Here is a 72,089-nt window from a genome sequence, read left to right on the forward strand (position 1 = left end):
ACAGGTTTAGATCAGCTCAAATCTGCTCAAACTTGTATAATTTGGTTCATGCTGGATCAAATGCGGTTTAAACTGGTTTAGACTGGTTCCAAACCAGATCAACTGGACGGAACTGAATTAAACTGGGTTAGACTGGTTCAAACCAGATCAAAGTGGATCAAACAGTATCAAAATGATTCACACCAATCAAACCATTTTAGACCAGTCCAAAATAGTATCAAACTTGAACAATTCAGATAAAACCGGCTTAGACTGGCTCACACTGGATCAAACCAGTTTAAACTGGTTCCAAACCAGATCAAACTGGTTCAAACCGAATCAAACCGCTCTAAACTGGCTCAAACCGGTTTAGGCCTGCTCAAACTGGATCAAACCAGTTTAGAGCAGTCCAAAACATATCAAACTGATTCAGACTGTATTAAAATGGTTCAAACTGGTTTTGGCTGGCTCAAACTGGATCAAACCAGTTTAGTTCGGTTCAAACAGAATCAAACTGGATCAGACCAGATCACACTGGTTCAAACTGGCTCATGACAGTGGAGACTGGTTCAAAACTAGATCAAATTTTTTCAGACAGGATCAAACTGGTCCAAACTGGATCAAACCAGTATAGACTGGTTCAAGTTGATCAAATTGATTCAAAGCAGATTAAACCGACTCTATACGGATTAGTTCGCTATAGGACGGACAAACCAAATTTTACAGGTTTAGACTGGATCAAACCAGTTTAGACTGGTTTAAACCAGATCAAAAGTGATCAAACCGGGTCAAACTGGGTTAGACCAGTACAAAATCGGATCAAACTGGTTTAAACCAGTATAAAAATGATCAAGCTGGTTCAATCCAAATAAAACCAAATTAGACTGGCTCAAACCGGCTCAAACTGTTTTAAACTGTTTCAGACCAAATCAAACCCGGTTCAAACTGGTTTAAAGTGGTTCCAAAACAGATCAAGCTGGTTCAAACCTTATCAAAATGGTTTAGACTGGTTCAAACTGGTTTAGACCATCTCAAACCAGATCAAACCAGTTTAGACCAGTTTAAAACGGTTTGGCCAGCTCAAAATAGATCAAACCAGCTTAGCCAGGATCAAACTGGATCAAACTTGATCAGTTCAGATCAAAACGGTTCAAGCTGGATCATACCAGTGTAGACTGGTTCAAAACTGGTTCAAACTGAATCAAACCTTTGTAGAATGTTTCAAAACTGGATCAAACTGGTTCAAAGCGGATTAAACCGCAACAATCCGGATTAGATCGCTGTAGGACGGCGAAACCGAATCCAACAGGTTTAGACCAGTTCACACCGGTTTAGGCCGGTTCAAAATGGATCAAACCATCTTAGCCTGGTTCAAGCCGGATCAAACTGGATCAGACCGGATCAAACTGGATCACACCAGTGTCAACTGGTTCAAAACTGTATCAATTTGGATCACACCAGAAAAAACTGGATCAACCCAGTGTAGACTGGTTCAGAACTGAATCGAACTGGTTCAAAGTGGATTGAACCTGCATAATCTGGATTAGATCGCTATAGGTCGGCCAAACCAAATCAAACCGGTTTAGACTGGTTTAAACTGGTTTTGGCCGGCTCAAAATGAATCAAACCAACTTAGCCAGGATCAAACCAGATCAAACTGTATCAGACCAGATCAAACTGTTTCAAACTAGATCATACCAGTGTAGACTGGTTCAAAACTGGATCAGACCGGATCAAACAGGATCATACCGGATTAAACCGGTTTAGACCAGTCCAAAATAGGAGGAAACTCATTTAATCCAGATAAAACCAGTTTAGACCGGCTGAAACCGGCTCAAACTGGTTTAAAATCGTTCAGACCGGATCAAACACGGTTTAAAATGGTTTAAACTGGTTTCAAACCAGATCAAACTGGTTGGAACTGAAATAAACTTGTTTAGACCGGTTCAAACCGGATCAAAGTGGATCAAACCGTATCAAAATGGTTCATACAGATCAAACCGGTTTAGACCAGTCCAAAATCATATCAAACTGGATCAGTTCAGATAAAACCGGCTTAGACTGGCTCACACTGGATCAAACCGGTTTAAACTGGTTCCAAACCAGATCAAACTGGTTCAAACTGAATCAAACCATCCTAGACTGGTTCACACCAGTTTAGGGCGGCTCAAAATGGATCAAACCAGCTTAGCCTGGTTCATACCAGATCAAACTGAATCAGACTGGATCAAACTGGATCACACCAGTGTTGACGGGTTCAAAACTGTATCAATTTGCATCACACTAGATAAAACGGGATCAACCCAGTGTAGACTGGTTCAGAAATGGATCAAACTGGTTCAAAGCGGATTGAACCTGCATAATCAGGATTAGATTGTTACAGGTCCGCCAAACCGAATCAAACCTGTTTAGACCGGTTTAAACCGCTTTTGTCTGGCTCAAAACCGATCAAACCAGCTTAGCCAGGATCAAACGGATCAAAATGGATCAGAACAGATCAAACTGGTTCAAACTGTATCATACCAGTGTAGACTGGATCAAAACTGGATCAAACTGGATCAGACAAGATCAAACTGGTTCAAACCGAATCAAACCGCTCTAGACTGGCTCAAACCGGTTTAGGATGGCTCAAACTGGATCAAACCAGTTTAGTTCGGTTCAAACAGGATCAAACTGGATCAGACCAGATGAAACAGGTTCAAACTGGATCATACCTGTGTAGACTGGTTCAAAACTGGTTCAAACTAATCAGAGCGGATAAAACTGGTTCAAACTGCATCACACCAGTTTAGACCGGTTCAAAACGGATCAAACTGGATCAGAGCGTATCAAACTCGTTCAAACTGGCTCATACCAGTGTAGACTGGTTCAAAACTAGATCAAATTTTATCAGACCGGTTCAAACTGGTCCAAACTAGATCAAACCAGTGTAGACTGGTTCAAACTGAATCAAACTAAATCAGACCGGATCAAACTGGTTCATACCGGATTAAACCGTTTTAGACCAGTCCAAAATAGGATGAAACTGGTTCAAAACAGATAAAACGGGTTTAAACAAGTTCAAACTGGTTTAGACTATGTCAAACCAGATCAAACCAGTTTAGACCGGTTCAAACCGGATCAATTAGATCGTACCAGATCGATACTGGATCAAACTGGTTCAAAGCGGATTAAACCGCATCAATCCGGATTTGATCGCTACAAGACGGTCAAACCAAATACAACAGATTTAGATGGGTTCACACAGGTTTAGGCCGGCTCAAAATGGATCAAACCAGCTTAGCCTGGTTCAAACTGGATCAATTTGGATCACACCAGATCAAATTGGATCAAAACAGCGTAGACTGGTTCAGAACTGTATCAAACTGGTTCAAAGCAGATTGAACCTGCATAATCTGGATTAGAACGCTACAGGTTGGCCAAAAGAATCAAACCTGTTTAGACCAGTTTAAACCAGTTTTGGTCACCTCAAAATGGATCAAAAGGGCTTAGCCAGGATCAAACTGAATCAGACCACATCAAACTGGTTCAAACTGAAGCATACCAGTGTAGACTGGTTCAAAACTGGATCAAACTGTATCAGACAGGATCAAAGTGGTTCACACTGGATTAAACCCATTTAGACCAGTCCAAAATAGGAGAAAACTGGTTCAAAACAGATAAAACCAGGTTAGACCTGTTCAAACCGGTTTAGACTATCTCATACAAGATCAAACCAGTTTAGACCAGTTCAAAAAGGATCAAACAGGATCACACCGGATCAAACTAATTCATGTTGGATCAAACAAGTTTAGACCAGTCAAAAATCGGATCAAAACAGCTCAATCTAGATAAAACCAGTTTAGATGGGCTCAAACTGGTTTAAAGTGGTCCAGACCGTAACAAACGTGGTTTAAACCAGTTAAAACTGGTTCCAAACAAGATCAAATTGGTTGGAACCGAATTAAACTTGTTTAGAACGGTTCAAACAGGATCAAAGTAGATCAAACTATATCAAAATGGTTCATATCGATCAAACCAGTTTAGACCAGTCCAAAATCATATCAAACTGGATCAATCCAGATAAAACCGGCATAGACTGGTTCACACCAGATCAAAATGTTTTAAACTGGTTCCAAACCAGATCAAATAGTTTCAAACCAAATCAAACCTCTCTCAACCGGCTCAAACCCTAACCCTAACCCCTAACCCCTAACCCTAACCCTAACCCTAAACCTAACCCTAACCCTAACCCTAACCCTAACCCTAACCCTAAACCCTACACCCTACACCCTAAACCTAACCCTAAATCCTAACCCTAACCCTAACCCTAACCCTAACCCTAACCCTAAATCCTACACCCTAAACCCTAACCCTAACCCTATCTATAGCTCAATGCCTGTCATTACTACAGAATACCAACATCTTCATTCCTATTTTAAGTGGTTTTCAGATGTACACAGGCCCATAACTCATGACCCCTGAAATATCGTTTCTCATTCTTTGGCACTATTCTCTCAGTGTTTTCCATTATAAAGTACTTCAGAGCTGTGTTTTCAGTACTACTGTCATTAAACATAAATTAATGTGAATAACAAAACTGAGGAAATTCATTTTTAATTATATTTCACTTATGGATAGTATAATATGATAGCTGCATTTGTCCATTAATTTTCTCTCTGAAAACTTTTATCAAATTCTGCTTCTTAATATGAAAGAAATTTATATCATATTGTAACTGGCAATAATTTTTAATGACAAATAAAATTTTATTTTGCTATCTGAAATATTAGAAAGTGTATATGTACATAACGGACTGAATAAACTAAACTAATTGTCAAGTACATTACCCGTGGCAGTTTTAAACTGAAATTACTGTGTCTGACCTTCTACTTTTTTGAACTTCTATGTTCATTGCAACACTTATAATGATCAAAAAATAATGGGCAACTTAAGTATTCCTAAGCAGATGAATGGACATTAATATGTGGCATGAATGCATGACCGAATATTATACAGCTATTAAAATTAATGAGACTCTGCCATTCATAGTGATATGGATGATAATGGAACACACTTTACAAAGAGGTGAGTTTGTATATGTAATCTTAAAATGTAGATCTTATAGAAAAGAGAGTGTTTTCCAGAGTCTGAGCTGAGTAAGAACAACAGTTTGAGAGTTGCTGGTCCCAAAAATGTTTTAATAATTAGCTTGAACAGACATTAGGGTGCACACCTGAAATTACACTTCTTCAAAGGTCAAAAAAGGGGGAGAAGGAATTATAGATCAATCTGATCTAACTAGAGACACCATTTTTTCAGTCTATTTAAGGATAATTTAATGTAACAAAATAGTAGTACTATAAAATATAGATTTTTGTCTCTTTTTTTCATTGACTATCTTTATAGGTATATGAAAGAGCTCAGACTTTGGATTTTCTAATTTTGGCAATTATTTTGCTTATATTTTGATGCAGGGTCTCTCTGTAGTTCAGTCTAGTACAAATTGATGATTCTTCTGCAGCTTTAGATGTCTCTTATGATCACATAAATTTACAAACTTTATTAATGAATAAATTTCAAAGTGTAAAATAAATCAGATATCCTAACTTGATGTGTGGTCATTATAACTCTATATTCACACTACCCTTCACTAAGAGACTTCAACTTCTACAGCTTACTTAGAATCAAATTTCTATTTTCACTCTGTTCTGTTTTTAATAAAACAGTTCTAAGGTATATGCTGTACTGTTCTCTTAAGATAATCCATACACAATACCCATGCATGACTTCTGTGGCTGGGTGGATTTAGATTCTATAATGCTGAACTACATTCTATTGGTGCTTGAATCATAGTGGAATCTTAGCCCAGGAAAGCAACCATCTTTGTTGAAATAGGAGCGGCTGGGCGGCGTCCCCGGCACCCGGCCACCCACATGCCTAGCTCTAGCTTATGCCCCGAAATAATTACACGGAAACTGTATTCTTTTAAACACTGCTTGGCCCATTTCTATCTAGCCTCTTCTAGGCTAACTCTCGCACCTGGACTAGCCCATTTCTAATAATCTGCTGTAGCCCACAAGATGGCTTACCAGGAATGATCTTAACCTGCGCCTGTCTGGAGTGGGAGAATCATGGCAACTCCTTGACTCAGCTTCTTTCTCCCAGCATCCTGTTCTGTTTACTCCACCCACCTACTTTTTAACCTATGAGGGCCAAGCAATTTCTTTATTGCTTAACCAATGAAATCAACAGATTGATATATGACACTCCCACATCACTTCCCCTTTTTCTGTTTAAACAAAAAAAGGAAGGCTTCAACTTTAACATAGCAAAATTACATATAGCAAAACAGTTATCAAACAAGAATTACAGTTACAATATTTATATCTATTTTATCTTTTATCATAACTAAGGAAAACTATAACTATCTATTCATTCTTCAACTCCATCAAAGACTCCAGAAGGATATAATACCACCTAAGTAAACAAGAAATAAGAAAACTCTAGAAATGACAGAGACATCTCACTGCCTGGACAGTCACCCAAAGTTCTTTTGTACCATTGGGGCATCCATCTTCAGCCTTCAGGCCCATAGCATCCAGCAGACATTTTCATCAAGCAGGAACTTCCAAAGACAGTTCAGTCACTTTCTGCTGTGTCCTTCAGAATGTCTCGCAGACTCTTTCATGAGTCAGGAACCCCGAAAGACCATCTCACCTTTAGGCAAGTTCAGCAGTACTCTCTCTGCGGGTTCTCTTTGTCCATTTTATGCAACAGTCCAGGCAAGAGCAGTTTCTTGCCCAAATGGCTATCAAACTCCATAAGGATCCTCTTTGATGCCCATCTTCCTCTTTAAGTAGATTGGCGCTGCCAGGAGCAGATGTGTCTCATTGTCATGAAAAGTCCTAAGTTATTAAGATATTTTAAATGCCATATTCTGTAGCCTTTGAGAGATATGAAGAATGCCTATCTGAAATATATCTCTATATATCTAGAAAATCTAAGTAACATGACTACGAACTTGACTATTATTTATGATTATCCATTAACAATCTATATTTCCTAATTATACATTACATTTTAAAAATGAACTACACAATTACAATACCTTAATCAAGATCAAAAATACATATACATATAACAAAATTGACCTTAAAATCCATACCAATGCAAATTATTCATATCTATATCATATCTCCCTTTAAATGTGAAAGAACATTTATAAACAATATTTTGGGAACATGGGTGCAGTTTTTTTCTCTCCAAACTGCTTCCTGCTGAATGGGGGCGCTGTTAATCAGATCATTTAGGGTGTAACCTGTGTGCCAGGTTTATCTCAGTTGGCAGTTGAGTGAAATAATTTTTTGAGCGTGTTCACAGGAACTTTTCGGGAGGTCGTGGTCTATTATACCATAACGGGATAGATGCAATCCACAGGGTCTGGTTCTCTGTGAAAACAAAAGAAGACCCTCTCCAAAGCATCATATCCTTAGACCCAAATTTTGAAATCGTAATACCCTTATATCCATTCTGGTTTAGCTTGGCAGCCCATGTAATGAAATGTCTCTCTGTACTTAGCTCCTTTACAGTCAAAAATTTTAAAGAAAACACAATGTACATAATTCAGGCTCTGAGAATTTTCCATTTTTATGTGGCTTATTTTTCTTTATTTCTCTTAACCTATAACTATCTGTACTCTGTCTCTTTAGAGACTTTACCTTTTTTTTAAACCATTAACTTTATTCTCTATATTCTTTTGATTCTCTCTCTCAAGCCTATGTACATTCATCCAACAGTGTGACTCATTTAGTGGTCTGAATCTGTCCTATTCTGATTCTGCAATTTTTTACTATCCAGGAGCACTTTTGATTTGTGCCTTTAAATCAGTAGGCACTTAAGAATCCAAGCTGTGACATTCCTGGGTCAAAAACAGGTACTGCCTGCTGGCCCTGCCCAGTCCAACATGGCGGAGCTGCTCGTGCCTCTGATTCTTGCACATTGCACCATTAGCATGGCGGAGCTGCTTGTGCCTCTGAGCTGCGGCATGCAATGTCCCCCTTTTAGGCACACAGCAGTCTAGTTGCCATCAAACAAATCGTAGCACTTTACTCCAAATGCTCCATTCAAAAGCTCTGTCTCCCACAGGAGTGAGACAGAGATTGCAATGGTGGCACAGCCCAGAAAGCCAGCATTTTAAAACAGAGAATTTTTTTCCTGCTGCTGAGTCAGGAAAATTTCAAAATGGAGGACGTACCATTTTGTGCTAGCTCTGGGACCACCAGGTAGGAGTGGCACTCAGCACTTTAATTCTGAGACTGAGCGTGCAGCACAGAAATTCTTTTCATCCAAGTTACAGCCAAATCTGACACGCAGAGCACTGCGCAGTCTAAAAACACGCCATGCCCTTCCGCCTGCCTAAGCCTGATTCGGCCATCTGCCCAGGTGCTGGCGGGGAGCGCTGAGCCATCAGCACAGTCTCATAACATTCTCCTTCCGATCCCAAGCAGGAACACAAACATCCAGTCCCATAAAATCCTTTGAAATGTTTTAAAGCCAGAGTTCACGCTGGCAGCACAGCCCCAGTAAGCCGCACTTTAAAATGACATAGCGTTTTTTCTGCTGCTGTTGCCGAATCAGGAAATCTCTCTACAGCACACCACCAACAAACAGCAAAAATCTGTGTTAAACTCTCTCTTCCTTATTTTTAAGCCTTCTCAGGTTTTTAAGTGGATTTAGTCCATCACATCTGGGCGCCACTCTGTTGAAATAGGTGCGGCTGGGCTGCGTTCCCGGCATCCGGCTGCCCACATGCCTCGCTCTAGCTTATGCCCTGAAATAATTACACGGAAACTGTATTCTTTTAAACACTGCTTGGCCCATTTCTATCTAGCCTCTTCTAGGCTAACTCTCGCACCTGGACTAGCCCATTTCTAATCTGCTGTAGCCCACAAGATGGCTTACCAGGAATGATCTTAACCTGTGTCTGTCTGGAGGGGGAGAATCATGGCGACTCCTTGACTCAGCTTCTTTCTCCCAGCATCCTGTTCTGTTTACTCCACCCACCTACATTTTAACCTATGAGGGCCAAGCAATTTCTTTATTGCTTAACCAATGAAATCAACAGATTGATATATGACACTCCCACATCGCATCTTGACTAAGTACTTAGATCTGGTGTTTTAAACTATAATTTATTTCTGCTTGGTTGCAGAATCAATATCATCCAATGTTGGAAGACAGCCATATTGAAATGGTTTGTCACCAAGAAAAAGAAAGTCAATATTCAGAAAATGAGATAAACAAAATATGTGTTTGCAATTAAAAGATTATATAATCTTGGGCTTAGAGGGTTGGAAAAAGGAATTTACTTACAGTGTCCTACTATGGAAACCTCTTATAAAGTACAGCTTGGGATAGATCAGAAAATTATGGAGATTTTAGTGGGAAGTTGCTGGCTGCTATACCAAGACAGCCTATTAGATATGCTTCCTATGTAGTCTCTCAGGGTTTTAGCAACTGACTTCTCTGCTAACTGCCAGTTAATCAATTTGACCAAAATTATGTCAGAAAATTTTTATTGTTTTTAGATGGTCTTAATCATTTTTTCTTCCAAATATCATATACCATTTTATATTTTAGTATGAAACAATGCATTCTCTCATATAAACAATTTTCATGTAAAATAAACTAGTTGAAAACCAACTTCTTAAGTGTCCTAAATAACAGCTCCTCCTGCCAAGCTAAAGATGTTGTTGTTTCCTGGCTAAAACAATGCCCAGACAATTAGTACTCAGGTATATATGGAAAGAGAAATACATGAAAATGACCTTAGCACAGTGATTCATGTTTTTTACCTGTGATGGTTTGAAAGAAGAAAATTCCTCGAGATTCTGGTACTTTAATACTTGGTCACAACTTGGAGGTACTCTGTGAAAAATTTTAAAACCTTTAGGAATGTAGCTTTGCTAAAGAAGAAAGTGAAGTAACAAGGGGCTTTGGTGTCCAGCCCCAACGTATTTTCAGGGTTCAGATTAGATGCTACAAGAAGCAAGGAGAACTTTCTGTAACTGAAGGCAAATGAATTCTCTCACACTATGTTATTAATAAAAAGTCTCTTTATTTTTATGCCTCTACTCTACTTCTTCTGTACTGTTTTTAATTCTACCTAGGTTCTTCTCCTCTAGCTTAAACACTCTTTTTTACTGGAGGCTTAGAGCAATAAATATTATAAGAGTTACTTCTTATTAGTCAAAAGCATATTCGTAGGGCTAAGCCATTCTCGTAGCAACACAAGTTTCCAAGATTACAAGAGTAAGACTGTGATGAGACAAGGGAAGGTATAGTGTCCAGAGACAAACCTTGAGACATAGGTCTGTTGTCAGCAGAGTTGGAAAGTGAAGAATTGTCATGCTTTTCTTAATGGTGCTTTGTGTTAGCAACCTTGGTTGGACATCTGTGACTCTGATCTTGTGCCTAGCTGTAAGTTTTAAACTTATGATCTATTTACAATAAGTTTTTAGTCTAGTTTGAACTGAGGTTAAGGTGAGTTAATTGTGTGATGTAATCTTAGCCAAAGAAACAATCAGGCCTTCATTAGTCTACAGTCCTCATGCAACAAACAGATTTAGTTATGAAGCAAGTCATAATATATCATCTCTCTATATAAATTATATAGCTAAGTAAAAGTCATCTTCCTGATCATCCACAGATACATGTGCCCATAAGATTGAGATGCAATCATGAGATTACATATATACATCACATGAGATTACACACTACAATAAAGATACTAAGCAATTTAGCAAATGCAAGCAATGGTTTCCAGAGTTGAAGGTCCTACAGACCTTGCATGGATAATATTAACCTCCATTAGAGAATCACTCCTTTGGTGGGTTGACATCTGAACACAAGTTGTCATCTGATGTACCTCTCATGACCTCTGATAGTAAAGTGTGGCATTGGGAGAAGGCCTTGAGTGTTTCTATCCTCACTTTGCCTCCAGTCACTTTCTCTGCATGTTTTGGGAGTTGGTATATGGTTTCTCAGCTTTTTGCTCCTGCTGCCATACATGGACTATGATATGAAGCTTTTTCCCCACGATAGCTTCATCTATCTTCAATAAAAATCCAAAATGAACATTTTCAACTGTCAGTTGCTTTTGGTTATGACATTATACCACAACAACAATAAAGTAATAAATTCATTGATTTCTATAGGAGAATTAAAAGAAGCAAGATATTATTTATATAGTAAGATTACTTTGTGCAACTTATGTTTTGAAAAATGTCACTAGCTTTCTGAATTGGGTAATTTTTCCCTAAAGTAAAAACAAAACTCTAACAATTAAGAAGGGGAAGCTTTGCAAGAACATGTGGAAAGAGCAAATGTGTTTGTTGGGGAGTTTGGGAGTAAAGAGGAGAATTAGCCCAAAGTAAAGCATGTGAAACCCCATATAGAAACATATTACCTTCTTTGTGGTGGTTAGCTTTAATTATCAACTTTATACAACCAATAATTAACTGAGTAGAGTGACTTGATGAAAGACTGTCTACACAGCCTTAGCCTATGAATATGTCTCTTGGGGACTATCTAAATTAATGTGAAAAGACTCAATCTTCTATAAGCAACACTATTCACCAGCCAAGGAATCCTGAACTGTATAAAAGTAGAGAAATTGAGTAAGCAAGCAAACATGCATACATTTATTTTTAACTGATCCTGACTGTGAATATGATATGACTAGCTGCTTTAAACTCATGCCTCTGTGACTTCCATGAAACGAAAGGACAACATCTTGGAATTCTAAGCAAAAAAAATTCTTTCTCTCCTATGTCACTTCTTTCTGAGTATTTCTTTATCTCAGCAATACACACACACAAAAAAAAATTATAGTAGTAAACTAATTTTTAAAAAAAGTATTAAATTGAAGGAAATTTTCTAGAATAAAAAAATCCAATAAAAAAAGGTGTTTAGGGTATAGTAAGAGAAGGATTAAAGAAAAAACACTTTTATTGATATCTGAAAGGCAATTCATATAATTCTCAATGTTATTTGACACATATTAGTTTATTTTTATTCCAGACTATAGTTATAACCTATAGTTTAAAATAAATTATTTTTGTGTGTGTGAATATGTGTATTAGTTCAGGTGCCTACAGAGGTCCAAAAAGTAGATGAGGTTGTTGGATTCTCTAGAGATGGAGTTACAGATTTTTATGAGGTCATTCATGTGGGTTATGGTAACTACTTTAAGAAAGCATGTGTTTTTAATCACTGGCACACTTCTTTAGACATAGCCCACACTTCTATAGAGAGGATGCCTAGGTTTTAAAGTGTTTTAGGATAGCTGGGGAGAAACAGACCTAATGCCTAGTAAATACCAGAAAGTCAAATGTGAACAAATGAAGCATGAGCTGATAACTCAAGAAAATACCACAGAGAGGTACTTATACATAGCATAGGTTTGTTTTTCTGAGTTCTTGAGTCATATCTATCCAAAAATGGGGTACTAATTGCATCATTGATATCTTGTTTTCTGCCCTAAGATGATTATTTTCATAAACATCCGCACAAAAAAGTTTGTATACATGTATATACACACAGATGAACATATACACACTGTGTGTGTGAGTATACATGTGTGTGAGAGAGAAAGACAGACAGAGAAAGAGAGAGAGAGAGAGAGAGAGAGAGAGAGAGAGAGAGAGAGAGAGATGCCATTTCATGGCAGAGTATCTCTGCCATGAATGATAAAGTGATTGAAATGAACTGTATCTGAATTACTTGCAGATTGTACAGCATAATCTTTTAGACTCAGTGGACTGGAATGGAGTTCTAGAATTTAGAAGTATTGGCATTCTGGGCTACATTAGAATATTTCATTGTGGTTTGGGGCTGATTGTGAGTTACAATTTGTTTAACAGCAACATGAACAGTACCCACTAAGGCCTACAGCACCCTATCTACACCACATCAATGGTAATAATTAAACACTTTTTAATATGATGTTAAATGCATCCCAGGTGGCAAAAGTACTCCAAGCATGGAAACACAAGAGTGTTGGGGACTGTTGAAAAAAACAGAACATTTGGAGGTGCCTTGAAATATCAAAAAAAAACTTGACACTTTTGAAATTTCATTTTTTTCCCCACAGAATAAGCAAGATTTTCTGTAAGAATGTAAAGGCCATAGATTTTCTCTCACATAAAACTTTGACTTGAGAGACAGCAAACTTTACCAGAAAAGGTACAGGACAGTAATCACTGAGTGAGTGAGCAAGAGCCAGAGAATGTTGAGGGTCTGGATGTGAATCTGGGACTTTCAAGGGAGTCAGGATCCTTGTGGGTCTATGTGTGAGTCTTGGACCTCTGAGGAAGTAGGCCTGAACATGACCTCTGCCAGTCTGGGCATGAATCTGGGACTTCTGAAGGAGTAGACAGAAACCAGAGATCTCTGTGTGTCCAGGCATGAGTCTGGGACCTCAGAGGGAGTAGGTCTGATCCAGGACTTCTGCAGTTCTGGATGCACCCAAGCCTGGTAACTCCAAGGCAGTAGACCAGAACAAGAGACCTTTGCAGAATCAATTCCAAATCAGGGATATCTGCAGGAGGAGATCCAGATCAGGATTTACAGAAATAAGTCAAATATAGTACCTAGGCCAAAGTAGGCCTGAGACAGCAAACTCCAAGGGAGAAGAGCAAAGCCCAAGAGCACTGAGCTATCTCCAGGAACACCAAGTAACTGATGGGGTAACTAGAACTGTGGCACTGACTCTATGAGAAACAACCATCTGAGCTTTGGATTCACTGGCAACTAGAAGATTAATCAACAGAATCTCAGACAGCCACAACCACACCTATTAGAGGAAAAGATGAGTAGATGCAACACCATAAAAAGCAACACAACACCAGTAAAACCTAAAGACCTTACAACAACAAGACTTGAACAACCAAATATAGATGAAGCAGAAGAAAATGACCTAAAACATAATTTCAAGAGAATGTTTGAAACTCTTAAAGAAAAAAGAGAAATTCCCTCAAAGAAATGGAAGAAAAGACAAACAAAAAATTTGAAAGACATCAGCAAATCCCTTAAAGAAAACCAAGATAAAGCAATCATATGAAACTATTTAAGACTTAGAAATTGAAATAGAAACAATAAAGAAACCACAAGCTGACCAAATTATAGAAACAGAAATCATGAGAAAACAACCAGGAGCCACAAAAGCAAGCATGAACAGCAGAATACAAGAGATGGAAGAGAGAATATCATGTGCTGAAGATACAATAGACAAAATATTCTCATCAGTTAAAGAAAGCATTACATCTATAAAAGCTTAACTCAAAATATCTGGGATATGTGAAACACCATAAAAAGGCCAAATCTAAGTATAATAGGTATAGAAGAACAATAAAAAGTTCAACTCAAAAGCACAGAAAATACATTTAACAAAATCATAGAAGAAAATGTTCCCAACCTAAAGAAAGATGCCTATAGAAGAAGCTTACAGAACACCAAATAGACTAGATTTTTTAAAAAGTCCTCTTGCCACATAATAATCAAAACACTAAACATACAAAGTAAAGAAAGAATATTAAGGACCGCAATGGAAAAAGGCCAAGTAACATATAAATATAGACCTGTCAGAATTACACATGACTTCTCATTGGAAACAATGAAAGCCAAAGGTCATTGTCAAACATTATGCAGACATTAAGAGACCATGGATGCCAGCCCAGACTACTATACCCAGCAAACCTTTCAATCACCATAGAAAGATAAAACAAGATATTCCATGACAAAACTAGATTTTACCAATACCTAGCCACGAACCAAGCCCTACACAAAATACTAGAAGGAAAACTCCAACCCAAGGATGTTGGCTACACCAACAAAACTACAGAAAATTGGTGGTGGTCTCATAGCAGCAAATACCAAAGAAGGGAATAATGCACAAATTAACATCACCAACAATGACAAATATATTAACAGGAGATAGCGATCACTGGTTATTAATATCCCTTAATATAAATGGACTTAACTCACCTATAAAGGTACAGGCTAACAAATTGGATACAAAAACTGAATCCATTTTCCTTGTGCATACAAGATACATATCTCAACCTCAAAGACAGATGATTCTCAGAGTAAAGGGTTTGGAAAAATTATTCCAATGAAATGGACCTAAGAAACAAGTGAGTGTAGTTACCCTAATATCTAACAAAATGGACTTTGAGCTAAAACCAATCAAAAAAGACAAAGAAGGTCATTTTATACTAGTCAAAGGAAAAATCCATTATGAGGAAATCTCAATACTGAACATCTATGCTCCAAATACAAGAGTACCATCATTTCTAAAAGAAACACTTCTAAAGCTTAAATCATACATAAAACATCACACACTAAACCACTCAACAGGTTAGTCAGTTAAATAATGAACAGAGAAATAAGGGAACTAACAGAGGTTATGACTCAAATTGATTTAACAGCCACCTATATAACATTCCATCAAAACAGAAAAGAATATACCTTCTTCTCAGCTCCTCATGAAACCTTCTCAAAAATTGACAACATACTCATTAACAACAACAACAAAAACTTAACAAATACAGAAAAAAAGGAATAAACCAATGTACCCAATGAGATCACCATGGTTTTAAACTAGATGTCAACAGCAATACTAATTCCAGAAAACCCACAAACACAAGGAAATTAAACAATGCTCACCTAAATCATCAAAGGGTCAAGGAAGAAATAAAGGGATAAATTAAAGACTTCCTAAAATTCAATGAAAATGACCACAAAACATACTTAAATTTATGGGACAAAATGAATGCAGTGTTAAGAGGAAAGTTCATAGCACTAAATGCCTACATAAAGAAGCTGGGTAAATACCATACGAGTGAATTAATGAAACACTTGAAAACGTTAGAACGAAAAGAAACAAACTTACCTAACAGAACTAAATGGCAAAATAATCAAATTGAGAGCTGAAATCAACACAATAGAAACAAAGAAAACAATACAAGGAATCAATGAGAAAAAGAGTTGGTTCTTTGAGAAAATCAACAAAATAGACAAACCTTTATCCAAACTAACCAAAAGGCAGAGAGAGAATATCCAAATTAACTAAATCAGAAATGAAAAGGGGGACATAATAATAGATATGGAGAAAATACAGAGAACCATCAGGTCATATTTAGAAAACCTGTACTCCACAGTATTATAGAACTTCACAATAGCCACACATAGCATAAATATCTCAGAGTGACTCTAACAAAACAAGTGGAAGACTTGTATGGCAAGAACTTTAAATATTTAAAGAAAGACATTGAAGAAGACACCAGGAAGTGGAAAATCTCCCATGCTCTTGGGTAGGCAAAATTAACATAGTAAAAATAACAAACTTACCAAAAGCAATCTACAGATTCAATGCAATGCCGAGAAAAATCCTAGCAAAATTCTTCACAGACCCTGAAACAATGGTACTCAGCTTCATATAGAAAAGCAAAAAAATGCAGGATAGTCAAAACTATTCTGGGCAATAAAAAAAAATTCTGGAGGCATCACAATCCCTGCCTTCAAACTCTACTACAGAGCAACAGTACTGAAAACTGCCTGGTATTGACATAAGAACAGACAGGAGGACCAATGAAACAAAACAGAAAACCTGGATATTAATCCATACATATTTGAACACCTGATTTTTGACAAGGAATTTTTATTTTCTTTTTCTTATCATAACTAACATTATTTATTTTTTATTTTACTTTTCCATTCAAAAATTTACACTTCCTCCCCTCCTTCCATTCCCCTCCCGCTCCCCCACTCACCCTCCTCACTCTCTCTCCTTAAGATAGGGCAGGGAAACCTGCCCTGTGGGAAGTCCAAGCCCCCCCTCCATCCAGGCCCAGGAAGCTTTGCATCCAAATAGACTAGGGTCACAAAAAGCCATTACATGCAGTAGAAACAAGTCCCAGTGTCTTTATCAATGGCTTCTCAGTCAGCCCCCATTTTCAGCCACATTCAAAGAGTCCAGTTTGATCACATGCTCATTCAGTCTCAGTCCAGCAGGATTTGGTGAGCTCCCATAAAAACAGGCACACTGCCTCAGTGGGTGGACCAACCCTTCGTGGTCCAGAATTCCTTGCTCATCTTTTCCCTCCTTCTGCTCTTCAACTGGACCTTAGGACCTCAGTCCATTGCTCTGATGAGGGTCTCTGTTTCTATCTCCATCTGTCCCCAGATGAAGATTCTATGGTGATATTCGAGATAATCATCAGTGTGATAGTGGGGCAAGGCCAGTTCAGGCACCCTCTCCTCTGCTGCCCAATGACCTAGCTGGGATATCTGCATGGACAACTGGGATCCCCTCTAGAGCCAAGTCTCTTGCCAACCCTAAAATGGCTTCGTTAATGTAGATACTTCTTCCCTGCTCCTATATCCACCCTTCCTCCATCTCTACCCTCCCACTCCCCCAAGCTCTCTCCATTCTTTCCTTTCTCCCTTCTCTCTCCCCCTCTCCCCTTTCCCCAATCCCACCATCCTAACCCTACCCACATGCTCACAAATTTTGCCTGGCAATCTTGTTTGCTTCCAATCTCCAGGAAGATCTATACATGTTTTTCTTTGGGTTCATCTTGTTATTTGGCTTCTCTAGGCTTGTGAATTTAATGTCCTTTGTTTATGGCTAGAGTCCACCATGAGTGAGTATATACCATATTCATCTCTTCGGGTCTGAGTTACCTCACTCAGGATAGTGTTTTCTATTTCCATCCATTTGCATGCAAAATTCAAAATGTCATTATTTTTTACTGCTGAGTAGTACTCTAATGTGTATATATTCCTCACTTTCATTATCCATTCTTCCAATGAGCGACATCTAGGTTGTTTCCAGGATCCGGCAATTACAAATAATGCTGCTATGAACATAGTTGTACAAATGCTTTTGTAGTATGATTGGGCATCTCTTGGGTATATTCCCAAGAGTGATATTGCTGGATCCTGAGGTAGATTGATTCGCAAATTCCTGAGAAACCACCACACTATTTTCCAAAGTGGTTGCACAAGTTTGCATTCCACCAGCAGTGGATGAGTGTTCCCCCTACTCCATATCCTCTCCAGCAAAGGCTATCATTGGTGTTTTTGATTTTAGCCATTCTGACAGGTGTAAGATGGTATCTCAAAGTTGTTTTGATTTTCATTTCCCTGATCGCTACAGAGGTTGAACATGACCTTAAGAATTAAATTTGCTATCTTCTCATATCTTGTGTTCCTCTCTAGGACTGGGATTAAAGGTGTGCAGCACTACTGCTTGGTTTCTATGACAAACTAGTGTGGCTACTGTGATTGAAGTGTGTGTCACCACTACCTGGTTTGTAAGGTTGACTAGTGGAGCTGTTTTACTCTCAGATCTTCAGGCAAGCTTTATTTATTAAAATACAATTGATATATCATTAGAATAACTATCTAATCTTCAACAACATCAGAGAAACAAGAAAGACATAATATTAAGTGAGCAAACAGGAAGTGCAGAGCAAATTCCAAAATTATAAATCAACAGAGACATTTGCCTGCCTGGAAAGTCACCCCAACATTCCTCTGCAACTTTAGGCATCTACATTCAGCTTATGGGCGTATAATATTTGATAAAACTGTTCTGTGAAGGAGGAATTTTAAAGGACTTTGTCTTAGCAAACTTTAGCAGAAGCCTTTTTTTTTGTGTGTTTTGATTGTTTATCATTTTGTCAACAGTCAAGGCAAGGGCAGTTTTTCTTCCAGTGGATGAATTTGTCACAGATAAAAACAAATTCAATATTGAGGCTCATTAATGCCAATCTTCCTCATTAGAAGAAAATTTGTGCTTCCAACAGCAGACATGTATCACTGTAATGAAAAGCCTAATATTATATTAAAACATATTAAATGTCCATAATCTTTAGTTATTGAAAATGTCTGAAGATCATCTATGTATTCAAATTATGCCTTTTTGACTTTGAAAATATATCTAATATGAGGAAAGTTTGACTGTTACAGGTGACTAATTTCTAAACTGTATTTCTTTATTATCCTAAACAGCTTTCAAGGACTAAATTTCACAATATTGTTTTAGGTCAACTGCAAAGGTACAATATCTTGAACAAGAACAAATACACACACACACATGTATATATACATGTGTGTATATAATGTAACAAAATAACCTCTTAAACATGAGTAGAAACATATATAAAGTATGTTCTAACAAAAATAATCCTAAATTTGTGTCAATATACAAAAGTCCATACCAATGTAAAATATCTGAGAATATATCTGAGTGTTTACTCAAAAGTAGACTCAACAATCCACCATTTTATCCCACATTTTTTATATTATATTATAACCACTACTTTGCCCTTCAGACAGTGATCCCTGAATTTAATCTTTGTTCAGGTATTCTCCTGATCAAGTTGCATTCAAGCCCTCTAAATGATGACAGACATCCACTGAACAACCAAAAACCACTAACCCCCACATCTTGGAAATGTGTTATAGTTTTAAAATAATTTCCTATTGCCTGAAGGTGATAGCATCAATATGGAACACCTAAAAAAAATTGGAATAAAGATCAAGTTCTGGGAGAGCTAACTGTTGTCCAGTGTCTGTGTGTTTGGAAAGTGCAAATCTTTTATGAAGTCCTGTCTATGAGGCTAGACCATCTCAACTAGCACGTTTGAAGTTGATTTAGAAGCAGAATTTTGAGGAAACTACAAAAGTGTCATCCTGCGTGGCTGTATTACCTGGGATACTTATTGTTATCAGTGTCTATTTCTTTGTCTTTATTTTGTTTTATTTTGCTTTGTTTTTGAAAAACAAATTTAAAGGTAACAAATATTTGTATTATCACAAGTATAGAATGTGGAATGTGCACAAGTAAGTTGCAGATGATACTTTTATTTTATGTTTGAGCAGGTAAATGGCATCTTTTAACTTATAAGTTTGTTTGAACTGTATAACCAAAGCTCTATTCGCAGCATATGAATGGATGACATATAATAATGTGTCATGAGGACTCTGTACTCAACAAGATTTATGTTTCATCCAGTGTCAGAGCTGTTTCCATGAAGAGGAATCAACATACACATAGCCTGTCCTGTAGTTGTTATGTCTTACTTCCTCATATTTGTTGCCAAGATCATCAGAGTTCTCTGCTGGTCAAACGTGATCACTAAAAACTTTGAAGGAATACATAGCTTTTTGTGTCCTATGAAAACAAAGGCACCTCTCCCCTAATGAAACACATTTACCAACTTCCATTCTGAAGCCATGATGTCTCTAAACCATATGGGCTGGATTATTTAGCAGTCTCTTCTATAACTCAAAGTTTATCAGCTGCAGCTCTTAATTCATTACTCAAAAAATTAAAAGTCAACAAAATATCATATAGGATCCAGATGCACTGTGTATTTCCAATACTTATGTGACTTTTTACATTACTTTACTCTTTATTATTTTCAAACTAGTTTATGATTGTCCGTACCCATTTTTTACTGTATCTTTTTTAAGTTTTTTTTTCAGTCTGAACCACTTTATTATGCACCTTCAGCCTTCTGTGATTACACGAGTCAAACCTTACACTCACTGTGCATCTCCACACATGGTACTGGCTGGCTCAAGCCTGAAGGCAAAGGCCCAGAGCTGTGTCTCTGTATGTTGTGGTCTTCCTGAATGTTGGACGGACTAGCAAGTTATGTCTGGCACTGTGTGTGTCTGAAACATTTTTTTTAAAAAAGCTTTCTAAGGTCCTATTTGGAAATACATATTTTTCCAAATGCCATTTGTAACATTTACCTAAATTGGACTAGTATTAATAAAACTCAGCAGTCAGAAATTGAAATAAGAACCTGACCAATTCAAGGAAAAATAAGGGGCAGTTGGATGACCCTATTCTCCATGTTTTCCAGATCAAAAGCCCCAGAAATCTCCCTCAGTTTCTCTTTATTTCTTTTATTCTCTCTCTATTAAAGTTCCTCAGACCAACCACATCTGTATGGTTAATCCTGGTAAGCAAATCACTGATTCCATTTTTAATTCAAGGTGGCTTTATTGAGATCATGGAGTGGTGTAGTGATGAGGCGAGCAGGCCTGCTTTTTGTCCCAGCTCCCGCATGGTTAGCTTTACACCTGATATAACAACACACAAATTATATTCATTTAAACACTGCTTGGCCCATTATCTCTAGCCTCTTACTGGCTAACTCTCACATCTTGATTAACCCATTTCTACTAATGTGTGTAGCACCATGAAGTGGTGGGTTACCGGGAAGATACTAACCTGCATCCATCTCGGAGAGGACAGCTATGGCATCTGACTCATGGCCTTCTTCCTCCCAGCATTCTGTTCTGTGTACTCTGCCCACCTAATTTTCTGCCCTATTAAAAGGCCAAGGCAGTCTCTCTATTAACCAATGAAAGTAACACATATACAGATGACCCTCGTACATCAGAGTGGCAGTGTGAATAATTCTCCTGCAACACTTTGGTGCTGGATGAACATCAGATGATTCTTGGCTTCTTGATTCCAATTATTAAGAGTCCATCAAAACAATAGAGAAAGGCAAAATATATTCCAGCCTAGGAATTTTATGTAGTCACTGGTACTTTTTATTATTTCCATTTTATTGTTAAGACTATATGTTGTAAACCTAAGAACATTCATTGAACTATCTTACACATAAAATTATTTCCAAGAATCTTTTAAAAAGGTTGACTCACTGTCCTGTCCTACATATCACTGAATAATTAAGCTACCCTCAAGAACCAACTATAGGTTATACATGAACAAACATCACAACACATAAGAAAAAGAACTTTTAAATTTAGCTACTTACTTTAGACTTTTACTTTATTCTTTCTTCCACTTTAAATAGGGGCAGTGATATATGTTCAACTTTCAGCATCTTCAGTCCAAAGTGCTGGACTCTAGGAAAGATATCAAGGGACTGAAGAATAGAGAATAGAAATGAGGGAAAGGAAAGCAAAGGGAAGAGAAGAGTAAGAGAAGGATGGGGTAATGGGGGAAAGAAAAACATGGAAGAGTAAAGAGAGGGAAGGAGAGAAAAAACAATAGAAGAAAGGGCTGGACAAATAGGTATATGGAGAACAAGAAGAAAAAAGAGATTTAGTCCAGAGTGGGGGGGGGGCAGGAGATCTAATCTAGAAAACACTGGCTCTATTATTTTAAGTTGGGTATTTGACAGTTGGTATTTGAAAAATAAGCAAATAAAGAAAATGGATTTTCAAAATCAGTGTGTAAATTTGCATGTATGTTTAAGATGACTTTATATAGAAAAAAATTCCCAGAGGAATACTCTGTACTGTTCTTCATTTTCATTAAAAGTTATTGTTCTAGGATTCTGAATTGAGCAGCTGTTGGTATATGTGTCTCTTGCCACACTCATAAAGGGATCTGATGTTCAATAACAGACTATAGCTCACCTCATCTATGGTTGGCTGCATTATTTATATATAACTTTGTAGCAACTTTATATGTGGAAGTCATACTTTGATCTCTCCATTTTTAGTTCACAGCAAACAAGACTTTTCATTCTAAATAGTGTCATTTACCTAGCAGCCTTTCTGCCAGATGTTTTATTTCAGCACACTCATATGTCAGAACTGTGAGAAGTTTCCTGTTTAAACAGGTTATCCTGAAAGCTAATCTGATTATGCTGAGAACTTACCTGCGCTCCCACAGCTTATTTCCATATGCATGTATAGCTCAGAAATGAAAAGACTTTAGTATATATGCATAGGATTCATTTATCAGTGAAGTGAAATTAGCAAATTGATGATCATATATCAAAAGTTACAATGACTGAGTGTAAATTTTGATTGAGAACTGTTCTTCTGACACTAATACCTTCTGATTCTGATAGCCTTCACATCACAGGGCACTGTGGAACCACAAGATGAAATTATTTTATCCACACATTTTGTTTTAAGACATGCCCTATATATCTACCAACTGTTTTTACGAACACTGATTTCTTGGATCTTCTTGGTAGAAAATGGAGCCTGAAGTCATAATGTCAGAACAGTTTACTCTCCCATAAGGAAGACAAAACAGTGAGTGTTCTCCAACCTGGCTGCATGGAAAAGACAATCTAACTCTTTGTGAGAAGTTATCTGTAAGGGAAACATATTTTGGAGTGACTTTTAGTAAAGGGAATAGGTTCATTCAAACCAAACTGATAAAATATTAATGCATTTCAAACACAGCTCCTACAAAGGTGCTAACTATCCATGGCTAGACAGATTCTCATGTAGAGTAGAGGAGTGAACCAAGTGGAATTGCAGCACATAGAACAATTTAGAAACCCTCACAGGAAAAAATAATATCACTCTGTTGAAATAGTTTGGTTTGGGAAATTGAGAAGGAATGTAAATATATGATCTCTTAGCAGGATAAGAAATTTCCTTTCAGAATAAACATTGTAGCCACTATGTGGGTATGATTGGGCAGTAGACACTCTGAGGAAGTCACAGAATACACACAATTACTGCAGGGCCTAAGCAAATCTTACTCTGGGTTATGTTAGGACAGAATTCCAAATGAGACAAAATGTAAGAGTGTTTTGTCTATAATTATACATAGCCAATCACTGATTCCTTCTTTAATTCAAGGTTGCTTTATTGGGACCATGGAGTGACTGTGTAAATAATTCTTCTGCAACATTTGGTCCTGGATGAACATCGGAAGTTTGTTGGATTCTTGATCCCAATTATTAATAGTCCATCAAAATAATAGAGAAAGGAAAAAAATATTCCAGCCTAGGAATTCTATGTAGTCACTGGTACTTTTCATTATTTCCACTTTATTGTTCTTTAAGATCATATAGTATTTAACTTATGTTGTAAATCTAAGAACGTGCATTGACCTATCGTAGACATAAAATTATTTCCAAGGATATCTTTTTTTAATTAATGAAAAAAAATTCTGCTCTTTTCCCTTCCTTTTTCCCTCCCCCCACTCCTTTCTCTCTCCCTCTCCAGTCTGAAGAGCAGTCAGGGCTCCCTGCCCTGTGGGAAGTCTAAAGTCCTCCCCCCTCCATCCAGGACTAGGAAGGTGAGCATCCAAAGAGGCTAGGCTCCCACAAAGCCAGTACATGCAGTAGGATCAAAACCCAGTGCCATTATCCTTGGCTTCTCATCATCCTCTTTTTAAAAAGTTGACTCACTGTCCAGTCCTCCACAACAATGAATAATTAAGCTATCCTTCACAACTATAGAATAAAGTATAAAGAAACTAAAAAGCAAAACTGCCCCTCCAATGAAGTGGTATGATAAACAGTTATTATAAAATCCATTCCATGTTAAGATAAAGAAAATATGCCTCAGGAAGTTAATTTTTTTATAGAAATTTAAGTTCTAAAATCAAATTGAATTCCAAAATGCCAAAATATAGTAAATTATAAAATTTAATATACTTCAACAAAGTATACTGTGTTGGCTCTTAGTCCTCTCATATTGAAAACTCAATTATTGAACAGAAGGAATATAGATGAAAGGAATAGTTTTAAGATTTGTAGACAGTAGCAAAATAGAATTGATAGCTAATGCAATGAAAACAAAATCAGGAGGGATAATGGCTTTGTCCATCTGGCATACTGTGTAGAATCCATGCCTGATTGCTATACAACTCAAACAAATGTCTGGCACTTTTCATATCTTGTTGGTATAATTTTAGAGATTTTTGAAACCTCTTGGGAGTAATTACAATTTAAAAAAGTGTGGAGATTATAATTGAATGTGCAAATATAATTTGATTATCAGGTTTAAGTTCCTAAGACTTCTAACATAGAAACACACAACTGTTAACATAGATATTATATTCCATTCTTGAACTGGATTTAAGTACACTTCTATATCACTTTTCTGTTTTGGCCAAGTATTTACTTTCATGATTATGTGTCAAGTATTCAATTCTAAATCTGATGTCCAGATTCTTGGATTTCAGTGGAGGAGTCAGCAAGGGCCAGAGAGTGAAAGAGAAAAGGTCAGAGTTGAGTCAAAAGTTTTGGCTCAGTGCTAGTGAGTCTGTAGACTGGAGGTTGGTAGGACACAGATTGGCTCTTCATAGTGACTGCTTAGTAGGAGCAGTGGGAGAGTTCCTTTAAAAAAGGAAAAACCAAAAGTACATGCTCAACTATGTTCATGGCAGCATTGTTTGTAATAGCCAGAACCTGGAAACAACTTAGATGCCTTCAACGGAAGAATGGATGAAGAAAGTATGGAATATATACATATTAGAGTATTACTCAGCAGTAAAAAACAAGGACTTCTTGAATTTTGCATACAAATGGATGGAAATAGAAAACACTATCCTGAGTGAGGTAAGCCAGACCCAAAAAGAGAAACATGGGATGTACTCACTCATATTTGGTTTCTAGCCATAAATAAAGGACATTGAGCTTAAAATGCATGTTCCTAGAGAAGCTAAATAAGAAGGTGAACCCAAAGACAAACACATAGGCATCCTCATGAATATTAACCTTCATCAGGCGATGAAAGGAGACAGAGACAGAGGAGCACGGGACAGAAATCTCAAGGTCCAAATCAGGAGCAGGAGACGGAGCACGAGCAAGGAACTCAGGACCGCGAGGGGTGCACCCACACACTGAGACAATGGGGATGTTCTATCGGGAACTCACCAAGGCCAGCTGGCCTGGGTCTGAAAAAGCCTGGGATAAATCCGGACTAGCTGAACATAGAGGACAATGAGGAATACTGAGAACTCAAGAACAATCGCAGTGGGTTTTTGATCCTACTGCACGTACTGGCTTTGGGGGAGCCTAGGCAGTTTGGATGCTCACCTTAGGAGACCTGGATAGAGGTGGGCAGTCCTTGGGCTTCCGACAGGTCAGGGAACCCTGATTGCTCTTCGAGCAGATGAGGGAGGGTGACTTGATCTGGGGAGGGGGAGGGAAATGGGAGGCGGTTGCAGGGAGGAGGCAGAAATCCTTAATAAATAAATAAATTTAAAAAAAAAGGAAAAACCAACAGCCTCAAACTTTGGAGGCAGGGAGAGAGAGTCTGACTTGGATTTTTTGAAACTCCAAAGCCACATCTGCTCCACCAAGGCCACACTTAATACTTCCTTAAATAGTTCCATGAATAGGGACCAAGCAGTCAAATATATGAGTTTAGACAATCATTCTCCTGCCAACCATCATAGACATGTAACTGAAGATAATGCTCTCATTCTCAGAGTGAACTAGAGCCATTCTAGGGAGAACCCAGGTATATATTCCTTAAAATTTGGAACTTCCATGAAAATCAACTGCAGATATGGGTCTTAGTTGTATTTCCTTGCCAGACTGTATACTCCTGGTAATGCTACACTTGCTTTCTCTTTCAGTAATTTTTAGAACATCAAGGATACTTCAGCATCCAAACATATTTAATTTGACAAAAAGAGAACCAGGAGTAAACACATCCATGTGTCATCAAAATTGGACACAAAACATTACTATAGGAAAAAGACCTTCTTCCTGACACATTAATATACCAAAGAGGCCCAAAGCCAAAGAAAAGGGAAACCATTAAAATGAAGGCTAGACCTGGGAGAAAAAGAGGAAGGAGGCACCATAATATGGATATATAATATGAGAAAATGTATATTTTTAATATGGGAAAATAAAAAACAGTAAATACAACAAATAAATGAAACAAATAAAGAGATTATGTGAAATAACAATTTAAAAAAAGGATGAACAATACTTTTAGAAGGAAAGAAGGCATATGGGACAGAATGCAGGGAGGAAAGGAAATTGGGAAAAGATGTAATGATATTATACTAATGTAAAAAAATTAATAAATATTGTCAATAGGTTCTAATTTGTATATGCTATATTTTTGCAATTAGCACTCATTCACTTTTTGTTAACTAACAATTTTGGAAGGCCTTTATTATATCTATATAACTGACGGTGAAAATTTCCAAAAATAAATAGTGCTTTTCTTTTCTTTTCTTTTTCTTTTTTTGGTTTTTCGAGACAGGGTTTCTCTGTGGTTTTGGAGCCTGTCCTGGAACTAGCTCTTGTAGACCAGGCTGGTGTCGAACTCACAGAGATCCGCCTGCCTCTGCCTCCCAAGTGCTGGGATTACAGGCGTGCGCCACCACCGCCCGGCTGCTTTTCTTTTTCTGTTAAAGAAAAACAGGGGCTGGAAAATTTGGTAGCTCCTATGTCAGAAAGGGACACTTTAAAAAACAAACTGAATGAAGAGATGCCTGATATCAACCTCTGACCTCTAGATGCATAAAGAACGTACTTGTGCCCCTACCCCTAGTAGGAATCAAAGAGGAATAAGCTTTGGAGAAACCAGGATTGTCAATCACAAGGGCACAGTTTCTTCACTAATTGATGTCTAGTCACCTGAAATGCGAGGGTGAAAAGTGATCGATCAACCTTGTTATTTCTTGCTATTCCTTTCAGAGTAATCTTCCACCTGAATTTCCTTAATATTCTGAGCATTTTTTAGCCATATAGTGAATAGAACACATCCCTTTGAAAGAGGTCCATGTACTTTACATCCTCCAACAGTAGATTCTACCCATAATACAGATGCTTCTCTAGGCCCTAGCCTTAGCTCTCTTTATCAGTCAATAAAATTCATTCTTACTTTAAAGATCACAGACCATAAGTTCAGTTTTTATGTGTGTAATAAATGTAAACCCAAGGTCAGTCTCTGGAAGATTTCAACCCAGTGCAAGATGGCCTCTAGTTTCATTCTTCATATATTGCAGATACTCCCACCACTGTCTGTAGAATGAGAGGTTTGTGTGTGTAAGGCAGTGAACCAGCATGCTCCTAATACACACATACACAGATATAAACACAAAGAAAGTCACTAAAATGCAGAAAAATGTTGCTGTTCACAGACCAAAATTCATATGATATGTTGAAAACCAGGATAAATATATGAAAAAGATGTTAAAGTTTTATAAAAACACAAAACAAAAAAATGAAATGTCTGGTTTATTACTGGGTTATCATACAATTAAAAAAATAAGAACCCCCATCATATTAGAAAAACACAGTATCACATCTATAAGTTAATTTTTAGAAGTATTTTCCTGGTCAGTGTTTGTGTATAAGTTCCATCTCAAGCCCCCTCCCCTATGAGTTGCTTCAGTCTAGACTCCACTCTGAAAAAGCCTGCCAACTATGACCCCTCCCCAGAGATGCTCACGACCACTCCCACAGGGTATTTAAACAGCACCTTAGAGAACAAACACATGATTTTCAGGTCTTTCTTCCTGGCTCCTCTCTGGGGGACTGGAAAGCCATCTAGCAGTGTTGGTATCCATTAAACCTGGGCTTTTTCTAATTCGGTTTGATTTGGTCAGATTTGGATTATTGCATTGGTTAGAGAAGTTTATTGGAGTGCAAAAACTTCAGTCAAAAGTTTTAGCTTAGTAGGAAAATACTTGCTTAAAAAGTCCTATTTTGTCCTCAGTAACTCTTCAGTAAATAAACCAATAAAAGTAAGCTATTTTTTTTCCTTTTAAGACTAAACTTAAATTCATGGGTAAGGGTTTACTTGCTTGCTTTTATGTCTAAATAAAATAATGTAGGGCTGTTGACATAGTTTAGTGACAGAGTATTTGCTTATCAAGAACAAGATCCCATGTTCAATGTTCTGTACTATAAAAAGAACAAAATTCTTAAAGTATCTACTAAATATTTGCGAAAATATAAAATGTTTTTTTCTTTTAACATATGTAGTTTTCTACTAAAATACATGTTTGTTCCAAATAAATGCCTTAAATTTGTATTGTGGATTAAATATTAACACATATCTGAGATTTGTTAGACTTTTTTACAAATCCAAAAGATGGGAGGAGAAAGACCACTGACCCAAAGAATCATGGCCAAAGCAAACAATTAATTAAAGCAAACTTTTATATTCATGTACATGGGCTACAATCCTCCTGCTTAAGATGGGGTTCATGAGGTCAGCATTAGGTGTGATGAAAACAAGGTTTTTATAGCTCAGGTGTAAAGTGTTTCCAAACAGGGGATTTGGCTGGCAAAACAGGCAGGATTACAGCATCATAACATAAGCATAACAATTTAGTCCCTTCTGAAACAGGTTGCAACCTGGGCAAAACAAGGTGGTCAGAAAACTTTTTGAAACAAAAGTCAGGTTGAAAGAAATAAAGACATGAATATTGTTTACAAATAATGAAAGAGAGAATCATTTGTAGTTAAGGTTACAAATATGACATAGCCTAACCATGACGAAACAGGTTTAATCAAAAAAGGAATGAACCTAATTTTTCTTTACTATAAGATAGCTTTTAACTCTAAGATGGAGGCAGACAGGTTCTTCACAATATGTACTGATTTACAATCCTACTAATAAGTATGGACCTTCACTATAAAACTCACATCTATATATAATTTTGTTGAAATAAAATTTTTATGCTTTTTTATTTAAAAAATAAATTTCAATTATTCATTAAAGTCCTTTTAATGTCAATTTTTATTGTGGCAGATCAAGCATTACCTATCATATATTCAAATTAACTATACATTAAATACTGGTACTCTTTTATATTGATTTTACTGAGCTATGCGTTTTTCTCTGCTTGCCTCCCTTCTTCACTTCCTTTATACCCTCTCCCATGGTCCCCATGCTCCCAATTTATTCAGGACATCCTGCCTTTTCCTACTTCCCATGTAGATTAGATCTACATATATTTCTCTTGGGTATTCATTGTTCTCTAGGTTCTCTGGGATTGTGACTTAAAGAAATGCTCAACATCCTCAGCCATTAGAGAAATCAAATCAAAACAACTCTGAGGTTCCATCTTATATCTGTAAGAAAGGCCAAGATCAAAAACACCGATGACAACTTATGCTGGACAGGTTGTGGGCTAAAGGGAACACTTATGCATTGCTGGTGGGAATGTAAGCTGGTATAGCCACTTTGGATTTCAGTCTGGTGATTTCTCAGAAAAAATAGGAATTCCAGAAGACCCAGCAATACACAACTTTGGGGTATATACCCAAAGGATGCTCAATCATACCACAAGGACATACACTCAACTATGTTCATAGTAGCATTGTTTGTCATAGCCAGAACCTGGAAACAATCTAAATGCCCTTCAACCAAAGAATGGATGAGAAAAATGTGACACCTTTATACAATGGAGTATTACTCAGCAGGAAAAATAATGACATCTTGAAATTTGCAGACAAATGAATGAATCTAGAAAACACCACTTTGAGTGAGGTAACCCATACTCAGGACAAACATCATATGTACTCACTCACTTTTAAAGAAAAATATTCTTAGAGAGAAAAAGAGCCTTTGTGTGCAAAGAATAGTCATGTGAATCTGATGACTTCCCTGGCATCCTGTGTTCCATAACTAGCTGAAGGGACTGAGTAAGAGGGATTGATAAAGCTGCTGCCTGCCTTTTTTTTTTTATTTAATTAAAAATTTCCACCTTCTCCCCTCCTCCTATGCCTGCCTTTTTTTAAGCAGATAAAATAAAATTATTTATTGTCTCTGAGCTGTCAGGATTCTTCCACAGGAAAAGAGATTGGCTTTCATCACTGTCCTAAGTCTAAAGCAAAAAGAGTGGCCACTTAAATTACTGTGATCTGTTTAATAAGAATTGTCTCTGAGAATGTGTGCCATAGGTCAAAACTGGATGTTAAAAACACAGTGCTCATATAAACGTTCAATCCTGCCATTTCATCCCTGTTTTTAACTAATAGAAATAAAAAGAAAAGTAAATTAACAGAAATACAAATATATGAAACAAAACTTAATGAAAATACAAGGAAACACAGGCAAAGTCCATTGAGTATTTTTAACAACATAATAGAAAACTAATATATGTGGGCAGACATATATGTGTTTATAATAATATACACAATTTAAAAACTGTCCTAGGAATCAGGACTAAGTGACTTGGTCTATAAGAACCCTATCTTAAGAAATACATAGAGCACATTACATCCATACATATGTTTTGCCATGAATAAGTGATACTTCCTAATCACTGACTATATACAGAACCATTAAGTTGAATTCCAAAAACATTCCAAGTGCTGAAATTATCTTTATTCTAAGCTTATCAAAATAATAGCTAGAAAAATAATCAATAGGGCTGCTATACTAAAAAATATATATAATAATATATATAATATAATAATCATAACTTAACATACAATATAATAAAAATAATGAAAATCTTATATATCAAAATATAGGAAATACATGCCATCTGAAGACCACTCTATATTGAGATCAGATTCCATGCATTTCTCTAGCTAAACAGGCATTATGTAAGCTACTCCATTATGGAATCAGTACCCAGTGGCCAAAGAATTGTGTATCAAGCATCTCCTTGGTAAGAAGAAAATATTAATTAGAGAATATCAAGATGGTCAATTACATACTTATATTACCATTTTATATGCACAATCCCTAAAGGTCAGCATTTCTCCATGTTTTGCTGCTGTTTATTTTAGCCTTTGGTTTGGCAAAAGACTGTGAAGTGCTATCCCTTGGTAATGCCTAACTAATATTTCATTTAATCAAAAATTTTACTTTACAATGCAGAAAAGGAATGAAAGCAGAAAAAGACACAATGCCTAATTCTAGAATTAAGTAGAACTGAAAATTTTCTGTAAATGAAATAAAATTAATTTTATATTTCCATAACTTATAGAACTATTTTAAACTATCTCTACTTAAGCTTTATTCCATTACACCCAAAATTACATATATTAAATAAAAAAATACACTTGGATTATTTGGATCTCAATTACTAGGCGTAAAAGGCACTTCCAGTTTTTGAAACTTTTAGTAACAAATGAATCTGAAATATTTTAAAGCACCATTTTTTTAAAAAAAATTCTACTTTAGGATCTCATTTCAAGATGCCCTAAGTAGACTTTAAGTTTAATGATTACTTGCTTAGTAGTCAATCTGTTTTTAAATTTTATATTTAATCTTCTCAGAAGGCACCATAACTAGGCACTGAATTTCAAACTTTTACATTTCTTATAGACAGTTTTTCTAATAAAAAATTGCAGAATAATGTGAATTTTCCATTTTTAGAAACCATTGCTGTAGATATTTGCCCTGTGTCTCAGATGTATGAATGTCTGAAGCTATATTAGAAAAATATAATTCATGTATATATGAATTTGATCATTAGGTTAACTATCTTCAAATTACTAACATCTAATCACATTGGCATAATCACATGTATTTTATATGGTTCAGAATATCACTTATATACCCATTTTGTAAATAAAAAAGAAATATTTTATATTTAACTAACAAAATTTGTTTTAAGAACTTTTTAAATGCTAGATGTTCTACAAGATTTGATGTATAAATGGTGCCACAATACATATCTTGTTATATGTGCTCAATGTTTTTCTATATGGGATAAGATTTTTCAATGTAAATGCCATGCCCAAAGCAAATTTTGATGGTTAGTTTAAGGAGGAATAAAGTAGCAGAGTCATCTTGCTCTTATTAAAGATACTTGCTTACATTCCCAAAGAAATAGACAATGGTTTACTTCTTGTTATACCTCCAAAAAGTGTTTACTTTTTGTTACTGTATGCACTAAGACACAATACTGAGGCCACTTCTATTTAATTTTATAGAGTAGGTTTATAGTGTTTTTATGTATTGTACCATAGCATACTTTTAAAAAATTAATGCCCTTAATTCTTTGAGAATTTTATATGATGCATTTTGATCATATTTAACTCCCTTCTTCTCTCAAATCCTTCCCCACCAACCTACAGAAGCAATTTTATTACACACATTCTCTTTCCTTCTTTCTCCTACTCTATCTCTCTCTCTCTTTCCCTCTCTCCATCTCCTTCTCTCCGATGGGTGCAGTTTGTTTTGGGCTACTACTTCTGGGAATGCAACCTCTCTTGGAGCAGTCTATGAAGCAGGTCTCACACTATGAAAGAGGATAGCTAGCAGGTCCTCAGTTAAAGGTGGTACCTCATGTCCATGTCCCTGCCTCTGTGCTTTTTTAAAAGTCCTAGCTGCTCTTGCTGGTCTAGACAGGAGCTATTTTCTATTTTCCCTTACTGACACTAAAACCCCATATACACACACACACATACAGAGAGAGAGGGAGGGAGAAAGAAAGAGAGAGAGAGAGGGAGAGAGCTTTAATACAACCGTTATTTTAGTATAAAAGTTGAGATTTTGGAAAGGAAATTTGTGGGTTTGGAAAAATTGGTCTCTGATATTTGGTTTGGAATTAGAAAGCAAATCCACTACTGTGGTGACAACTGATCTCTTCATATTATCTTTCAAAGCAGAATTCCCAGCAACCAACTTATTCCCACATTCTTGTCCACATACAATGTGACAATAAAGAGACCTTAAAGGTTGATTCTATATCAGCTCAAAACAATATTTGTACAAAACAGAGAAGTAAAGCCCTCAAATGAAATTACCTTGAGAGGGGAGTTTGGGCTGCTAATTCAGGTTCCATAGAAGTACATAATATTTTTCTGAGGAGAAAGGAATTGATTCCCAAACAACATGTAACCCCTGTAGATGCACATCACAGACTAAGTATCAGTAGTACAATGGGTTCTGCTTCTGTAGAAGCAAAGAAAAACTATGCTAAGAATTTTAATGAACCTGTCTTTTATGTACGGCCCTGCAGTATAACCTACTTAGAAATAGTATGTGTGATGATGAGCCTACTTTTTTGTTTTTTTAAAAAAGTAACACTTATCTAGTTTTGTAGTACAAAACTAGGGTTGGTAACATTTGGTAGCAGAGAGAGCCATCAAAATTCTGGCTATGAAGGGTTATGGCTCTTCATCTTACATTTGGATGTAGTTCAGAAAGCTGATAGCTTTTGATTAAGTCATAGAATGTTAGTGCTTTTGGATGTTTTCTCTTTCGAGTTTTCCCCACTGATTCCAAAGTGAGAAAGTACTGTAAGGAGAAATATCTTAGTGTTTAAGATATGTTTTTAAGGGGTTCAGTGATCACCAAGTCTAAGAGGTCTAATTTATTTCTATAGTAACTGTTTATTATTATTTTTATTAATTATTATATTTTTCAAGACAGGATTTCTCTGTGAAACAGTCCTGGCTCTACTAGACCTTGCTTTGTAGACTAGTCTGACTCTTGAACTCCCAGAAATCTGCCTGCCTCTGCCTCCCCATTGTTAGGATTAAAGGTATGAGCTACCACCTTGCTTTTTTATTTTATTTTTAAACCAGATCTTATTATATAGCCCTGAGTAGTCTGTAATTTAATCTGTAGGCCAGGATGATCACAGAGATCTACTTGCTCTGCAACCTGAGTGCTGATATTAGTCATTGCTACTTCTACAACAATGATAAATTCAGTATCTATATTTACCTCCTTCTAGATAAGTATTCAGATACCAAACTATCTTATTAGCCCTACTTCCTGACAGAGTTAATTTTGAGAGAAATCATACCTTCTGAATCCCTAGCACTGCAAAAGGAATGGATACCTATATTTTTCTGATGAAGCACATTGACAAAAACGTTGAGCCATACATGTAATTATGAAAAGTACAAAACACAATCCAACATGATGTAGGTTTCCCCTCCGTATGTTGTGAATACCACTGATTAATAAAGAAACTACCTTAGACCTGCACAGGGCAGAATAGAGGTAGGCAGGGGAAACAAAACTGAATGCTGGAAGAAGGTGGAGTTGAGGAGACACCATGTAGCCACCAGAGAGGAAAGTCACAAGCTGCCAGCTGGAACCTTGTTGGTAGGCCAAGAGCCTCATAAGGATGACAACGGGTGGAATCCTTCCAGAATAATATGGTATGATGGACCAAGACCCCAAGAAAGGTCACTGTGAACAGCCCCCAATTACTTTGCCCAACAAAAAGTAGGAAGCAGTTTGAAAAGAACTATGCCCAAATTCCCAAATATTTTTTATAAATTTTTGCTTACATTTAAGAGAGGATATGCTGTAGATATGAATACTTTGCTTTGGTATGGATCTTAGTTTATTGATACAAATTTAAGGTCAATTCTGTTTTAAGTATATTTCTGTTCTTGATTAAGGTATTGTGTTTGTTCAGTTCATTTAAACATTTATGTATAGTTAAGAAATATGGGTTAATAGTCATTTCTAATAGTCAAGTTTGTAATCATGTTAGGTTTTCTAGATATATAGAGATGTATTTCAGTTAGATATTCTTCAAATATTTCAAAAATCACAGAATATGGCATTTAAAATGTTTTAAGAACTTTGAACTTTTCATGATAGTGTGACACACCTGTGCCTGGCAGCACCAAGAGGATGATAAATATCGAAAAGGCTCCTCGTGGAGTTTGTCAGCCATTTGGGCAAGAAACTGCTCTTGCCTGGACTGCTTGATGTTATGCTGTATAAAGTAGACATGCAGGAACCACAGAGAGATGACTGGTAAAATTGCCTAAAGGTGAGATGATCCTTTGGGGTTCCTGCTTCATGAAAGAGTCGGCCAGACATTCTGCAGACAAAGGACATTGACAAACTGACAATATAAGTGGATCTGTCTTTGAAATTTCTTGCTTCATAGAAAAGTCTGCTGGATACTATGGACCTGTAAGCTGAAGATGGGTACCCACAATGTTACAGAAGAACTTTACCTGACAGTCCAGGCCATGAGATGTCTCTGTCAATTCAAGAGTTTTGGAGGTTGCTGACAAAGACTTCCTGTTAACTTCGGTAAAATTGTATCCGTCTGGAGTTTTTGATGGAGTTAAAGAATAGATAGTTAATAGTTTTCCTTAGTTATGATAAAAGACAAATTAGATATAAATACTGTAATTCTTGCTTGATACCTGTTTTGTTGTATGTAATTTTGTTATGTTAAGTTAAAACATTCCTTTTTAGACAGAAAAATGGAGATGATGTGGGATTACCTTCCATATGCTGTGAATAACATTGGTTAATAAAGAAGCTCTCTTGGGCCTGCACAGGGCAGAATAGAGGTAGGTGGGGGAAAGTAAACTGAATGCTTGAGGAAAGAAGTAGAGTATCCGCCAGGTGGAAAACACACAAGCCATCAACTAGAACTTTGCAGTTAGGCAATAAGACTTGTGGTAAAATATCATAAAATATAAATGGATTAAGCAAAGACATAAGTGCTAGCTAGCAATATGCTTAAGTGATTGGCCATGAAGTGGTGTAAATAGTATAGCTTATGTGTGATTATTTTGCAAATCTGGGCTGCCAGGAAACAAACAAGTGGCCTCCGTCGACACCAACAGAAACTTAATTGTAAAAATATGTAAAATCTAAACCTAATGTATTATCAAATAAATAAAATAGAAGACAAGTTAACTATTGGGTAGACATATAACACACAAATTTTAATTAAGAAGTATGGTCTATATACTCTATATTAAAGTTTTTAAAACAAAGTTTTTGAGGTGAATAAGAAAAGACAACAAAAGACTTTGACAAATTCAGTCAAGTAAATTTGAAAAATTAAGAGAATAGATTCTTCAAAATATAATTATATAAAGATAGTTAACTAGAAATGCAGGAGTAAATAAAATAAGTCCAGAAGTACAAGTAATATTTATATAGTATTATATTTCCATATACAAAGTAAAATGTCCACATGGTTTTATAAATGAGTCTAAGCTGATATGTGAATATTAGAGTATTTCAATTTACAGTCTTCTAAAAACATAAATGTAGACCATCCCAATTTACTTTATGTGATGAGTATATTGTTTATTTGAACAGTAGACAGGTCAATTAATATTTATGCAAATATCTTAACTAACCATTACAATACAGCAATAAATACAATAAATAATTCCCATACTGTTTTTCATAAAGACTAAGTTGGATCGAATCTTTAAAAAAAGTATTTTCATTTGTTACAATAAATTAACAGATAAACAGCAAAAATTATGACTAGATAGTCAGGGAAAGGCAAAAATATTCAATCAACTTTATCTTGCACTCATGGTAAATCTCAGAATAGGTATATAAAGCAACACTACATCTTAATAAGGAACACCTGTAACGTGCGGAGAATGGACTATAATCAATTGTGAAATATAAGAAGCCTTCCATAAGCACCTACTGTCACAAAATTCACTTAGAATCTTACAAGAAGCCATAAAAATAAAGCATATTAAATGTTTTATAACTCAAAAGAAGAAAATGTTATTATCAATAAACATACATGGCAATCCATATATGTTTTAAAGGAATTTAGGATTACAAAAGTAGTAAGAATATTTCATAAGATTCCTAATAGAAAATAAACAAAAAAATCAATTGAAAGTTTTATATTCTAGCAAAGTTAAAAGTATACAATTAAAAATAAATAGCATCTACTATAATAATAGTATCTTGGATGCAACAATATAAATTCTATCAAAAGACTGACAAATAGTAAAAGGAAAGACATGTCATATATACAAATTGGAACTAATTTACTATATATTTCCATACTACCAAAAGTAATGTAATGAACTTATTAGTAAGATGCATTATTTTTACATTTTTAATGGAACTTTGAAAACTTAATGCCAAAGTGAATGTCAAATAAGTGCTTAAAATGAAGCAATACCATGAGAAAGAAAATAAATATTCTAAGTTGTCAGATTTCAACCATACCAATAGGAATAGTAATTAATACAGTGTGGTATCATCAATGGCCTAATCCAATGATGATGTACATATCACATTAACCAAGAAAAGTTTAGTAATTTGTATATATGCAATAGTTGTGTACATGGATATGTATATAGTCATACAAACATATAATATTCACACTATTTTAAACTGTCTAAAAGTTTTAAATGTAGACAATTGCAATAATATATTTCAAAATAAAAGCATGAACATGAATTTAATGCTGATATTATACAGCTTACACTTTTGACATAGAATAAATGTAAGATACTGTACCCATTATACTTGAATTTAGAAAGTTCTATACTTAATATATTACAAAAATAAATACAAAATATCATGGAAAAGTCATAAAAGTCAAGTGACAGATACTGAAGGGAAACTAAACAAACTGTCTTTTGAAGTTTGAATACGCAGAAAGCAATACTTCAAAAATAAACATATTAACCAGAAAGTGTGATTTTGCTTCCTTGTGCTGCTCAGTATATATTAAATTATAAAAATGTATTGTCCTTGATCTACATATTTTAGTTATGTATGTTCTGGAAATATTTAAGTATTTTATTATTGTGAAATTTATATCACACATGAGTTTGCCTTCTTTTTGAGCATAGCCCTTTCCTTTCTTTCTCTTATAGAACTGTAGGTGATTACTGAGAACATATTTTTCTATTAATTTTCACACTTTGAAATATATTCTTATTGACTCTAAGGAACTCAGAGCTAGAAAACTTTGACAGAGAACATCACTCAATAAATTATATGAATAATGTTTATAGAAGTTTCCCTCTTCAATTAAAAGAGGATAAAGAAAATATTGAAGCAAAACTTGTGAAAATTTACTCTGCCAGTCACACAAAAAAAAAAGCCTTGCAACTCCAAGTTAATGGAGCTTTCTGAGTTTTGTAATGTGTATTTATTGTGTCCAATAATGAGATATTGTAGATAGTTTTATAGCTGTTTTGAAAGAGAAATAACTTAATTTCCTGCTACTAAGGAAGGAAAGGAGGGAGGGAGGGAGGGAGGGAGGGAGGGAGGGAGGGAGGGAGGGAGGGAGGGAGGAAGAAAGAAAGAAAGAAAAAGGAAAGAGAAATAACTAAGTGTGTGAACATTTCAGTTTGTTTTGGCCATTATAGAGATTTGTGCACTTAAACCAAGTGCAATTCTATTGCATTCTACATACCAATAAATTAGGGAGAATTTTCAAGATAATTAGTAATTGAAAATTAACAACAAAACTATCATACTTATATGGAATGTTATTGACTATACATTTGATATATTTAATGGAAATTGTTAGTGATTTCATAATTTGGTTGTATTTTTTCTTTAAAACAAATGAAACTTTCCTGCAAGTTTTGTGATATAGAATATCAAGGTACCAAATCAAAATAGTTCAATTAAGCTAAGAACAGCAATCCTGTAAAGTTCCACACAACTTGAGCAGTTTTACAATAAAATCTATCTCCTCAATTAAAATGCAGTAATAAATGATCATATATTAAAAACCAAGTATCAGTAAAATATGACAGTAATCTTTCAATATAGTAAAATAAGGATTAAAGTATAATATCTACCATACCACGTCTTGGTGAAGTACTGTTTATGTATGTGTTAGACACTGTAATTCAGATAATTTGCTTTATGTGGTTCCTTTGACAGTGTGGAAAGTCAGTGTTGTGAGCTGAATTGGCGCTTTAATATGGAAAGACATCAAGGCTGCCTAGTGTGCATGAGGTTTTTTCTTTCTCCTTAAACAATAAAGAATAAGGTATAAAGTCCAGCATTTTAAAAAGGAAGGAATAGAAAAATGTGGGAGAATATGACACATCTGGATAATCAGAAATCCTGAAATATTTTAAATCTAAAATTAGGATTAACACACTTGAATTAAGACAGTCACAACAAAAGAGGCAGAGAGATACAGAACTAGTTTAAAAAGCATTAAATAAGAAAGCAACTGCAATGGAAAAAGTGCTTAGATTATAGCTTTTTTTGAGTTTCATCTACTCTAATATTTCAAGATCTTTTAAAATAGTTTAAATAATAATGTGAGCATGATAAGAATAAATGCTAAATAATTGCTTCCTGCCTTCTTCCTTCTGTCTCACTCCATAAATTCCTCCCCCCTCCGCTTTCTCATTTTTTCTCTTTTCCCTTCTAGCATTGTGCACAAAACAAAGAATAAAAAAGTAAAACAGTTTATATATTAAAAAATAATTTTTACATATAGGGTTAACTGTTAGTCACATATCATAGACTTCAAATTACTATAGGCTATTGTAAGGGAAGATATTTGAAAAATCTGATAAGATGGTTCCTCCCTTGTCTATAGTACAGTTTTCATAATACATCCTGTGGACAGAGATTTAATGCTGGGTATTATGGCTATTTGGAGGCACTTGTGGTTGTGAGGGTATTAGGGAAAGGAAAGAAAAATGAATTAAGACATACTTTATACTGCTATTACTAGAAAGTTCATCCTCCCCTCAAAACCATCCTCTCAGCAATTTTCTTTACCAAGAATCCTTTGATATTAAATGTTTGAACCATAATCACATGTTAAATTAGTTGGGTAGGAGTGTTAAATAACTACCAATATTTTTATTCAAGTGAATCAAATATAAATCCTAGCACCGGAAAAACTTCCTGTGTCAGTATTTCAATAAAACACTCATCAATTTTAATTTGAGAAAATCATTTGACTTGAATTTCAAATTTTTTATATATAAATACCACAAAGAATTTTAAGGGTTGTATATATGTTACATATGGAAATATTTTTAGTTATTATTCCTGAATGTAAACCTACCAGGAACCCGGGGATGGGTGTAAAGTGCACATGATCATCATAGACAGATTCTTATTATTTAAGGTTATAGAGCTTAGAATAATGTTAGTAGAGCAGAAGGAAGGTTGCCCATCACTTAAGTGGGGGATTTCCAAGTCTATTAGGTGAATTTGCAGGCATGGGCCTTAACATCAAACATGCCTGCATTCTCCAACTTGCACTCATTTGGTGTCACAAAAAATGTCATGGACCCAAAGACATAAAGAGTTGCATGACAAAATTATTTCGATCATAGCCAAATTGCCTTTAGCACTTCATTTTTATATCATTGGGGAGTCTTACTTATGATCTTACTCTGTTTTCTTACCTGCGTGACTGGAAAAATGTATGAAACACCAAAAAATAAAAAACCTAAAATTCCTATGTCTATAGATATCACTGACTCCACTTTGAAAATTGAATGAACTAAACACATTGCTTATGTTAAATACTACATAAATCCAAATAATTGTATAGTGCAAATACCAAGGCTAAGGATGTATTTGCAAAATACATCTACAAAATTGCCTGTCATCAAAATTAAAGTCATTTATATCTTCCTAATTGTTTGGATTTTTTCCTGCTAAATAATGTAAAATAAATAGAAACATTAGATAATTTATTTAAAATGAATAAACAAGAAATGGTTCAATACTCAATATCCTGGCATATTTGAGAATATTAAGTATACTTACATCTCATTGCTATTTTCTTCTACATTTTTCTTCATCATTAAAAGCTTTCCCAGTTATAATCAAAGACTGTATGTAAAAACTGCAGTATATTACTCAAAATAGATAGGCACCATACATCAGGAATGTACATACATCATGATACACAAATTTTCTGATCAATGATATCAATTAAAAGCTCAGTCAATGAGATTATAACATGACATTATGTGGGCTATTTAACAAGTGCTAATATGTGAAAGAAACAAAAATGGTTCTTTGAAGACAGTTGCATAGGGAAGCTGGATAGGTCCTGACATCTCTCAAAACTTGATAAAACATTGTTTTATTCTTAGGAGGCAGTTAGTTCTTACATTTGTCTAAAGAAACCAAATGTGTGATTTTGTGTAATCAAGGCCTAATATGTACATGTCATTGCATCCTCTTGATAAAAATCATAAATTTAAGCATATTCATAAATTTAACAACCAGGATTTAAAAAAAATCAACTCTAAATGAGGTTTAGCTTGAGGATAGGTTATTTTCTATTATCTAGATTTAAATACTGTATGATTAATGTTTCCCTACTTTATCAGTTGATCGCCTAATTTTCCATTATTTCCAAAGCTACTTTTAATGAGTTGTACGAATTAAGCTTAAGTGTCAGGACATTGATAAGGGAATGACTTTTACAGATAGGCCATTTTAAATGGCTCTATTATCTATAAACTGTAGTAGGAGTGGAGGGTTGCTTCCCACCACCCGGCTCCCAGCCACCGGCTAGCTTTACCCAAAATAATTACATGGAAATTGTATTCTTTTAAACACTGCCTGACTCATTAGTTCCAGCCTCTTACTGGCTAATTCTCACATCTTGGTTAACCCATTTGTAATGATCTGTGTAGCACCACGAGGTGGTAGCTTACCAGGAAGGATCTTAACCTGCGTCCATCTTGGAGAGGAGAGCTATAGCATCTGTGTCTCACTTCCCTTATTCCCATCATTCTGTTCAGTCTACTCTGTCTATCTAATTTTCTGTCCTATCAAAGGGCCAAGGGAGTTTTTTTTTTATTAACCAATGAAAGTAACACATAGACAGATGACCCTCCTCCATCAATAAACAATAAAATATGGTAATAATCCTATTCACAAATTATTAATAAGTTCAGAGGGCATTCAAAGCGAAGATGTGCCAGAAGTGTCACTCACCTTAAGTATTCAAATTGTAAGGCAGCAAGTCTTAGGCATTAGCATACGCAGGCAAATTCAGTGGATTCCTTTCCTACACACAACACTCTTCTGAGGGGATCTGTAAAGTTATCTTCAAACTTCCATTATGGAAATAACTATGAAAATGGCTGATATTTTACATTTTCTCTGAGGTGAGGAAGTTTAGCTCTAAATTGCTCTGTGGAGTTCAAAGCTATGTTCCACTATGATTTATAGGTAAAACATTCCCATATCCCTTCTCAAAAATCACTCAGTCTATTTTCTCAATCTCTTCTTTCTGTTTTCCTCCACATAACCTACTTACCACCTCTGCACAAGGGTGCATTTCCGTACAATATGCAGAAGTAGCTTCACTGTGTTTTCTGTGCCTGTACCCATTTCTAATTCTCACTTTAGTATGATGTAATACTTTTCCACCCCAGTGCTTTTCTACTTTCTCTGACTTAAGATCATATTCTGAAAATGAATAGCTGGGAGACTCTGACCAATAAGAAAATAGTGTTATCATCCATGTAGTAATTTTACATGGACATTTGCTGAGAAACCTGAGAGAAGTGTAATGCTCCTTCAAAATATAAATGTAGATTTGAGTCTTCAATCTATATTGATTTTTATTCATTTTAATATGAAGGGAACATTATGAGTCCTGTGGAGCAAAAACAAATGTAGGGGACATGTAACAGTTCCACTCATGCCATAATAGAAGAAAAGAAATAACAGCTAAGTTAGATTCAGCTAAAAATAACATATGTACAGCTTTATCACTCTGATAAAATTTTATCATTTAGATAAAAGAACAAACTACTGAGACAAAACTGCTTTTATCTAGATCAGAGTGACAGAATCCGAATGTTAGAACTTGGGTAAACTGTAGTTTGAAACATCAGGAAGAAAACTGCAATCTGCATAGACTCTCACCAAATCCCAATGCTGGTAATGTTCATGTAGCACACTGTAAATACTCCACTGGCCTATAATAGCATAGCATTTTTGATTTCAGAAACTACTAAGCAAAATGAGTGAACATTTTATGTTCGCTATATTTGTAAGATGCAGATGGTAAAGGAAACAGATGCCTCTGACATCATCTCTCAATTGGCTTCAACTTTTGCAAACACTGGCAGCCTATAAATTCACTCAGAGGATACAGGATAAGGCTTTCTGATTGTTTCTAGCACCCAGCCATGCCAGCACTACCCCACCCCACCTGCAACAACAATGAATGACAACCACTGTCAGTAGACTTCTGCTCCTTTCTTTGAGTCAGAGTGGTAATACAGCAAAACTAAATTTGATTTTAAGTCTGTGTCAGTCTTTAATACAAAATTAATCATCAGGGAAAGGGGCTGTAGGAACAGTTTTATCGCTAAGCTGTTTTGTAGTTACTAACAACTACCTGTTATTTTGAAAATGACAGAAAGGCCAGATGAGGTGGTCATGGTATGACGGTGAAGAACGATAGCTTCAGGCATACAAATAAAAGCGTTTGAGGAGAGCAGCATTTCCAAAATAATACACTGAATTTCAACATGCTCTGTTCACAATCTTATTTCTTGAGTAAGAAAAGAAAAAAAAGCCTATAGTCTATATCTTTGTCTATATTTACTGAAAGTTCTAATAGAAATCTTTATCATTTCCCCAGTGATTTCAGAGAACATTATACAAAGTACAAGAAATTCATTTTTTTATTTCATTTTTTCTTTGTGTTAGAAGACCTTTTCAAAAGATAAGGAACCTATGTAGTTCATTTTAAGAGCAAGAAATGACAGGGCAAAGCAGCAATTGCAAGGCCTTTCCTAGTGTTTTAGGTGCCAAGATAGATTAACACAGTTACCAAAGAAGGTAAATTAAAGTACATTAAAATCTCTCTATCTTCCCAGATATCATAATATATACTTCTGTAGCACAAACATTTTAGCAGAAAAAAAAAATTCAGAAATCAAGGCAAGGAAAGTGGAAACATAAAAATAAACCCTACTAGGCCAAATATGCTGCTTATTTTTTAAAGTCTCTTTCTGTGCAAATAACAGACTGAACACACACACTCTCCCCACACATACACACTTTTACAAGAATAAACAAAATTATCTAGTTAATAGTCACAAAGTAGGTTGGGATATATTAGTGCAAATTTTTGCTGACCTGCAGCATTTAATCCATAAATTTTGGATATCCTAGACGATCCATCAGTGTCCAGCAGATATTTTCAATTATTTTAATTTCATCTCTAGGCAAGTTTTGTTTCCAAATATTAGTATTAGATGGTGATATTTCCCCCTCAAAAGGAAGATAAAAAAGGTTTGTGGAAGTGGCAAACAGTATTTGGTTTAAACTAGAAGGAGACAAAGGAATTCCAAGAAATGCAAAAATTCTTTCTGTAGTCTTCTGAGGAAATTGAACAATATCTTCAAACTTGACCAGCTGGTAATTGGTAGGCAGCAAATCTGTATTTATTCTCAAAGCTGCTGCAGTGTTTGCTAGCCACAAATGAGATAGTAAAGAGACAGAATTTGACTGGGATGTTTCTAATTCTTTCTTCAGTGATTCATACTCAAAAGCATAGCCTGAATTTAAGTTACATTTGCTTTTACCTTCCTCTATGTTAAACAATCTTGCTAAGTGCTCTGGTACATTTTTCAAAGAATAAAGACTTGGTTTACTACCATATAGCATTGAATAGATCCAGGCTCGAGGGTCTCGTACTATGTACAAAGCCCGCATTGAAGTTCCTAAAACTTCTTGAAAAAAATGAAGCTTCAATGTCCAGCTTCCACTACTTAAACTGAGCACAGGACGAGCACTTGGGTAATAAACTAGGTGTCTCCTCAAGGCTCTAATATATTCAGTATCTCTATCAAAAGATCCTTTCACTTTACTTCTTTGTTCCGGCAAAAACTCTCTCCTTTTCAATTTTCGTTTTTTGTCCTTATTAGCTGCAAAATATTGAGCAAGTTTATTCCTACCTGTTTCACGAAGATGAATATTTTGCAAATGAAATTTTGTGTCCTGGACCAAAGACAGCAGCCACCCTCGAAGAAGATGAAAATGCCCAGTGCGGATATCTGATACTTTCCATTCACAAGCATCTACAAATGAGTCAATTTCAAATTCAGTTTCAGGAATATCAATGTAGCCTGTAGGTATTCTGATGTAGAGAAAATCACTACTGTTGAAAAAAACTTGTTTCAGAATTTCAGCTCCTGAACCAGGGAGTGAGGTAATAACAACATCAGGCAGATCTACATGCTTCCCTTCAGAGATTATGGTCTTCTCATTTGTCTTGGTTTCAGTCCTTGTCCACTTTGCACAAATGGGCTGAGTACAAGTGCTCCACACATCCAGAAACTCAATAAACCACAGAGCAATAACAAGTATTAATACACAGCGCATTAGCTTTCTAAAAGAAAGGTAGAACCGCCACTGAAACGTTAAAATAACCAAACAAATACACAAAATGAATCCAACTGCTATATTAAATTTAAATCCAAAAGGGAAAATAACTCTATCATGTCTTATAGGGTTTACTATTGCTTGAGTCCCTAAACCAAATCGGGTTATTTGGCCTTGATTAGCCACACTGGCAAAACCACCAAATCCCAGGTAATCAAACCTCCTTTTCAGATTTTGATGGTCAGTTATAACAGAAACACTATGTTCGGTATTATTGACATTTAGAGAAATCTGAAGTCCAGAACTAGAACTGTCAATAAATTTGCAGCTAGAAACATTTATATATGGACCATAAAATACATAAGCAATTCTTGTGATTGTGGATTCCATATGAAATGTAACATTAACAAACTGAGTCCACCTTTTCTTAAACTCAGCAGCTTGTTCTGCTTCCTGTATATTAGCCACAGGAGTGTTACCATGATGATCAAACCAAAACATTTTATAGTGTGCATCCCACACATCCATCATGGCACCATTATACCTATTCATAAACCTGTATGGGATGTATTTAAAATCAATATCCAAATTATGAAAGAAGGCACTGACAGAATTTACTGGGGATGCTTCTTGCCTTTCAATGTGATCAACAACAAGTAGAGTTTGAGAATTTAAGAGAAGTAAAGCACGATAGACACTTTTTAGTCTCATTGCTGAAGAATAAGCAGCCACTGCTTCCCCACTTACAAACATCATTTCTCCATGTTGTGAAGCAGTAATAACTTCCCCAGCTGCATCACCAACCTCTTCACCAGTCCACTTGAGCCACTGTGCACATTCTCCCAGTTGACCTTCCCAAGGTTTATTACACTGGCTTGATGGTGATGGGGCAAATACCAACACATTGTTAAGGTGGCTTAACTTTGGTCCATAAAGAGCCTCAGAAACAAATACTTGTCCATTGGGGGCAAAAGTAAATGAATTTTGATCTGGATGTTCATGTCCTGGGTTAAAGCTTCTCCATCCATCAATCCAGGAATATGGCTGAAAGTGAACTATGTCATACACAGCTCGTCCTCCCAATTTCCCAGATTTAAAGGACACAAAGGTATTGGCCTGTGTACTTGGCAGTCCAGCCCCATACGTCACAACACCCCAGTTAGGGAATGTGTGCATTTTAGCTGTACCAAAGTCAACAGGAGGGTGTGGGAGAAGCTTTGGATCATACCAGATGTATTCAGTATGAAGAGTACTCCACCTTTGGGAAGTGGAAGGAACCATTGGTCCATCCTTAGGTCGATGCTTTCTAATTTGCTGAGCTAACCAATTTCCAGCTCCATTTCTTAAAATGAACTTATCCAAGAAAACTAGCTGGCTCTCTGGACCATAAAACCAATTATAATTGGAATCTGCTACACCTATAGTTCTTTGATAGCCTGGTAAAAGCGTAGCATAATAAAACCAAAAGTGCATTTTTAACCAGTTATTATCCAAGTTGTTGATGTTAAAATGGCGTTGTGCTAAGAAAACATACTGTGTAAGTGATTTTGAGGTATAGCTTCCATAGGCTACACCTTCATCCAAAGAGCCATCTACAATATGATTCAAGAGAAACATAGTCTTTTCCATAACATCAACAACATCTTGCTTCCATATATGTGCTTTAGATCCTTTATCTACTCCAGTAACCAATGCACCTATGAGCAATGCTATCATATTTGTAGCTTGGTGGTTATGAAGAAGTTGTTTGCCCCATGAGCGAATCTTTGAATATTCATACATTTCCTCAGTAACAATCCGTATTTTTTCTAGGTATTTTTGTTTTCGCTGATTACCTAACAGATTATACAAAAAGTCAAAGGCAGTGGCAAAGCCTGTTAAAGAATGGCCAACTGGAACCTCATCCCCTGGTGCACTCTCAACTAGCCAGTCTTTGTAGCTAACCATCCTGTCCATGTATTCCAAGATAAATTCAAAGGCAACTTTGTCTTCTGGACATAATAAACAATACAGTGCTAAAGGAGGAAGATTATTACCATATATTTCATTCCACTTGGCAGCAAAATCAGCATGCTTGGGTGGAGGTAGGTAGTATGTTGGATTAGACAGCATAATTGTCACTGCACTTCTGATAGCTCTAAAAAGATGCAAATGGCTTGTACGAGAATTTTGTCTCATTGTTTGTACATCTCCAGCATCAAAATACAAATTTGGATGAAGTTTTTGGTTAGATCTGAAATCTTCTAATTTCTGATTCTTAAACTGTTGTATACCATCTGTGAAAACTGGCCATCCAGAGTAATTGCTCACAGATTCTTCGCAAGTAGAAAAACTAAACATCATTGTTAAAAATAGGAAATGTCCTGTAAACGTTAACGCCATGATCCATCAGGAAGATCTTTCCTTAGGCATACATGTTAAACACAGTGTTTAATATGTTTCTCATCTGTTTATTATAAATTATATATTAAATATCTTGATAAAACAGATTTTATACCTCATAAGCTGTGAAATCCAGATGATATTTAGCTCGTCCAAAGCAAAGAACATTGCTATGAAAGGAAAACTTACATCATATCTGTGTCCCCAGCAGTTTTGTATCCAATAAAATAAAACTTCAAGGAATATGAGTGCCTCCAACATTTTCATAATGCACAGAAAACAGCAGTGTAGTCAGAAAATACCAGGAATCCAGCATTTATTTTCTTTACTTAATCTAATTAACATATAAAATCATGGGAAAAAGAGAAAAATCCCAAAATTTAAATAAAGCTGTTTGTAGCATGTAGCATAAGAAACCATCCTTATTGATTTACTTACCACACAAACAAGGTATGTTTCTGTTTGTTACCAAAGAGAAATAAAATACTGTCCTTCTCAGAGTGAGCAAACTTTATTATTTCTTATTTCTCTCAGAGTCTTGGTCTGTGATTTGTTTCTTCTTCCATTTTGGGGAGCAAAATATTCCAAATAGTTGTTCAAAGTCCTACATGGTTGACAAACATGATCAAAATTTCTGCCTTCATTTCAAATATCTTTTTAAAGTATTTCAAAATTTTCCTTGTACCAAATGTACAAATGTATCTGTACCTCTGGAAGAATCTAAGCTCTTCAGTCTCGAGGTGCTCGTCTTCAAATCATAACCAACAACTGGGAAAAAAAAATTCCCCTTTCAGCAAAACTAAAGACTGTTTTCTGTTCCTTTTTCATGTCACTCCTCTCTGTGTGAATACAAAAAACAAAAACAAAGCAAATCTGTAAGGCTACAGGTCTCCTGGGTGTAGAGATTAACTAATGATTTAAATAGTTTAAGCCATTTAATAAAAATGTATCACAGTTAAAAATCTTTTATTATTTGCAATCTAACATTTCTCATGTTTTGCCCATATTTTCATAAACACATAGATCCCAGTTAATAATAGCAGAGAAGAAACAACTACAAGACATATTTCATATCTCAGAGTGTTTGTTTCAGCTATTTAAACATGTTTCTATTCACACGTCATCATCATAAAGTTATTTTGGTTATGAAAGGTAAAAGTCAAAATGTCCCCTTAAAATTATTATTCAAAGTTTAGCTTTTAAGGAATCAGAATGTCGGTTCATGAAACACGTTATTTTCCTTCGGAGAAATTGTGACTATTGGGTAGGAGGCTCTGTTGCTCACCTGTAGCAGCTGCCTCACCAGAGGGTGCGCAGACTCGGGGTTAAGGAACAGGCCTCTCCTTTGCCGTCGTGAATTTGAGAGACCCTCACTAAGTTTCAGTTAGGCAAGTCTCCTTTCTGTAGGAAACACTTCCAGCAGTTTCCTGGCCTGCCTCATCTGTTGCACATTTTAATTCGTGTCTTCAGAGCGATCGCCCTTCTGCTCAACTCCCCGCTTCCTGACCTGTGGCTGTGAACACGGCCACCTCAGCTCACCTCCACGCCGCTGGCGACCGTCTTCAAACCGAGCTGGGCCCCAACAAAGGCAAAGGTGGGGACTTCAGGAAGGCCGGGCTGCGGGGACCGAGAGCTCCGGGGCGACGCCGACGCGGGGCCTGCACAGGCAGCAGCCGGGCGAGGACTCCTCAGCGCGGGGGGCCTCTGGGTGTGGAGTCTCCGCACCCGAACACGCCCGCCCGTGAGGAAGGCTGGGGCCCGCAGGGGCGGCTCCGCGGGCGGAAGGCAAAGCGTGGGCGGCGTGCGAGCCGAGGCTCGGTCTGCAGCTGCGCCCCGCCACAAAGGCCCGGAAGTCCGACTCCACCGAGCGCACAGCGGTTGCCAGGGCCACGGAGGGTGAGAAAAGGCAACGAGGGCCGGAGGGTGGGGGCGGGGCCTGACGCGCGGAGGCGGGTCTGGGGCCGGAAGGTGGGGCCGGAGGGTGGGGGCGGGGCCTGACGCGCGGAGGCGGGTCTGGGGCCGGAAGGTGGGGCCGGAGGGTGGGGGCGGGGCCTGACGCGCGGAGGCGGGTCTGGGGCCGGAAGGTGGGGGCGGGGCCTGACGCGCGGAGGCGGGTCTGGGGCCGGAAGGTGGGGCCGGAGGGTGGGGGCGGGGCCTGACGCGCGGAGGCGGGCCTGGGGCCGGAGGGTGGGGGCGGAACTGACGCGCGGAGGCGGGTCTGGGGCCGAAAGGTGGGGCCGGAGGGTGGGGGCGGGGCCTGACGCGCGGAGGCGGGTCTGGGGCCGGGCGGGTGCGGAGTATTGGGGGAAGGGAGAGACGCGCGCGTCGCACGCCCTCAAGCCAGGGCGGGGCGCTGTAGGGAAAGCTGAGGTCTTGGTGAAGGCCTAGGACAGACATTCTATACTAGAGTGTGTGTCTAGACAGTTTGGCAGATCTGTTGGAAGTTTGGAAGCCCGTTTATTGAAGATCTGTCTGGCCTGTTGATCTAACCTCTTGGTCATTAGACAAAGACAACTGTATAACGTCTAAATAGAACAGAAAGGAGTTGTAATTGCAAATAATCAAAGAAACTCTTGGGATATGGGATGGGTGACGACAGTGGAAGGACTAGAATAATCAATTATCCTTAAGAGTTGGGAAAGGACTGGAAAGCACTTATTTGGAACCCTGAGGCATGCTGGCTGGGACTGCAGTCCTAGAAAAACAAAACCAAAATATCCAGATTAATATACTTGGAGCAACTTCAACAGAAAAAAAAATGGACTAGTCACCTCTACTGATTGAAAGCTTCTCCTGGAGTATAAACAGGAGCAAATATGGGACAGCAGGCATGAACAAGTCCTAGGAAAGAAAGAAGAATAAGCAATGAGTAAAAACCTGTAGATAACACTTTCTGTCATTACTGTCACACCACCACCACTTATGTGTATGTAATTTGAAGGTTGGGAATTCAACAAAACAAGCTGGGCCATGATACCTGTTGTACTCACTTGAGCATTTACCACAGAACTACATGACACCTGGGCAGAGAACAAGGAGCTGTCAAGCTTCACAGACAAAAACTTCATCTCTAGTTGGGTATTATTTACAGTTCAGTTTCCTTCTAATCTTTGTAGAAATAGACAGCTGTTACAGATGGGGAAAAAGCCAGGTGGTTGAATGACATTCTGGTAAGAAGCAAAAATAATTTTACCAGCTAAGTTATTTTGAGAGCATGTAATTATAGACAAAACACTCTTATATTTTGTCTCATTTGGAATTCTGTCCTAACATAATACCCAGAGTAGGATTTGCTTAGGCCCTGCAGTAATTGTGTGTATTCTGTGACTTCCTCAGAGTGTCTACTGCCCAATCATATCCACATAGTGGCTACAATGTTTTCGTGAATGGAAATTTCTTATCCTGCTAAGAGATCATATATTTACATTCCTTCTCAATTTCCCAAACCAAACTATTTCAACAGAGTGATATTATTTTTTCCTGTGGGGGTTTCTAAATTGTTCTATGTGCTGCAATTCCACTTGGTTCACTCCTCTACTCTACATGAGAATCTGTCTAGCCATGGATAGTTAGCACCTTTGTAGGAGCTGTGTTTGAAATGCATTAATATTTTATCAGTTTGGTTTGAATGAACCTATCCCCTTTACTAAAAGTCACTCCAAAATATGTTTCCCTTACAGATAACTTCTCACAAAGAGTTAGATTGTCTTTTCCATGCAGCCAGGTTGGAGAACACTCACTGTTTTGTCTTCCTTATGGGAGAGTAAACTGTTCTGACATTATGACTTCAGGCTCCATTTTCTACCAAGAAGATCCAAGAAATCAGTGTTCGTAAAAACAGTTGGTAGATATATAGGGCATGTCTTAAAACAAAATGTGTGGATAAAATAATTTCATCTTGTGGTTCCACAGTGCCCTGTGATGTGAAGGCTATCAGAATCAGAAGGTATTAGTGTCAGAAGAACAGTTCTCAATCAAAATTTACACTCAGTCATTGTAACTTTTGATATATGATCATCAATTTGCTAATTTCACTTCACTGATAAATGAATCCTATGCATATATACTAAAGTCTTTTCATTTCTGAGCTATACATGCATATGGAAATAAGCTGTGGGAGCGCAGGTAAGTTCTCAGCATAATCAGATTAGCTTTCAGGATAACCTGTTTAAACAGGAAACTTCTCACAGTTCTGACATATGAGTGTGCTGAAATAAAACATCTGGCAGAAAGGCTGCTAGGTAAATGACACTATTTAGAATGAAAAGTCTTGTTTGCTGTGAACTAAAAATGGAGAGATCAAAGTATGACTTCCACATATAAAGTTGCTACAAAGTTATATATAAATAATGCAGCCAACCATAGATGAGGTGAGCTATAGTCTGTTATTGAACATCAGATCCCTTTATGAGTGTGGCAAGAGACACATATACCAACAGCTGCTCAATTCAGAATCCTAGAACAATAACTTTTAATGAAAATGAAGAACAGTACAGAGTATTCCTCTGGGAATTTTTTTCTATATAAAGTCATCTTAAACAGACATGCAAATTTACACACTGATTTTGAAAATCCATTTTCTTTATTTGCTTATTTTTCAAATACCAACTGTCAAATACCCAACTTAAAATAATAGAGCCAGTGTTTTCTAGAATAGATCTCCTGCCCCCCACCCTGGACTGAATCTCTTGTTTTCTTCTTGTTCTCTATATACCTATTTGTCCAGCCCTTTCCTATTCCACCCTACCTTCTATTGTTTTTTCTGTACTTCCCTCTCTTTACTCTTCCATGTTTTTCTTTCCCCCATTACCCCATCCTTCTCTTACTCTTCTCTTCCCTTTGCTTTCTTTTCTTTCCCTCATTTCTATTCTCTATTCTTCAGTCCCTTGATATCTGTCCCAGAGCCCAGCACTTTGGATTGAAGATGTTGGAAGTTGAGCATATATCACTACCCCTAATTAAAGTGGAAGAGCCAATAAAGTAAAGGTGTAAAGTGAGTAGCTAAATTTAAAAGCTCTTTTTCTTATGTGTTGTGATGTTTGCTTCTGCATAACCTATAGCTAGGTAGTTGTCTTGAGGGTAGCTTAATTATCCAGTGATATGTAGGACTGGACAGTGAGTCAACCTTTTAAAAAGATTATTGGAAATTATTTTATGTCTAATATAGTTCAGTGCATGTTTTTAGGTTTACAACATAGGTTAAATACTACATAGTCTTAAAGAACAATAAAATGGAAATAATGAAAAGTACCAGTGACTACATAAAATCCCTAGACTGGAATATTTTTTGCCTTTCTCTATTATTTTGATGGACTCTTAATAATTGGGATCAAGAAGCCAAGAATCAACTGATGTTCATCCAGCACCAAAGTGTTGCCACTCCATGGCTCTATTTATTGGGACCATGAATTAAAGAAGGAATTAAGTCCTTGAATTAGAGAAGGAATCAGTGATTTGCTGACCAGGATTAACCATAGAGATGTGGGTGGTCTGAGGAACGTGAATACAGAGAGAATAGAAGAAAGAAAGAGCAGCTGAGGGAGACTTTTGGGGCTTTTTGATCTGGAAAACATGGAGAATAGGGTCATCCAACTGCCCTCTTTTGTTCCTTGAATTGGTCATGTTTTTATCTCAATTTCTGACTGCTGAGTTTTATTAATCCTAATCCAATTTAGGTAAAATGTTACATATAGCATCCAATGTGGGAAAAATATGTATTTTCACATAGGACCTTAGAAAGCTTTTTAAAAAAAACGTTTCAGACACACACACACAGTGCCAGACATAGCTTCCTAGTCCCTCCAACTCTTAGGAAGACCACAACATACAGAGACACAGCTCTGGGCCTTTGCCTTCAGGCTTGAGCCAGCCAGCACCATGTGTGGAGATGCACAGTGGGTGTAAGGTTTGACTCATGTAATCACAGAAGGCTGAAGGTGCATAATAAAGTGGTTCAGACTGAAAAAAAAACTTTAAAAAAATACAGTAAAATAATGGATATAGACAATCATAAACTTGTTTGAAAATAATAAAATAAAGAGTAAAGTAATGTAAAAAGGCACATAAGTATTGGAAATACACAGTGCATCTGGATCCTCTATGATATTTTGTTGGCTTTTAATTTTTTGAGTAATGAATTAAGAGCTGCAGCTGATAAACATCGAGTTATGGAAGAGACTGCTAAATAATCCAGCCTATATGGTTTAGAGGCATCATGGCTTCAGAATGGAAGTTGGTAAATGTGTTTTATTAGGGGAGAGGTGCCTTTGTTTTCATAGGACACAAAAAGCTATGTATTCCTTCAAAGTTTTTAGTGATCAGGTTTGACCAGCAGAGACCTCCTGATGATCTTGGCAACAAATATGAGGAAATAAGACATAACAACTACAGGACAGGCTATGTGTATGTTGATTCCTCTTCATGGAAACAGCTCTGACACTGGATGAAACATAAATCTTGTTGAGTACATACTCCTCATGACACATTATTATATGTCATCCATTCATATGCTGTGAATAGAGCTTCGGTTATACAGTTCAAACTTATAAGTTAAAAGATGTTCAAACATAAAATAAAACAGTTCAAACTTATAAGTTAAAAGATGTTCAAACATAAAATAAAAGTATCATCTGTAACTGACTTGTGCACACTCCACATTCTATACTTGGGTTAATACAAATATGTGTTACCTTTAAAAGTTTATGTTTTCAAAAACAAAACAAGCAAAACAAAACAAAACAAAATAAAGACAAAGAAATAGACACTGATAACAATAAGTATCCCAGGTAATACAGCCACCCAGGATGGCACTTTTGTAGTTTCCTCAAAATTCTGCTTCTAAATCAACTTCAAACCTGCTAGTTGAGATGGTCTAGCCTCATAGACAGGACTTCATAAAAGATTTGCACTTTCCAAACACACAGACACTGGACAACAGTTAGCTCTCCCAGGACTTGATCTTAATTTTAAATTTTTTCAGGCTTTCCATATTGATACTATCACCTTCAGGCAACAGCAAATTATTTTAAGACTATAACACTCACATTTCCAAGATGTGGGGGTCAATGGTTTTTGGTTGTTCAGTGAATGTCTGTCATCATTTAGTGGGCTTCAACACAACTTGTTATTGGTCATGGTCAGGAGAAAACCTGAACAAAGAAGATTCAGGGATCACTGTCTGAAGGGCAAAGCAGGGGATATAATATAAAAATTATGAGATAAAAGGGTGGATTGTTGAGTCTACTTTTGAGTAAACACTATTCTCAGATGTTTTACATTGGTATGGATTTTTGTATATTGACATAAATTTAGGATTATTTTTGTTAGAACATACTTTATATATCTTTCTACTCATGTTTAAGAGGTTATTTTGTTACATTATATATATTCATCAAAAACTAAGAACAAAAGCAAAACAAAACTAAACAACAACAACAAACTCCATATTGTTAATGAGCAGCATAGATAACACCAAATCCTATGAACCACTTTTAGAGGTTGTGCAGTATCTTTTATGCTGTCTAGAAGGATGGAGAAGAATTGTAGATAATATCCTAACCTACAAAAATAAAAAAAAGCACTGGATTAGAAGCATAGGGAGATACTTTGGGTATGTGCAAATCAACCAAAACAAGTATTTTTGAACTACCAATCATTTTGTAGTATCAATGACATTTTATAAACTGTAACATCTCCAGATCAATGATTCCTCAATCTTGTTTCTATGAATAGATAACAGGTATATACATTAACAATGCAAATAACAATGAAAAGGGGATAAAGACAGCAGAAAGAAGACAAAAGGAAAACAGAAAAAAAAATTAGAGAATGATTACCTTCATATTTTTAAATATGGTGCCACCATAACTTTTTTCATGTGCTCATCCTGTATTTTGAACTTGAAATCATTAAAATCTTGATATCATAATTCTGAGAGCTTTTTAATAGATAGAATATAGCAGAAATGTGTTATGTGAGTTCTCATTCTAGATAACAAATAAGCATGTCTTTTATTTACTTCCTTATGAGTTCTGTTTTGGGAACCTAAATGTGATGCTTTGAACATGCTCAGTTGGAATATGGGCCATAGCCCATTGCTCCAGCTCAAAACCATATACATTTCTGTTATTTCAGCTAATTACCTTCCATGCCTATATTCTTGAGTTACCTTTGCTAATGCTCTATGAATCACAGATATGCCATCAAATGAGCTCTCTGTAAAGTTCAGATATATGGAATGAATAAATTATTATAAACTATTGAGATAAGTGGTTATGAAGTAATAGTCACATACACAGTTGTCTTAAAAATAACTAAACTGATCAGTTTCAAGCCTTTACAGCTTTAAATATTTCTAATTTATAAAATATTTCAGATTGAACAGCAATTTTAGGGTGAAATTTCTCAGCTCAATGAACGCAATTTAGAAACTCTTCCCAGATATATAAAGGGGATTATATCCTAGATGATTCTTTGTCATGTTAAATTGACAATCAATATTATCTATCATTCCTAGTGAACTTTAAAATTACATTTGCTAGGTCTTGGGATTATAGCTCAGTGCTATTTAACATTTAGATTATCTGTTCTTGCATTCTATAACCTTGATAAATCTGGTTGTGAGGAAATGTCTCCATATTCTTGGAATATATCTTTCTGTTTCATAATTATGCTATGAAGTCTTTCTATTTCACTCTATTCTTCAGGTTTGATGATAATTCTCAGAAGTAGAAATGATTTTATGAACAAAGAGTTTCTGTCTTACTCTAAGTCCATAGAATTATGGCTGTTTAAAATTTCCTAGATATTTTATTTTGTATTGATAAAATTTTAGTGTATCATTTTCCTCCCACTTACTTTATCTGGTAATATAAAGTTAGGAATGGATTTATTTTGGCCTTTGTCATGGAAGTCATGGAACAGTAGAGTGATGGACCTTGTTGTCCTATTCTGATTGCATCCACACTTAGGAAACAAAGACAATAACACTGATGGCACGCTTTGTCTCCATTTTAGACATTCAATGACTCTAGTTTACTCATATGTAGGGCAAATCTTCTTCAAAACCTTCTTCTAAAACTGTCTCCCAGACATATAAAGAAGGTTACATACTATATTTTGGGTCATTAAATTCACAATTAGTATTAACAATAATTCCTGGTGGCATTTAAAATTAGAAATAGAACTTGGAATTATAATGTGTGTGATAGAATGCTTAACTTGGATGTAATGCGTTGTACTGTAAAGTAAACCAAAATAAATAAATTCTGCATACACAAATCACAAATAACCCCATGTAATTCATTTTCAAAACACATAGTTTTAAAAATAAGGGATTCATTATTCCATACCAGTAGATTACCAAATATCCCCTCTTACTAATGACCTATGCAGGTAAAATGCAAAAGAAATGTGAATGCCAAAGAAAATTAAATCCCTAGGCAGGAGAGATAAATCATTGATTGAGAGTATTGCTTTCTTTGCAGAAGATACGAGTTTGGTTGACAGCAGCCAAAGGCATCTAAAAACCAACTGTCTCTATATCCAGTTCTCTTCTGGCCTATATACACATATGATGCAAGGCAGACATTAGGCAAAATACCCATTCTTCTCTCTGTCTCTCTCTCTCTCTCTCTCTCTCTCTCTCTCTCTCTCTCTCTCTCTCTCTCTCTCTCTCTCTCTCTCTCTGTTCTAGAACTGATTAACATAGATCAGACTGGCCTTAAGCTCACAGAGATCATATTGCCTCTGCTTTCCAAGTATTGCAGTTAAACGTGTGAGTCACCAAAGTCACCAAACCAGTCATAAATATTTTTACATAAAAGATAAAGAAGAAAACAAAATTCAGTTTTGTTTATTAAAAGCATCTTAGAAGTTGAGAGGGAGGAACTTGGTTTTGTTTTATGCATTAGTATTTTAGAGGTCATAGAATTCAATAAGAATCTTATCTGATTCTGGGGTTGACTGACATGGTAAAAGTTCTGCACTAATTACCAGACATCATAGTACGTGGAGATCTGTTGATGTTTATTTACCTACTCACTCTTTCTGCCTTTCCAGAGAAAAGTCTGAATGTCCTGAACATGGTTTGATTGACAAAGATTTTTTAAATTCCCTAATATTTATTTCTTGTTTAATTCAGTGATAGCTATTTATGTAAATTTCTTACTCACAAAATACAGTCTATTCATTGGTCAGTCTTTGTACGTGTGTGTGTGTGTGTGTGTGTGTGGTTTTTGGGACAGCTTTGGCTGTCTTGAAACTTACTTTGTTAAGCAGGCTGGCTTCAAACTCACAGAAATTCTCCTGCCTCTGCTTGCCGAGTGTTGGGACTAAGGGTCTGTGCCACCATGCCTGGCTATGACTGGTCATTCTTAATAACAGATAATTTAAAACAATTTAAGTTGTAAAATTTTTATGAAAAGAGAAATGTGGTAATAGAAATTTTACACTACTCTATGCAGTCAGAATTTCACAGATCCAAAAACACAGTTAAAGTGTTTTGAGAAATATTAGTCCCTCAAATACTTAACTAGCAGATGTCATCTAAGCGTGTGCTGAAATTTTTTCTGGGTGCAGTCAGTTTGCTGCTTATTATTTTTGTATGTGGGAAAAGGGAATTATAATGGAAGGGAATTTAGTTATACTTCTGGAAGGGTTTCATTGATAATAGTTTAATATGAAGTTTCCTCTTGACAACTGCTAAAATTTAAAATGGAAATTCACAGCTAATAAACTATAATAATTGCTTTCTATAGGTTTTATAGCAGAAAAGGGCTATTGGATAAACAGAATGACCACCATTTCAATGAAATCTATCATGTATTTATGATCATAGATGGATGGCAAAACTTCAATTGTGACTTTGACCATACAACTTTACAACTTTATAGCTTCTCTCTCTCTCTCTCTCTCTCTCTCTCTCTCTCTCTCTCTCTCTCTCTCTCTCTCTCACACACACACACACACACACACACACATACAGACACACACACACACACACAGAGAGAGAGAGAGAGAGAGAGAGAGAGAGAGAGAGAGAGAGAGAGAGAGAGATGCACTCACAATGAGAATGTGGGGAGATAGAGTCATCATGATCACCAGAGGCTAGTCCGTTTTCATCACTGTTACAGAGTTCCTCAGGTAAATATGATTTTTATTATTATTTTTTATTGAAAAAAAATTTCCGCCTCCTCACAGCCTCCCATTTCTCTCCCACTCCTCCCACCCCTCTCTCTCTCCCCCGATTCCTCTCCCCCTCCCTCTCCAGTCCGAAGAACAGTCAGGGTTCCCTACTCTGTGGAAAGTCAAAGGTCCTTCGCACTCCATCCAGGTCTAGGAAGATGAGCATCCAAACTGGTTAGGCTCCCACAAAGCCAGAACTGGAAGTAGGATCAAAACCCCGTGCCATTGTCCTTGGCTTCTCATCAGCCCTCATTGTCAGCCATGTTCAGAGAATCCGGTTTTATCCCATGCTTTTTCAGTCACAGTCCAGCTGGCCTTGGTGAGCTCCCAATAGATCAGTCCCACCGTCTCAGTGGGTGGGTGGCCCCCTTGTGGCCCTGACTTCCTTGAAGTCTATTGCCAACCCTAAGGTGACTCCCTTAATTAAGATATATGCTTCCCTTCTCCCCTATCCAACCTTCTTTTATCCCAATAATCCTGTTTCCCCAAGTTCCCCCATCCTCCCCTTCTCACTTTTCTCTTCCCATCTCCCCTTCCCCCCATCCCACCCCACCCCACCCCACCCCACCCCAAGATCCCAATTTTTTGCCTGGCCTACTTCCCATGGCCAGGAGGATAACTATATGTTTTTCTTTGGGTTCACCTTCTTATTTAGCTTCTTTAGGATCACAAATTATAGACTCATGTTGTAATAGGAGCGGCGGGCTGCGTCCCCGGCACCCAGCTGCCCCACGGCTAGCTTTACCCGAAATAATTACACAGAAACTGTATTCTTTTAAACACCGCTTGGCCCATTTCTATCTAGCCTCTTCTAGGCTAGCTCTCGCACGTGGACTAGCCCATTTCTAATAATCTGCTGTAGCCCAGGAGCTGGCTTACCAGGAATGATCTTAACCTGCATCTGTCTGGAGTGGGAGAACCATGGCGACTCCTTGACTCAGTTTCTTTCTCCCAGCATTCTGTCTGTTTACTCTGCCGTCCTATGTTTTAACCTATGAGGGCCAGCCAAGCAGTTTCTTTATTACTTAACCAATGAAATCAACAGATTGATATATGACACTCCCACATCAGACTCACTGAACTTTTTTATGGCTAGAAACCAATTATGAGTGAGTACATCCCATGTTCACCTTTTTGGGTCTGGGTTACCTCACTCAGGATAGTGTTTTCTATTTCCATACATTTGCATGCAAAATTCAAGAAGTCATTGTTTCTTACTGCTGAGTAGTACTCTAATGTGTATATATTCTACACTTTCTTAGTCCATTCTTTCATTAAAGGACATCTAGGTTGTTTTCAGGTTCTGGCTATTACAAATAATGCTGCTATGAACATAGTTGAACAAATGCTTTTGTCATATGATAGGGCATCTCTTGGGTATATTCCAAAGAGTGGTATTGCTGGTTCCAGGGGTAGGTTGATCCTGAATTTCCTGAGAAACTGCTACACTGATTTCGAAAGTTTTTGCACAAGTTTGCATTCCCACCAATAATGGATGAGGGTACCCCTTCCTCCACAACATCTCCAGCAAAGGCTATCGTTGGTGTTTTTAATTTTAGCCATTCTGACAGATGTAAGATGATATATCAAAGTTATTTTGATTTGCATTTCCCTGATGGCTAAGGAGGTTGAGCATGACCTTAAGTGTCTTTTGGCCATTTGAACTTTTTCTGTTGAGAATTCTCTGTTCAGTTCAGTGCCCCAGTTTTTAATTGTGTTAATTAGCATTTTAAAGTCTAGTTTCTTGAGTTCTTTATATATTTTGGAGATCAGACCTTTGTCTGTTGCAGGTTAGTGAAAATATTCTCCCAGTCAATAGGTTGCCTTTTTGTCTTAGTGACAGTGTCCTTTGCTTTACAGAAGCTTCTCAGTTTCAGTAGGTCCCATTTTTTCAATGATGCCCTTAATGTCTGTTCTGCTGGAGTTATACATTGGAAGCGATCTCTTGTGCCCATCTGTTGTAGGGTACTTCCCACTTTCTCTTCTATCATGTTCAGTGTGTTCGGGCTGATATTGAGGTCTTTAATCCATTTGGACTTGGTTTTGTGCACGGTGATAGATATGGGTCTATTTTCATTCTTCTACAGGTTGACATCCAGTTGTGCCAGCACAATTTGTTGAAGATGCTTTCTTTCTTCCATTGTATACTTTTAGCTCCTTTATTGAAAATGAGGTGTTCATAGGTTTGTGGGTTAAAAACTGGGTCTTCTATATGATTCCATTGGTCGACTTCTCTGTTTTTATGCCAGTACCACGCTGTTTTCACTATGGTATCTCTGTAATAGAGTTTGAAGTCAGGGATGGCAATGCCTCCAGAAGTTCCTTTATTGTATAAGATTGTTTTTGCTGTCCTGGGTTTTTTTGTTTTTCCATATAAAGAAGATTATTGTCCTCTCAAGATCTGTGAAGAATTTTGATGGGACCTTGATGGGGATTGCAGTGAATCTATAAATTGCCTTTGCTAGAATTGCCATTTTTGCTATGTTGATCCTCCCAATACAAGAGCAAAAGAGCTCATTCCATTTTCTGGTTTCCTCCTCAATTTCTTTCTTCAATGCCTTAAAGTTCTTGTCAAATAGATCTTTCACTTCCTTGGTTAGAGTTTCCCCAAGATATTTTATGCTGTTTATGGCTATCGTGAAAGGTGAATCTTCTCTGATTTCCCTCTCTGCTTCCATATCCTTTGTGTATAGGAGGGCGACTGATTTTTTGGAGTTGATCTTGTATCCTGCCACATTACTAAAGCTCTTTATCAGCTGTAGCAGTTCTTTGGTAGAGTTTTGGGGGTCGCTTATGTACACTATTATATCATCTGCAAATAACAAAAGTTTAACTTCTTCCTTCCCAATTCGAATCCCCTTGTTGTCTTATTGCTATTGCTAAAACTTCAAGCACTATATTGGAGAGGTATGAAGAGAGTGGACATCCTTCTCGTGTTCCTGAGTTTAGTGGGATGGCTTTGAGTTTCTCTCCGTTTAATTTTATGTTAGCTGTCGGCTTGCTATATATAGCTTTTATTATATTTAGGTATGACCCTTTTATCCCTAATCTCTCCAATACTTTTATCATAAAGGGATGTTGGATTTTGTCAAATACCTTTTCAGCATCTAATGAAATGATCATGTGTTTTTTTCTTTCAGTTTATTTATATGCTGGATTACATTGATAGATTTTCGTATGTTGAACCAGCCCTACATCTCTGGGATGAAGCCTACTTGATCATAATGGATAATTTTTCGAATGTGTTCTTGGATTCGCTTTGCCAGTATTTTGTAGAGGATTTTTGCGTCAATGTTCATGAGTGATATTGGCCTATAATTCTCTTTCTTGGTTGAGTCTTTATGCGGTTTTGGTATCAGAGTAACTGTAGTTTCATAAAAGGAAATTGGCAATGCCTTTTCTGTTTCTATATTGTGAAATGCATTAAGGAGTATAGGTATTAGTTCTTCTTGGAAGTTCTGGTAGAACTCCGCATTGAAACCATCAGGTCCTGGGTTTTTTTTGGTAGGGAGGTTTTTGATAACCGCTTCTAATTCTTTGTGACTAACAGGTCTATTTAGATTGTTCACCTGATCCTAGTTTAACTTTGGTATATGGTATTCATCTAAAAAAGTGTCCATTTCCTTTGCATTTTCCAGTTTTGTGGCATACAGGCTTTTGTAGTAAGATCTAATGATTCTCTGAATTTCCTCTGTGTCCGTGGTTATGTCCCCCTTTTCATTTTTGATCTTATTAATTTGCATATTCTCTCTCTGCCATTTTATTAGTTTGGATAGGAGTTTATCAATCTTGTTGATTTTCTCCAGAAACCAGCTTTTTGTTTCATTGATTCTTTGGATTGTTTTCTGTGTTTCTATTTTGTTGATTTCAGCCCTCAGTTTGATTATTTGCAGTCTTCTACTCCTCCTGGGTGAGTCTGCTTCTTTTTTTTCTAGAGCTTTCAGGTGGGCTGTTAAGTCTCCAATATGTGCTTTCTCTGTTTTCTTTAAGTGGGCACTTGGTGCTATGAAATTTCCTCTTAGGACTGATTTCATAGTGTCCCATAAGTTCGAGTATGTTGTTTCTTTATTTTCATTGAATTCAAGGAAGACTTTAATTTCTTTCTTTATTTCTTCCTTAATCCAGGTATGGTTCAGTAGTTGACTGTTCAGTTTCCATGAGTTTGTAGGCTTTCTGGGGGTAGCATTGTTGTTGAATTCTAACTTTAATCCATGGTGGTCTGATAAGACACAGGTGGTTAGTAATATTTTTTTGTAACTGTGAATGTTTGCTTTGTTACTGACTATGTGTTCGATTTTCAAGAAGGTTCCATGAGCTGCAGAGAAAAAGGTATATACTCTCCGATTGGGGTGGAATGTTCTATAGATGTCTGTTAAGTCCATTTGCTTCATTACCTCCATTAATTCTCTTATTTCTCTGTTAGGTTTCTGTCTGATTGACCTGTCCATTGGTGAGAAAGCAGTGTTGTAGTCTCCTACTATTAGTGTGTGTGGTTTGATGGCTGCCTTGAGTTTTAGCAATGTTTCTTTTATGTACGTGCATGCTTTTATATTAAGGGCATAGATATTCAGGATTGAGACTTCATCCTGATGAACTGTTCCTGTTATGAGTATAAAATGTCCCTCTCCATCTCTTCTGATTGATTTAAGATTGAAGTCAACTTTGTTAGAGATTAGTATGGCCACACCTTCTTGTTTCTTAGGTCCATTTGCTTGATAAGCCTTTTCTCAGCCCTTTACTCTGAGTAGGTGCCTGTCTTTGTGGTTGAGGTGTGTTTCTTGTAAACAGCAGAATGTTGGATCCTGTTTTTGTATCCAATCTCTTAGCCTGTGCCTTTTTGTAGATGAGTTGAGTCCATTCACATTAAGTTATATTAATGACCAGTGATTGTTAACTCCAGCCACTTTTTTAGTTGTAGAATTTGTGTGTTCCCCTTCTTTGAGTTGTGTTGGTGAAGGGTCTCTAGATGTCTGAGTTATTGTGGTCATTGTTGGACTCCTTGGTTAGTGATTTTCCTTCTATTACTTTCTGTAAGGCTGGATTTGTGGCTACGTATTGTTTAAATTTGGTTTTATCCTGGAAAATTTTATTTTCTCCATTTATAGTGAACAAAAGCTTGGCTGGGTATAGTAGTCTGGGCTTGCATCCATGGTCTCTCAGTTTCTGCAGTACATCTATCCAGGACCTTCTGGCTTTCATGGTTTCCATAGAGAAGTCAGGTGTAAGTTTGATAGGTTTACCTTTATAAGTAACTTGGCCTTTTTCCTTTGCATCTCTTAATATTCTTTCTTTCCTCTGTATGCTTTGTGTTTTGATTATTATATGACGAGGGGATTTTTTTTTTTGATCCAGCCTATTCGGTGTTCTGTATGCTTCTTGAACTTTCATAGGTTTATCTTTCTTTAGATTGGGAAAGTTTTCTTCTATAATTTTATTAAATATATTTTCTGGACCATTGAGCTTCACTTCTTCTTCTTCTTCTACTCCTATTATTCTTACGTTTGGTCTTTTTGTTGTGTCCCAGATTTCCTGATTATTTTGTGATGAAAGTTTGTTGGACTTGCTGTTTTTTTTTGATCACTGTGTTTATTTTCTCTATGGTGTCTTCAGAATCTGAGATTCTTTCTTCTATCTCTTGTATTCTGTAGTCTCTGTTTGTTTTCTTAAATTTTCCATGTCCAGCTGGCCCTCTGCTTGTATTTTCTTCTTTGCCTCCATTGCAGCTTTCAGGTCTTGAATTGTTTCCCTTATCTGTTTGATTGTTTTCCCTTGGTTTTCTAGGGTATCATTCACTGATTTATTCAATTCTTCAAATTTTCTGTTATATTTCTCATCCATTTCTATAAGGACATTCTTTACATGTTGTTTAAGGGCGTCAATCACCTCTCCTGAAGTCAATCTTTTCTACTTCTTCTTGATTAAGGTCTTCATGTCCTCCCGATATGAGGTCGCTGGGTTCTGGTGGTTTCATGTTGCTTTTCAGATTGCTGGGTGAATTCTTGCATTGGTGTCTGCCCATCTCTTCCTCCGAATGCTCCCCTATGGATCTACTTTTACAGGATCAGGTCTCCTTGCCTACTGATGTACCTTCCCAGTGATTGCTCTCCCCAGTGATGGCTGTCCTGGCGCAGAGATCAGATCTTTGTGCTTGTTGGGTAGCTCGTAAACAAAGCGCCTACCTTGCTTGGTGCAGGCAGGCTATTGAAACAAAGGAACTCCCGCCCGCTTGGTTGCCCTGAGGATTCAGACCCAGCGCCCAGACAGTCTGAGCTGGGTGATGTTATGTGTCCAAAGAGGGCAGGGGGGCCAAAGTGGGGAGGGTTCTGGATGTAAGCTGAGTGGCATAGGAAGAAAGAGGCAATATGCAGGGAGTAGATGCCCTGCAGTGAGCGCAAGAAGGATAGGGGGTTGAGGAACTTCTGAGTTCCCTGTCCCTGGCTGGTGCTGCAGGGTCAGAAACTCACACCAATGTTGGCTCTCCTGGCACCGAGATCTGGTCTCCGTGCTGGGTGGGTAACTCGTAAACCTCAGTTTACCTTTTATAATTAATTCAGAGACCTTTTACACATAAGTTTTTAATTTTTTACTTGGTTTGTGTGTTTAAAAGATCCATTATAAAATAATATCTTCCCTCTGCATTAAAATTCCCATAGGAGAAATTCTGCAAGACAATTTAACTAGAATACAACTAAGGTTTGATTCACGTGATCCACATGTGCCTCCTGTAATTTTTCCTCAACCATTGTCAGTTCCTTTTCTGCTTCAGCTGTTAATTCTTTGGGACTATACAAATCTTTATCACTATCTAAGGTTTTGTTTAAATGAATTATTAGATAAGGTGTTATAACAACAGCCAGTAGTAGATTGGAAATGTCTCCCAACAATCTTTGAAAGTCATTAAGTGTCTGTAAACAGTCTCTCTTAATTTGTGCCTTTTGTGTTCTAATTTTCTGTAGGCCAATTCTTTAACCTAGGTAATTAACAGAATCTCCTCTATGACTCTTTTCAGGAGCAATTTGTAATCCCCAGTTAGGCAAAACTATCTTACTTCCTCAAACATTCTTTCTAAAGTATCTATGTTTGAATCAGATAGCAAAAAGTCATCCATGTAATGGTAAATTATAGAATTAGGGAATTACCTACGTATTATTTCTAATGTCAGACTCACAAAGTATTGAAACAGGGTTGGGCTATTGAGCATCCCCTGTGGGAGGATAGTCCACAGTTATCTCCAGTAGGCTGAGCATTATTTTAAGTGAACGCAAATTTTTCTCTATCCTTTTCTTATAAAGGTATAGTGAAGAGCAATCTTTCAAATCAATATCTATAAGAGGCCATCCTTTTGGTAACAGAAAAGGCAGAGGAATTTCAGACTGTAGAGGGCCCATAGGTTGAATTACCTTGTTGAAAGCCCTTAGATCTGTCACTATTCTCCCTGTACCAGATTTCTTTTTTACAATAAACACAGGAGAATTCCAAGGGCTAGTTGACTCCCCAATATGTTGAGCATCTAATTGCTCCTGTACCAATCATTCTAAATCCTGCAATTTTTCTTCAGCTAGAGGCCATTGCTTAACACGTATTGGCTTCTCAGTTAGCCATTTTAAAGGTAGGGTTGTTGGTAACCCTAAAGGCTTGTTAGTTGCTTTATGCTCTTGTACAGCCTGAATGACTTGTGACCTTTGTGCATAGTACCTGATTACATCCTTCACAGAATTATGAGTTCCTGTTAATCTGGGTATTCCATTACTGTAGAAAGTCATGGCCCCATAAATTTATTGCCATATCAGCTACATATGGCTTTAGCTTTCCTTTTTGACCTTCTAGCCCAATACAGTCAACCCATATCGTGCTTTGTTTAACTTGAGATATGGTTCTAATTCCTAGTAATTGAACATCTGCCTCTTGAAGAGATCAATCTGGATGCCATGATTCTGGAGTAATGATACTCACATCCACCCTTGTGTCTATCAAGCCAACAATTCCAATTTCATTTATATGCACTCTCAGTTTTGGTCTCTGATCATTTATAGAGGTTTGCCAAAATATATGCTTCTTATTTCCTATTTGAATTTCTGACTTACCCCCAAATTTGAGCCATCATTTAGAATCTTACGGTCTTGCACAGGAGGTTCTAGAGTTTTTAATTTTCCTGGTGTGACATGTCCTCCATGGTTACTAGAAATGACTGGTCACTTTTGTTGGGAGCCTGTGAGAGGCCCCTCAAGGAGTTTTCCAATGATATCTGGTTGCCTTGTCTGTCTGTAGTTAATCTGCATTCATTGGTCCAATGTCATCCTTTACCATGCCTCCTACCTATACCTGAAGGCTGAGGTTTCCTATTCTTGCCATTCTCAGATGAGGTATTATTCCTAGAAATCCCTTTTCAAGTGTCCTAATTTTCTACAGTTAAAACATTTGGCAGGTTGATGTACCCCCATTTCTTTTGAAATTGCCTCTCCTAACCAAGATTCATCGTCATAGTTAAACATCTGAAAATTTATGGTTTGCTGAATACATTCATCCAAAGGTACTGATCTAGACCTTAAAGGCCCAATTATCTTTTTGCATTCAAAGTTTGCATTTTCAAAAGCCAGTGATTCAAGAATTATCCATCTTGCTTCTGGGTCTGTTACTCCTATGTCCAGAGCCTTAATTAATCTTTGCAAAAAGTCAGTATAGAGTTTTTCCTGTCCCTGCCTAGCCCTGGTATATGACTCGATCATTCTCTCTAGTTCTGGTATTCTATCCCAAGCATTCAAAACTGCTTTACAGCATAGGGACAATACTTCTTCATCATAAAAAACTTGGACCTGTGGATCAGCATATGCTCCTATGCCAAGAATTTGATCCTGGGAAACTTCCACACCCTTTTCTCTCCCTTACTGTTCCATATGTTTAGATTCTTCTCTGAAATAAATTTCAAACAGCAAGGAAGATACATTCTCTAACATAACTAATGCTAACTTGGAGAAAAAATTGTGTGTATCCCTGACATATTAGGAGCCCAAGTCCTTATCATTTTCTTAACAATTGTAGAGTGTAAGCCAAAGTAATGACAGCATGCTTAATTTCCTTTAGAACATTCATTCCTGTTGGCATCCACCTACCTTCTTTGGCTTCCTTTCAGCCTTTAGAAGTTGATGCTTTGTCAGAGTAAATTACAGAGTATGTCACTAAATTCCTAGATAAACTAGTTCTTACAACCAGTGGTGACATTGTATCCTGCCCTTGTGTTTTCTCATCCTGTTCATCAGCTCCAATAATTTCCTCAATCATTTCAAATCTCTTTATCATTATCTGTTGTAAAGCCAGAATTTCCTGAGCTGCAAGTGTTTCTAGTGATTTCCCTATGGTATCAATTTTCTGATCCCCATGCTGCACCTGTGATTCCAAGATCTTAAAGTTTCCCTACAAAGATAAAATCTCCTCCTTTAACTGTTTCTGGATATCATGTAAATTGCCATCCTGGAGGTATATTCTGTTTGTTACCTTATCAAAACTCTTTGATAACTTCTTAATGTCAAATTCAACAGCCTGGACTCTTTCAGGTAATTTTCTAGTACCCTTAGATATGGAGTCAATTTTGCCTATCATGGCATTAATCCTATCAAGTAGTACCATATTCTTTCATAATGAAATAATATAGAGAAGAAAACTGGAACCTAATATCCAGTAAATTAAGGCACCTCCATATTCATGGAGGCCTCATGTGATTTCTTCAATCGTGGTAGCAAGGAGGGTGGCAAAAGTCCAAATAGAAATGAAATCTGCCATTTTAACTGTTAACCACCATATGGTGCTGTTTCTGAGTCACAACTGGAACCGACGCAATGGTGTCAAGACAGATCCTATGGTAAAATAGTTCCTGATACTTGTTTAAAAACTGGGAAAAAATGAGTCACTAGAGAGGTTAGATGTAGGACACAGAGGTAGAAAACCCAAAGGCCAGGCACAGAGAACAAAAACCCAGGGAGCTTCCAGTTGCTGATAAACAGTGCAGCTTACCCCAGACACCCACTTTGCCACTCCACTGGGGATTGCAGCTCCGACCCAATGCAGGGGGCTGTGACACAGCCACTGCAAGAGCGGCAAACTATGTGCCCAGCATCCCTATGCTGTGTCCGCTGGGACAGAGGGTCAAGCTACAAATGTCTCTGTGGTAGCATTCCGATCTGTCATGGCAGGGATTTCAAACAGCATGCCTCTATTAGTGTTGCCTGGACATCCCAGGGAATTTTTATAAAGAGTTGCTCCAGGGAGTTTTCCACAGCTGTTGAACAGCCCTCCTAATTGAGATCCATCTTTAATGCTGCAAACCCCCTTCTGACAGGTATTTTCTGTCCAGGCCATGGGAGGACTCAACCTCCAGCACAGAGGACAGGGAGTTCAAATCCTTGTGGTACCAAGTGAAGATGGAAATATCGGGAGCTTAATAAAAGGAATCTCATACTAGCTCAGAGCTAAGAAAACAGATCAGTGTTTATTAAAGGTAGACTTACAAAGTCAGGATGTTCCACTTGAATGACAGATGAAGATCAGATCCAAAACAAACCAAACAGCCAAAACAGGGCACTGGAGCAAGCAGAGAGGAAGGAAGGTAAAGGGGCTGGATGTGCTTCCACATCCGGGTAAATTGTCCATGAGGCCACGCCCCAGTAGGCGGGTAGGTATTAGCTGTAACTTTCCTGAAGCACACTTACATAGAGTTTCCAGTCAAGGTTATCGACAAAGGGATTATGCTATATGACACACCTAAGCCAAAAATGCCATCAAGATGAATGAAAAAGTGATGGAGAGTCAGGAGAAGCAGAGATTTTGTTTCAGATGAGTTTTTTTTTATTGTTCTGTTTTGACTCAATGGGTTTTATTTTTTGCTCTTTTTCTTCCTTTTATCTGCTTGTTTATTGTTTTCTTTCCTGGGGTGGGGAATACAACAGGAATTAGAGGAGAATATGGGCAAAGTAGGAGGTGAAGAGAATTGGGATGCATGATGTGAAACCTTCAAAGATTCAATAAAGAAGTTAAGAGAAAGAAAATTATGAATTTCATAGAGACTTTTAATGTTTGTGGTTGTCATCATTGCTGAAGTTTAGTTTCCCTTAGTACTGCTCCAGTTTTCCATTCTTACAATAGAAAGGATATACCTTACTGTGGACTATATCACAGTCCATAGTAAAGACTTTAGATTTCAAAGAAAATTTAGATTTGGACTGCATTTTATATTATATTAGCATGGAGTTTGGGGAATAAGAAATGAAGAGACTAAGACTGCATTAAGAGGATGTGCTTGTGTGTCAATTTTGAAAGAGGGGGGTTGTCATCATTAACATCAACTGTCAGCTTCATAAAACATAGAGTAACCTGGGGAAAATAATCATATTTTAGGAATTTTATAAATCATGTCATTGATGCATTTTAATAATGTCTAATTGATACAAGAGTTTCCAGCTTACTGTAGTTAGTTGCATTCCTAGGCAGGGAGAATTGTCCCAACTACTTTGGATTGGTTTGTATAAGACAGGTAACTGCGCAAGTCAGAAAGTACAAACAAGAATATAAACTGAATCCTTGACCATTGTTCTTATTTACTGCCTTCAGTTTCTTGCTGTGAGTTCCATCACTGTTTTTTTCTGTGATGTGCTATAAAATTTCCTCTCTCAACATTACTTTTAGTCAATGTTTTATCACAGAAACAGAAAATCAAATTAATACACAAGCACAAGCATACATATTTTTGCTTTCTTAAATAACAATTCAATTTTTTCTCTTCTGAATGATATGAGTATGCCAAAAATAATGTAACCGTTATTACCTGTTTTTTTTTATTAAATTGTAAGAATACTATTACAAATTATGTGAAAATTTTCTCTTTTTGTCTCCTTTGGGGGCTGATTTTTACATTGTCTGTTGGTCAGAGAATTTGGCAATTGACAAGCATAATTGCTCATTTCAACTCAGGATGTAAAAATGTCCACCTAAGGCAGATATGATCATCTGTCCTGTTGTAGAAGCACATGCATTACTAAAATTAATAAAATGGGAGGAATTTTGAAGGACAAAAAATACAGGCCCATTTTCATCTTGTCTGATGGTCAGAGAGTTTGAAGATTGATAAGCATAGTTGCACATCCCAACTCAGGATGTAATTGCTCAGTTATTCTGAAATTAAGATAAATCCAAGCCATCCTGACAGGTGGTCAGAATGTGCAAATATACTGCTCCTTCTTTGGTAACAATGAGGTTACCTGAAGAAGGGCAGTGTTCAGCATATGTGATCAAGAGCACATTTGCTACCTAGACAACAGAATGCTAATGATTTGATGTTTCAGAGTGATAAAGCAATTGATTTTGAGTTATTCTTTGTATCATGTTAATAAAGCTTTTTTGTTACCTTCTCCCTCCCATTTATGCTAGGTATAAAAGCTGTGAAAAAATAAACATGGGTAAATTTTCAGTATTTCAGTCACCCTCCCAATACATTCTATGTTTATGTCTTATTATTTTTATGCATCTTCATATTATTTACTTATATTTCTTCAACTCGCACATTCCTACCCTGGTAAGAAATATTTTTATTGAGGTCAGCCCTTAACAGACTCCTACCTAATGAAGTTATAGATAAGCATTTATCTTCTTTTTTGATATTAATATTTAAGTAGACCATCTTTTTTTAAAACTTCATATTTTGAGTATATATATAAATTTTGTTTTATTTTATAAATCAAAAAATATACTTAAAATGG

At 36.8% G+C, this 72,089-nt stretch overlaps 1 protein-coding gene across 8 annotated transcripts; it reads right to left on the reverse strand.

Moving 5' to 3' along the window:
* Positions 1 to 7,161: 7,161 nt before the first annotated feature.
* Positions 7,162 to 50,075, reverse strand: Dsel (dermatan sulfate epimerase like). Of its 8 annotated transcripts, XR_012912024.1 has the most exons (5): positions 49,445 to 49,918; positions 45,351 to 48,998; positions 35,646 to 35,740; positions 9,816 to 9,888; positions 7,162 to 8,791 (listed from the first exon to the last, which is right to left on the reverse strand). XR_012912024.1 is itself a non-coding variant. In XM_075987616.1 (4 exons), exons 2-4 carry the CDS (start codon positions 48,157 to 48,159, stop codon positions 9,871 to 9,873), a joined length of 2,922 nt encoding a protein of 973 aa, XP_075843731.1. In that variant the 5' UTR covers positions 48,160 to 48,998; positions 49,445 to 49,918; the 3' UTR covers positions 9,599 to 9,870. The 8 variants fall into 8 exon arrangements, 6 of the variants coding, with proteins under 6 accessions (XP_075843731.1, XP_075843728.1, XP_075843730.1 ...); XM_075987616.1 differs by lacking the exon at positions 7,162 to 8,791 and having other exon boundaries at positions 9,599 to 9,888; XM_075987613.1 differs by lacking the exons at positions 7,162 to 8,791; positions 9,816 to 9,888 and adding an exon at positions 19,222 to 22,078.
* Positions 50,076 to 72,089: the final 22,014 nt, after the last annotated feature.

The sequence above is a fragment of the Microtus pennsylvanicus genome, chromosome 10 (genome assembly GCF_037038515.1).
Source record: "Microtus pennsylvanicus isolate mMicPen1 chromosome 10, mMicPen1.hap1, whole genome shotgun sequence".
NCBI classification, from domain to species: Eukaryota; Metazoa; Chordata; class Mammalia; order Rodentia; family Cricetidae; genus Microtus; species Microtus pennsylvanicus.

Coding starts and splice junctions, on each gene's coding strand:
- Dsel (XM_075987612.1), bottom strand. CDS start 48,159: ATGGCGTTAACGTTTACAGGACATTTCCTATTTTTAACAATGATGTTT.